Source organism: Cupressus sempervirens, chromosome 11, assembly GCF_028749045.1.
Source record: "Cupressus sempervirens isolate cs-2001-9-10 chromosome 11, ASM2874904v1, whole genome shotgun sequence".
Classification (NCBI taxonomy): domain Eukaryota; kingdom Viridiplantae; phylum Streptophyta; class Pinopsida; order Cupressales; family Cupressaceae; genus Cupressus; species Cupressus sempervirens.
Window position 1 is genome coordinate 781,378,784 of NC_143128.1, and position 72,089 is coordinate 781,450,872.

Here is a 72,089-nt window from a genome sequence, read left to right on the forward strand (position 1 = left end):
ATGAGTAAAGGGGATCAATAGGATAATGCACATCCCTAGTTTGGCATGAGACCTATTATTTTTAAGTATGTTGAATGATGTAGGTGTGCAAGTTGTTTTTTCTAAAGATATATGTAATATGATGAGAGGAGCTATGGTGCTTGCTAAGGGTACTAAGAGAGGTACTTTGTTTTAGCTTGACGCATGAATTTCTCAATGCAATAGTTCTTCTATTTAAAAGAAGAGAGAAGCTATCATTTCATCCCCACCATTTGAACAAGCAATAAAGAAGACTATGGTTATTGGTTATGATGGTAGTGCAACATGTGTACCTAAGGGTACAAACACATTGGAAGGAAAGATTCTTGCAAAAAAGACAATGTTGTGACATAAGAGATTTGGCCACATGGTGAGTAGGGTCTCAAAACCTTGAAAAATAAGAAACTCATTGAGGGGTTAAATGATTTTAATCTCAAGTTTGACTTATGTGAACATTGTTTCTATGGAAAATAAAATTGTGTTCAATTTTACTCTAGTTCTAACAAATCTTTTCATGTTTTGGATCTTATTCATTCTAATGTATTTGGTCCTGTAAAAGTTCCTTCAATCTCCAAGACTATATTTTTTGTATCTTTCATAGATGATTATAGTAGAAGGACATGGATTTATTTCTTGAGAAGTAAGACACAAGTCTTTAGTCGGTTCAAGGAATTTAATGCCCTTGTAGAGAATTAGACTAGTAAGAAGATTAAGTGTGTGAGAACTGACAATGGTGGTGAGTTTTGCTCTGCAGAGTTCAAGCAATATCAAGAGGCATAAGAAAACCCCTTATACCCCACAACAAAATGGATTTGTAGAAAGAATGAATAGGATATTGATGGAGAAGGGTAGGAGTATACTTAGTGGAGTTGGTCTTGAACAAAAGTTTTGGGCTAAAGCTGTGGCCACTGCTTGCTATCTGGTTAACAGATCTCCTATATTAGCTCTTGTTGATAAGACGCCCATGGAGGTGTGGTTTGGTAAGAAGCCTTCAATTAGAAATCTTCATATTTTTGGTTGTGAAGCTTATGCACATGTTCCAAAGGAGAAAAGATCAAAGTTGGAAAACAATGCTATCAAATGTATTTTCATCCAATATGGTGTTGGTATGAAAGGATACAAGCTTTGGGACCCTGTGACTAGTAAGGTGTTGTATAGAAAAAAAAATATTTTCAAAGAGCTAACATCTTCTCCTACTATGCTACAACCAGATGAAAAAGAGAAGAAAGAAGATATTCACTAGTACATTTGACCTCATTTTTTCACCAATATTGGTCAAAATTTTGACTAGGTTGGTCAAAATTTGGACCAAACAATTGGTCAAAGTTTTCCTCGTCAAAATTTTGACCAACATACTTTTTGGTCAAAATTTTGACCAATTTGTTGGTCAAAAACTTTCCAAAGCCTTGGTGTAATTTCTCCCAGGAATTGGTCAAAATTTTGACCAATGCTTGGTTGAAAACTGCCAAGCATTGGTCAAAATTTTGACCAATCCTTGGTAGAAATTGCACCAGAGCTTTGGTCAAAATTTTGACCAATTCTTGGTCAAAAAATTCCAATCATTCATCAAAATTTTGACCAATGCTTGGTAGAAATTGCACCAGGGCTTTCGTCAAAATTTTGACCAATGCTTGGTCGAAAACTTCCAAGCATTGGTCAAAATTTTGACCAATGCTTGGTCATTTTTTTTTTTAAGGCATTCTATAAAATAGTTCACATGCCTTGCCTATGATTTGACATTTTGCATGCATCCTGCACTCTCTCATCCTAATGATGGATTACAGAGAGTGATCTGAAATGGTGATGCTAAGAAACACACACAATCAAATCCAAAAAGAACTTGCATTACAAATGAATTGTGAAAATTTGATATTGTTAATTTTTCATGCATGTTTACCAAGACAATCACAATTTAAAAATATATATAATCTCATCAAATCTATTGTATATATGTTTAAGTTGTGATTGTCCTAGTAGACATGCATGCAAAATTAACAATATTAGATTTCCACAATCCATTTGTAATGCAAGTTGATTTTGGATTTGATTATGTGTGTTTTTAGCATCATCATTACAGATCACTCTTTGTAATCAATCATCAGGATGAGAGAGTGTAGGATACATGCAAAATGTCAAAACATAGGTAAGGCATGTAAATTCTTTTATAGAATGCCTCAAAGAAATGTGGTCTCTTTGCAAGCCATGAACTATTTTATACAATTACCTTTGCACCACGAAAATAGTTATAACATGCATTCACAAATGATAAACTCACAAGCAACTAATACAACTTTAGGACCTTAATAGTAATATATTCAAAACATATTGTTATTTATGATGGTACAAACCAGCTCCCCCATCTATAAGCCAAAATCAATTTAAAAAAATAATAATTACTCTTTCCATGAATGGATTCTAGAAGAAAAGACTACACTACAAGTAAATTTATCACTACCCAATCTAAAAAAATGTTCAGTACAATTCCAAAAGCCAAAAATATTGCAATGATTATCATTTTGAATAAAAAGTAGGTAAATGTTCAAAATATGTTAAAGTTCTCACATTTTTTACTTTCTAGTAAAAAAATACAATAGTTTTTACTGTACTCCTCTATCTAAGAAAAGGAGAGATTTAGAAAATTGAATTGATCCCTCTTTCAGGAGGGTTCCAAAATAAATGCTCATTGGTTCAATTCTATCAAAAGCATGAACAATTAAAGATTTACGTAGCTTTATAATTGCACTTTCCAAATTAAGCTAGTTGTGTACAACATGTACATCTTGAGAGTTTTGAATCAAGATGACATCTAAAAATACTTTGTAAATAATCCTATCTATTCACAACTCTATTTTGTTGTGTATGAAGTACATGCCATAAAAAAGATCTAAATGATTGTTGACCAAGGTATAGACTTATTTAAGGCAATTCTCAAAACTCTTCCCTATATGGGGAAAAGAAGTAAAATATTAACACCTAAGGCTTTCTCACTATGAAATTATATCCAATGAATAAAAAAATATTATTTTCCTACCTACCCATAATAGAGGTATTCCCAACCTTAACATAATAGAGCTGAGTTTATAAATAGATGGGAAAAACTTATTTAGTCTAAAAGAAAGAGCATAAAATTCTTCACTTCTAGGGTCTATTTTGAATTTACGTGACTTCTCCCACTAATTCCAACCCTAGTATTTCCTTGTTGAACTCTCATGTACATGCAAAATGCTATCCAGTACTATTGCTACAAATCTAGCAACTATTGCTAGTGATGAGAAAATCACATTTAGAATGTTGTTGATTTGCATGATAATCCAGTTAGAAAAAAAATTTAGTTCCAAAATGTCATAGTTCAACTCAATGTCACCAAAATAAATGTGATATCAACTTTCTCTAACTCCTTGAAAAGAGGAATACAAATCCTACCCATTGGGATCCAGTGTAGACTAGACCATGCCCAAAAGCAACTGTGAACTCATTGAAATACTGAGGTATAGATAAGCCCAAAAACAAAGAGAAACCCATGATAAAAATTGTCCTAAAACTATTAGATTGTAATATTGGAGAAAGCTAAGCCCTCGAGTAGCTGCTCATCAAAATCACAAAAACTTAGAAAAAAACATGGAGTTACCATTTTTCTGACTACAAGTATTAATTTATGCAAACTAATCATAAGCTTTCTTTTTTCTTTTTTTGACTCCTCGATAGCTTTCTGTAATTTCTATATAGTTTTCTTGCCTATGGTAATCTGAACCTTACGACAATTTATTTCTATGCTTGACTTGTCAATATCCTACTCAAATTGATGTAGACAATACAAAATTTGGCAAATCAAACAAATAAATTTAGTAAATTTAGCATAGCCAAAAAACACACAAATACTACTTACACTTTGCAATTTTGCAACTTTAGATTTTTTCTTTTATAGCTTTTCTCCTCTTGCATTCTCCATCTTGGTTTGAAGCTCAGAAGCATAAAAGAGAATAATAGTATTAATTAGAAAGTATGGCTTATAGAATTTCACATGAATGGATCAAAACCTATCTTTCCAACATTCTCCTTGAGCTTTTTAGAGCCTTTTACAAGACATGCAAGCTCTTTTTCTTCATTTTTGATGACTTGGTCAAGTTCTTTTAGCCTGTCTAGTTCACTCTTTGATGCCCATGCTATAGACTTCAAAGAATCAAGTTGCTTCTCAATGTCAACATGCTAACTGTTGTGTCCATCTATCTATAATTAGAACAATGGTCAGATAAGGTAAACCATTTCCATGGCTAAAAAAGTGGCAATGATGTCTAGAAATAATAGATTGAAAATACTATTGTTCAGTTTCTAGACCTCCAAGCATGTATTGGCTAATTCCAGTTCCAAATGTGACATGGCCTTCTATGCTCCTTAATAATGCTTAACAAAAAAACTCATCCTTTCTTGTATGTTTCTAAACTATTCAACTAAATTTTCAAGTTCCTTTTTAGCACTTGCAATAGCCTCCCCAAAAACACAGGAAGCTTTTATGGGTGTTTCCATTCTACCACCCTATGGTATTCTGCCACCACCACTCATTGTACTATACTTCTCAAAAATTGCACCATCCAATGTGACCACACATCTAGACTCTTTGTTTGGACCATATGCAATTCGAGTCGCCTAAAAAACACAATAAATAAAATTAAAAATATTAAATAGACAAGTTTATAGAAATATACAAAATATTTAAGAAAGAAGTGCTGAAAATAGCATTTATTACTGTCATTAGTAGATATATGAAATTAGAATATGCATAATTTGGAAGTGGCATCTAAATACATGCACCTTGAAATTTTTTTCTATAATAAATGTAAAACTAACCTCAATTTTATAACTAGTTGATCTTTTCTTACAAATCCAACCAATAAAATGAATGCTACCATAGAATAAGGGGCAAAGAAGGAGACAATTAAAAAATAAGTAAATAATGCAATCTACCTAGTCCAGATCTTTTGCTACAACAATGTTTCCTAGTGCAAAGTAAAATACCAATTTAATGCACTCATCCTAAACAGTTACTAAGTCAAATAAGCATGGCACACCTTTTGCTGTTCTAAATTTCTCCTTTATTCTTTGAAGATGGTTCTCCTTCTTCTTTTGAATAACAAAAAAAAACAAAATGATAAGTTATTATACTTTCTTTAGTTTTTCTCTGAGTTTGAGGGACAATAGGGATGGAACAAAAGATCTTAAGGAAAGCCATGACCATCATTAATTAAATATATACCTATTATTTTTGAAAAATTAAAAATTAAAAAAGCAACATTTTAACTTTTGGTAAACAATATGATTTAAAGAAGTTGAAATTACATTGACAATCAATTGATGCAATGATCAACAACATATATCTATAGTATAAAATTTATAGTATTCATCAAAAGATACAAAATATAATGTTACAAATGTCCACTACAAATACCTTGACATACCCACTGCTCAAACCCCTAGACCCACCTAGCTCCTACAAGGGAATTCCAACTAACCTTGCATGTGCAGCCCACCCCTCAACATCCCATGATTCTACTATATTGTAGTGCTCTTTAATCATCATACAATACACAATATACACATCTCTATTCTACTAGAAGTAAGCCTTTATATTATTCATTTATGTAGTCTGGAGGCCCATAAGCATGCAACTTTAGGTTCATGATTGTGTGAAAAGATACTGAAGGCTTTGATGATCAGTATGTAACTCAAATCATTGACCCTGAAGAAAATATCGCCACTTGGTCAAAGAATGCATAATCGCCACAAGTTCAAGACCATGAGTAGGGTAATTCACCTCATGACTCTTTAGCTTTTTGGACTCATAAGCTATAAAACATCCTTCTTGCATCAAAAATACCCCTATGCCATCCAAAGATGCATCAGTACAATCCATGAACTCCTTAGCTGAATCAGAACTGCCAGAACTGATGCACTGGTCAAACTTTCCTTAAGTTTCTGAAATACTTCCTCACATTCCTCTATCCACACAAATCTCTTACCTTTTCTCTGAAGAGATGTGATAGGATGCATTATTCTAGAAAAGTTTGACACAAATCTACGGTAATAGCTTGCTAAGCCCATGAGACTTCGAACCTCAGACACATTCGCAGGTGCTGGTCAATCTATAATAGCCCAAATTTTGGATGGATCTACAAAAATTCCATCTCCTGAAATGATATGACCTAAGTAACAAATCTCCAATTTGAAGAATTCACACTTCATAGGATTGGAATATAGTTTTTTCCTATGAAGGCATTCCAAAACTTTCTCTAAATGCTGGTCATGCTCTTCAACAGTGTTAGAATGCACCAAAATATCATCCAGAAAAACCACTACGAACTTGTCTAGGAAAGTTCTAAACACACCATTCATTAGGCTCATAAAGACAGAAGGTGCATTTGTTAACCCAAAAGGTACTACTATGAATTTGTAGTGCCCATACCTGGTGTGTAAAGTTGTTTTATGAATATCAGCTTCCTAAATTCTAAGTTGATGATACCCAAATTTTAGATCAATCTTCGAAAAGACTAGGGCACCCTTGACTTGACCAAACAAGTCATCAATTTTAGGCAAAGGATACTTGTTCTTAACATGCAAAGTCTTAAGGAACCGTCTTTCTTCTTGACAAATATTATCGGAGCACCCCAAGGTGATACACTAGGATGAATCAAACCTTTCTCCAAAAGCTCCTCCAACTAAAATTTAAATTCAACCAGCTCTTGAGCTGTTATTCTATATGGAGTCTTGGAAATTAGTTCCATTCCTAGCACTAAATTGATTCGAAAATCAATTTCTCTTCTTGGAGGTATTCCAAGAATCTCCTCAACAAAAACATCCAAAAAAATTTGCAAGACTGGATGATCAAGAGAAGAACCTTTAACCATGTAATCTTCTAAGTTGTTTACCAATATGGCAAACAAACTACAGCCTTTTTTAGCACACCTTGCCAATTTCTTGGCAAAAATTGTCTGCAAAGAGATGGGTCTCTTGATTCTAGCAATAACCCTAGCTGATCCAACATCATCCAAGCAAGTAATTTTCTTATCCTTGCAATCCATAATAGCTTGATGTTGTTCTAACCAATCCATTCCCAAAACTATGTCATACGATCCTAAAGGTATAACCCTAAGATTCGCTGAAGTAGTAAAAGGTTTCATTCGAATCTTACAGTCAGGACCAACAATATCAGTGTTCACCCTAGAACCTGGCGCTAACTCCACTTGCCATCTATTCCTTGCCATGACCAAAAGAATTCCACTATATGCAACTAAAGTAGAAGAAATTAAATGATTCTTTAGCTCTAGAGTCAAATAAGATAGATACTTTCATACCTTGAGTATTACCCTAAGCTTCAATAACCATGTTCTGATGTTTGGCCTACTTCTGATCCAAGGTAGCAAAAACATGGTGGTCCCTAGTAGAATCACCAACTATCACTTTAGACCTAGCTAGCTTAGGTCCAACCTTCGGCTTGTCCCAGTTAGGACACTAAGACTGGTAACGACCTATCTAACCATAATGATAACACTCAACAGATTTCTTGAATCCCATGTTCTAACCAGAAGGACTAGGAGATGGATTATTACTCTGGACACTTTGAGGTGGTTGAGATGGTCTAGGCCATTCTAAAACCTTGGAGTTCTTATCAAACTTCCTCTTCTTGAATTTCCCAACTAAAAATCCTGATTTTGAACTATTTTGAGGAGGCTTTTGATTCTTATTGACATTTAGGGTAGGTAAATCCATTCTGGTTTTGTATGAAGTCCCATGATAGCCAGACTTCATCTCAATCAGCTTTTATTGCTCTGAAGCTTCTTGCATAGACATAGGTCTGAAAGTTCTCACTTCCTCCCTGATCTTGGACATAAGCCCCCTGATGAAATGTTGTATCATGGCCTTATCATTTTCTACCCAGCCAAAATTTTTTTTAAGCTTATAGAACCTATGTTCATAAGCTTCCACTATAGAGCCAAACTGTATAATCTGAAAGAACTCCTCTGCACTGGCCTGATGCCAATATTTAGACATGAACCTCTCCTTGAAACACTCTACAAAGAGCTCCCAAGTAACTAAAGAGATATCAATGCCAAGCTTCTCCAACTCCTATTCCCACCACAAGGAACCCAATCCCCTCAAATGCATAACCGTCCATCTTACTTTCACGTTACTCAAGTAACGGTGTAAGATAAAGCACCACTCAATATGCAGAAGCCAAGCTTCTACTATTGTACCTTGCTCCATACCATAAAATAACAACCCTTTCACCTTGGAAAGATCCTTGAGCTAAGCTCTTTCCACTGGATCATCCTCTATAGGAAGGTTAATACCCTGTACAAGAGGTATCCTAACATTCTCTCCCCCACCAAGAATCTAGTTGTTAGTCTCAATATTATCAAGATGTTCCAGTATCTATTGAAGTACCATAGCTTGATCTGCCTAGTTATCTTGGTTGTTTCCAACCCCAAAATTTTGATCAAACTGATCATCCCCAATAATTATCTAGTGCCTAGGACCTCTACCATGAACCCTGCCCCTACCTCTACCTCTGCTAGCAAAGTTATCCTCAGGAATGCTATGTCCTCAAGCTCCTCTAGTGATGGAAGGCATGATAGCAACCTAAAAACAATTAACTATTAATAACACATTGATGACGAGAAAAACCCTATAACCCAAGAGTCCTGGTTATTCTAACCATGCTGTGATACCAAATGTAGCACTAAAAAAAAATAAATAAATAGGAAACCAAGAACAAGCATAATGAACGAAAGAATTTTTTTTTAATTTATTCAACTTTTACAAGAATACGAACAATGATTGAGTCACTCTCAATACGTAAACCTCAAAATAGAAGAAGATATCATACAAATAATTTTCCATAATGATGTTAACACATAAAGAGTTCAATACAATAATGAAGTACAATATCATTCTTAAACACCTATGTCCAACATATGGACCCTACAAGTAACAAATTCTATTTCAAGAAGTAACTTCAACAGTCATTGTTAGCTACTTGTTAATCAACTTGAAACACCTGAACACACACAAAAATTCAACACAACACAAAGAGGGCTTAGTACACACTGAGTTGAAAAGCACAATCCACCTACATACATGTTAGAATAAACATATACAAAACCATAATGCAGATATTTGAACCACATAACATAGTGCAATTCTAAAATTAATCTGCAAGAAGTAACCATCTTCTTAACAATGCAAAATTAAACTCGCACTAAGAATAACCAGTAAATGAATCATATATATACTGAGGTGTCATCACTATGGTGCTAAGATACTGAATCCGTATATAGTAAGCTCATAGACAACACATAGTGGGATTCTCTATGGTACTCGTGAAATGACATAATAGAGACTTGCCTTGTTCTCTGTACTTAACCTTACTGGTTTAAGTCATAGGTAAGGCCAATTATCTTTTGTATGTAATTAAGCCACCCAATTCATCTTAAAATTATCACTGAATTAATTAACTCAATAGGATAATTTGACATTCAGCCACCTCGATATACGTTCATTATAGCTATTCTTAAAATACACATTAAACAGATATTCTAAGAATGCACATGTAACGAATAACAAGTCAATTTTTACATGATATTACATTCTTCATCTTTTGAAAATCTCATCTTCTAATGCCAAATTTGAAAGTAAACTTAGGTTATTTTAACAACAGAAATAAATACTACAATATTACGATCTTGTAAATATAACTAAACTGTTAAATCAGTTTAATGATATTTACTAGTCGTAGTACTACACTACTTATTCCTACTGTTATAATAAACTAAACTTATCCTTCGAATTGACCAAGATAATTAAAATAATGCACATATGATATTCTTTCTTTAAATGACATATCATCAAACATATGTCATAAATCTATCTTTTCCATTGAAAACAATTTCCAATTCAATAATGGATAGAAAAACATCATTAGAATAATAGATTCCAATTCATACATATATAATTTTCATCTCAAAAGCATAATATAAATACCATTGGCATATCTAAAATGCTTCAAAAACAAATCAAATAAAATCATGTCTAACAATTCCCTACAACATTTAGTTAACTAAATTTTTTGAGCTCTGTTGATTTTTTTTTTAAAAGAAAAAGAACATAATTGATGATACCGAGTGTTCATACAAACTCATTTCCAAATTACTAATTGCAAGTTCTGACCCATGGATAACATAATCACTATTTAGATTCTCTAAAATACTAATAGACAAGATGTGACACAAAATAACCTATTACCAATTTACGCAACCTCATGTAACTATTATAAAGGAATTCAAAGCATACTACAACATTTGGACAGTGTATTGGCTATTATTCTTGGAAATTTTTAAACATTTCAATAACCATAAAAGATGCTATGCTTATAAAATGTAAATTCAACATTGTTTTGGTTTCATACTAATTGTTTGATAAAATGCCTCTGCCTTCGACTATGGTCATGAGCCCGTAGTTTAAAGAAAACTAATGACTGAGGCCGAGCCACTCATATATTTAATGCAAAATACCAAGTGAGCTTGAGATATGGGTTCTCACAAAGCTCATCTCTATGGGAGCTCAAATACATATTTTTTATTTCACAACAGCCAGCAAGCTAACTACCGCAACCATGTGTTTCTCACAGGGCTCAACTCGGTGGAAAACACATGTTTGGGGCAAAGCCCAATTCAAACAACACTATCCATAATGATATATCTTCTCTTCACATTCAAGTATGAATGCACATAAAGCCAAGCTCCGCATAAATCCATTCTTGAGTGTCGAGTACACAATATATATATAAATTGATAACCATTTGCAACATACTAATAGATATCACAATGCAATTGTAAATAGAGAGAGAGTAGGGTAAGAAATTGCCCCTATGTGAATACTGAAAATGGAAAATGCTCTGCAATTTAGCTCGATGTCAAAGCCCCAAAAGTTGAGTCAAAACTGGTAACAATCTCCACACAGCTTACACATATAACTCACAAATGACTTCACAACGGAGTGAAGTAGAAGAACCCAACAATAACAACAGACAACTTCTGATGAGTAACTCCATCATGCTTAACCACATATGCAAGTTTTCCCTTCCAAAAAAATCCTTCATTATGCTGATACCTCAGCAACAAGATCACAGATGTTAAACAAAACAGAGCAATGCGGCCAAGTTTTTGGCCCAAATTTTGCAAGAAACCCAAATCACAACAAGAAAATGCCGACCAAACCTTAAGTGCCATAATTCCTCATAAACAAGCATTCAATACACATCAAGTATCATAGAGCCGTGTATTCGGCAATGCCAAAACCACTGCCATGAATTTGGCTTTCAAAACAATGAATATGTTCCTTCTTTCATGACATTCGATACCCATTTAGGGTTGCATGTCATTTAAGAATATATTAAACCCCTCTTTCATAACATATGCATAATCTATACCTACTACGGGTTATTAAAGCTGTAAAAAAAAAATGCATATAAGTTATGTAATCAAAACCAACCTGAGGTTTTATGAAATAAAAAGTATCTAAACCCTTCACATCATATGTCTATATGCTAAACGAAAAACAAATCTAATGCAATAATTCCATCCCTTCTCAATCACGTATATGAAAATACAATGACAAGTTCCAAATACATACAACATATTAACATACAAATGTATTTTGAAATGTCAAGTTAACATACAATATATAACATAATGCAGTTTACAATGAGTTTGAAACATAATAAACATAATCGATACCCAATCAACATGCAATTATTTATATGCTAGTTTCAAATCTTAAAATCCTAAATCACCTTCACTGCTAACAACATAGTTCAAAACAGAAAATATGTTCAGCATAAGTCTCATGTTTCAAAGTACAGTAATATAACCAAGTTCTATAGAAATAAAAACATATCAACTGAAAGGAATTCATAACAACAAGGTACTAATACGTAGAAAAACTCGAAGTAGTGGTCAGGCATGACAAAACTACCAAAGAAAAGAAATTAAAACACACGCTATACATGTTTCTTATTAAATATTCAAGGTTTTTGAAAAAAAAATAGAAAAAAAAAGAGTCAATTGAGTAGCATAGGTGTCCTAAAACTACCAGCTTTTAAGAAATATTTAGCACACCGAAAAATAGTGTCTCTATAGAACCCATTAACATATTCAATAGAAAACAGAAAGATAAAACATGTTTCAATACCAATGAGATTAAACAAGTAAATATGATGCCACTATATCTATAATGTTGACTTTCCAATAGTTTTTTTTTTTTTTGCAAGTAACTTCTTGGTTCCTAAAAACTATATTCAACAATTTTAAATTTTAAAAACATAAGAAGATAGTTCACAAAAAAAAGATGAGCATCTCCATATAAGACTCACTCAAAGCTCATTTTAGCAAAGAACATACTAGTATCATAAATGTTGCAATACCAAGGCTTTTACTCTACAATAATTCTACACATGCTTATGTAGCATATGTTGTTTCCACCATAATAAAGTCAAGCCCTCTACAAGTAGTGGATATAGAAACATCATATTTCATTGCAAACCAGACCAAATATTTGTTAATCTGGTATTCCTTTAATGTAGTACAAACAATAATTACTGAACCAAATTTAGACAAAATAGAAATAAAAGATCAACAACATTTTTTTTAAATAGACCAAAAATTGTCATCCATTGCAATAGAAATAGAAACATCATTTTTTTTTTCAAACAAACATTCAATTTGTCAATCTAGAATTCATGTAGTTGTCAAACAAGAAAGGATTCAAGAGCTAACAATTACATGGAAGGAAATGGGGATCTGACAAAATTGATACCATATAAATATTGCAAATAGATCTATGGCCTGCTGCTAAAGAGGAAATGCACCATCAGGCCAAAGAAAGGAGATTCCACGTGGAACCATCAAAGGAGAACTAGGTGGATTCCCTAAAGCATCTAAGTGTATTAAGGAAATGTGCAACAAGGATGCCTCTTTAGGATAGATGGAGGAGGAGCTATGGCACTTGCATACCTTGACACAACATAAAATGCACCACTAGATTGCCAATTCAAAGCACAACAATCAATACACTTTGCAACATATGGATAGTTAACAAAGTAGTCAGCAACTACAAAAACAATTAAATATGAATATTGGAATTTGGAATTTGACAAGCTAACCTCAACGAGTGAGACAAAAGTAGCAACCATCATTGCAAATGCTTATCTTGCATCAAATATGGGCACTCCCCATTGGAATGGATAGGGATTCCTTATCTTGTAGAATAACAAGAATGAGTGAAAACTATTTTCAAAAATGTGATTTAACATGAGAAATTTGTAAGTAGTCTATACCATGGGGCATGTGTAACCAATCTAGAACTATCTGTCTTGCGATGAAGTTGGGTTTTTTGAGGGCTATCCTTGTATGCTCCACTTACTATGAGAAAATAAGCATAAATCCAAACAATTGTAACAGCAATGATGATAGCAAAGCACTCAAAAATAGGTTTCTTTCCAGGCTTGATATGTAAAGCATACTGAAATGACAAAAAAGGGATTCAATTAGTTATTGTGCCTATTATACCTCAAGCAAATACCATACTTTTTTCAGACTGCAAAACATTATTTGTAGACCCAAGTACAAGGTTAAAGCACCATGTATACTCTCAATACTAGAAGCATAAAATCAAACATATAAATCTTTAAATTTGAACTTAAAGAGCTAATCTCTTGAAGAGGTATGAATTTTTTTAGGAACCCAACCAAAATAAATGCTCATTTTACAAATTTTAAAATCATATATTTAATCTTTTGAATTAGTAGCTCCTGCTATAGATTGTGTATGAGTTTTTAAACTAGAAGCTACTAGTTCAAAATTTAAAAATGATAAACTAACATATTTAATAGTCTCATTCAAAATTCTGATGGTTTTACCTGTGAAAAAAAGACCAATGATAACTGTGGAAGTCCTATCTCTATGTATTTACCCACCTACAAATAACATTACAAAATGAACAAGAGACTTAATCTAAATTCAACATATGGAAGTGTTAACATAAATAAAATCATGCAATTCAACATGGTTGTACTGAATTAAAAAAGAAGTTAACCGTTCATACCCTACAATTACAAATGTATAAAACACTTTGTAAAACCATAACTTCCAAAGAAAGCTCTTAATAATAAGGAAATTCAAAAAAATTGATGTGCTACATATAGGTCAGACCAAGTTCATATTTTGAATGTAGAAATTTAAACAAAGATAGGATTCAAAACCTTGAAAACCATCGATGAAGTTCATCTAGTGAAAAATCCCAACTGGCATGAATAAGGAGATTTACAAGTTCAATAGCCCAATAATTAAATGGCTTAAAGTTCTCTAAATTTTCTACTAAAAAAACATTTCAATGAGATGCTCTCTGAATTCAAGCTTAATTAGTATCACTAAAGCCAAGAGAGCATCCATTTCTTGGTCCTGCAATTTCATTACATGAAAATTATTTACAAATTATCTCTACTAGCTTGAATTTAAATTGTAAACTTGAAAGGTGTGCACAAACACAAACTTATATTAATATCTAAGTGACAAAGTCATATTACGATGCACCATGTAACACTCAACTATAACCAAAGAAATAAAAACAAATAATAAATGATAAATCCATACATAGATACAAGTATAAAATCCAAACCATTTTTTTTTTATAACATATTTCCATTACACAATAACTTTTACAATTAGGTACTGTAATGTACTCTTAATTGCATTAAACATTTCTGATCAATACATCTGAGTATATAAAAATACTCTAATTTCAAAACAATATAATATGCAAGTACATGCAAATTGACAACTGATCCTAATCAGATCCAAAATTACTCAGTATCCAAGAATAGAACTAAAACAATCCTCAATGCATACATAGTAGTGTATTCTTACAAGTCCATAACCAAACTTATATCAACCTGAAATCAAAACAAACACAACCGAAGAACAAACAAACAGGGCTTAGTCACACTAAATAAGCTGATGAGTTCTCCAGAAAACATGCATGTTAAAATCAGTAACAACACACTATACATGTTTCCAAATAACCAATTACTGAAAGTACAATTTTTCTTTTCACATTCATATTTAAGCAAGTACATAATTTCTTACAATAGATATGCAGAAATAAACTCGCATAGAATATGCCAAGGTAATGATCCTGCAGTTCATGGGTTTCAACATAAGAATCTACGTTCATCCATTCATAGGATTCTATATGTCAGGTGAAACCATAATGTTCTTATCTTGTTATATGAAACCCAACCCATGAATTTTAGATATTACCACTTGATTAAATAACTATCATAAACTGTCCCATAAGGATCTAGACTAGTGTCGAAGGGCATTTGGCAAATAATTCTATCACCACAAGATACTCGCTTTATGATAGCCACCTAATCTAAAGGATCACACTTACATAATCTAATACACACATAATTCTAGTTTTACTAATCGGAAGAAAATTAAAGTTTAATTATTCAATTTCAATTAATAAACTATTTCTTTTGCTTCAATATAACAATTGAATCAGCAACCAGAAATTATCATGTAAAACCAAACTTCCAATCTTTCCAATGTAATCTCTTAGTAGATTACCAAACAAAACCATAATTGAAATTTTCCAAAAGCAATCCATATTTCAAAATATCAAATGCAGCCTTGCCCCTTTTATTTGCCATAAGTAACCAAACTTTTCAATTACACATTAACTATATCTTAACATTTAAACTGTTAACAAAGAAAGGATTTTTCCATTTTAGTCAATTTTCTCTCTATTAAAAGAACAACCTCTATACTGAGAGAATGATGCATTGTAAGAAAAGTTAGCTAAATGGCAAACAATTTTAAGAAATTTATACACATTTCAGATAGAAATGCCAATACTACCACTATCCACACATTCCATAATTTACTAAAATCTGAATACCAGATTCAAACAATTCCCATTTCAAAAAACAAGTAACCACAGTAACCTCATGATTATATATATATATATATATATATATATATATATATATATATATATATATATATATATATATATATATATATATATATATATATCCTAACAATCTATTCATAAGGAAATACATATATGTTGATACATATATTTTTATACATATATATATATATACACACGACAATTATTTATATATATATATATATATATATATATATATATATATATATATATATATATATATATATATATATATATATATATATATACTCTTTCTTACATATACCAATATATATATATATAAAGCCTTATTAGTTTAAAGTCAAAATTAAAATAGATAAATAATCTTTTCCACTATATAAATCTAATAACTTGCTGTTACCGGATAACTAAAATACTAGAAGCCCAAGCTGATACTCTAAAACCCTATTCGAAATATTAACCCCAAATTGTATAAATATCACATAGAATTTTGAAACCCTCAATAGTAGCCAATGTAATAATTGTGAGCCTATATCCTCAGACCCTAAATACATAATAACATAGATGATAGACAACAGCCGTATTACATCTCATGCAATAGTTTTATTTACTAAATTCTATCTAAATCCTATACCAAAATAAAGTTTATAACATTGAAAAACTTTTAGCAACAACTGTTTGACTAAATGACCATCTTCTATTCTTAATGTCTCTATTTAATAACAATCACAAAGCAATCAAAACTGCATATGATGCAACTGTCTTGAAAGATCGATACTCACATAATCATTTTGTGTGAAACATAAAACCCCTTCTTAATTTGTCCTGCTCAACATTTCAATTTCACTAGCATCACCTACATATTCATTATAAACGCAGTTGCAAACACAAAATATAGAGTATTCACATTCTCACACTTGATTCTAGATTTATACAGAGTTTAGTGATGAACACACCAAATTCTACATACACATAGAGTTGGGTGTCGAATTTTCCACATAGCAACTTTTGGTATTCAATATTCACCATATCTAAATGATACATAAAAATAGAAATAGGATAGAGTTAAAGAAAAGCCCCCTGCCTATGTAAGTGCGGGATGATACTCAAGGAAAAGCTGCCTGGAGAACCCTCTACCTCAAACTCGTAGCCCAAGTTTCCAAACTTTCTATGCCATTATACCGAGATACCACAAAACTTTCTCAATAGCAAAAACTGAGAAATACAACCATGGAACGACAGAAGAATGAGGAATATAAAAGCGTGAGGATTTATAGAGATGGAGTGAGTCAAAAATCTCCTTCATGGTTAACAGTTTCCAAATATTAGTGCCGAGAAACTCGTTCAACAGAGGTTTCATATTTTTCCAACTGGAGTTCATCAATGGCAGATTGATATCATGTTACAACTAACACCTAGCAAAAAGATAGACTAGACATGCAAAGTAATGCTCATAACTGTGAGCTTAACCCTTAATCCCCACTTTCTTAGCCTTCTTCGACACTTGGCAATAATGGTACCAGCTTGACGTTCGAAGAACCTACTAGCCTTAAATTTCCATAAACTTGCCACCATTTGCCAAGTCCAAAACAATGCTAAGTTTTAGTTAGGCTAGTGGTCACGCATGGTAAAGCTTAGGTTAGGTCTTAGTTCAAGTTTAGTCTTAGTCACATGCATTAGGTTAGCTTAGGTACTAACTTAGTATTAACAAAGTATTAGGTATTAATGTTAATATTAATATTAATCCTAATTAATATTAAGATTACTGCTTATCAATATGTATATATACATATATATATATATATATATCTATATATATATATATATATATATATATATATATATATATATATATATATATATATATATATATATATATATATATATATATATATACATATAAATACAAGCACACATATATACAAATAATTACATGTGTGTGTGTGTGTGTGTGTGTGTGTGATTATTTTATACTAATGCACTTATATTTATATATGTATATATACTTAAAAACTGGCAAATAAAAGATTCTAGGTACTGTGATATTTTAAACCCACCTTACTCAAAAATCTGAAAAATGAAAAAGACAAATGTTCTGAAACCAAAACCTTTCCAAATTGAATTTTTAAAACTGGATTGTCTTATCTGAAAACTATTTCCTTATTGCAAGATTCCTGAATCTGAATTGATTCAAATAATGAAATCCTGATAAAAAACACAATACTAAAAGTATTAAAACATTTATTCTAAGAATTAGATCTTAGAAACATCTAAATTCTCATACTGTTTAAAAAAAAACAACATAATGATGTCAGAAACTAAATAGTTTTCTACAAATTCAATGTTTCAAAACAAGTACTATACCATCCAGTAAATTAAACTAATCTCAGAGTCTGAGGTAATAGATGTAGAACTATCAAGGGCATGACACAACACATAGCTCTAGGATTTGGGTGTTCACAACCATAACCCATCAATGATCCTAAATTAAGGATTGTATGAATTAAGAGTCGCTGAAACAAATCAGCATCCTATTCAAAAAGTACTCATTCAAGCAGAACTATTATAAGCAAGATGTCATTAATCCATGATATTTAGACCTTTGATTAAGCAAGTGGGTTCTAGGGAAATGGGTCTCATATACATACCCCAGGGAAGCCAAGTTCATAGAGGCCAAGCCCCACAAGAGTTATTAGAGGAAATACAGAAAGCGGACTTAGAAACCTAAGAATCAACATAATAATGCCAAGCCTTAGAGATTGTAAAATGATGAAATCTAAAATAATTTTGTAGCCTATGGATTATATAAGATGCAAAAAATAAATAGACCTAGCAACAATAGACTAGAGACCACTGAATCCAACAATAATTTGTAAATTGGATGCAACAATGAGTGCAACCTGCACTCCTCACATTGAATGTATAAATCTCTACAAGGATTCCCAGGTTAGCAAAGAGTAATAAACCATATATGTTTCCAAATCAAGTTTGAAGAATACTAGATGTACTAATTTCCTTATGTACATCATGTGGGTCCATTATTTTTTAAAATTTTCTAGAACCAACAATGGAAATAGTTGGAAGAATGAAAGCATAGGATCCTCCTAAAATAGCAGGAAGCCTAGTCCAAAAGTATGATTATAAAAGGGTGTTAAGACCTATTACAAACTGTAATGTTTGGATAACTCTGGCTTTGTCATCCTACATGGATATTTAATTAATTTAATTAAGAGCTATAAACACCTTATTGAAGCTATCAAATTTACCTTCCACTAAATTAACAGAAATTAGGATTCCATTGATAGCAAAACCCTCAAAAAAAATTTAAGATATATGAAGCATAAGAAGCTCGATAATGGACTATTATTAGAGTTTTGAGACTATAGAAGTGTGTAGCATTTTCAACTTACATTTGAGCCACCCATCTAAGGAGCAAAGAATGAGGGGATGATTATAGTGGTGCCTAACATAACCAAATAGTGTTGAAAACCAAGCAAGATAGCTTCTGTTGTAGAAGCCAAGACAATAATTAGCTCCATACTATGTTCAACCTATAAGCAAATAAATAAAGCCCTTTAATTAGTCTTGAGCAACCTCGTAACTAGAAAACTTAGCCAGAAAGGTAACCTATGGTGGGGCTTTGGCATTACATGAAAATTTGAAATACAACATGAATTAGTTACCAAATTGAATCTAAACATCTAGGATAATGGCTTACTCTGGTTGACTAATAAAAAAATTACAATAAGAGAGATGCTAGAAAAAGGGGGAAAAAAATAGAGCAACAAGATGTACATAGGTCATAGACAAAGTACACTTCAAAAAAATTGGGATCCAGATATGGGATATATATAAATAATTTCCCTAAAATAGTATTAGAGCAAGATATTCATATTAGTTGTCCAAAGAATTCCAGAAGAGGATGTGGAGAAGGTTCTGTAGTATAATGGCCTAATTGATTATATATGAATCAATATTAAATGTCTTGAAAATACACATATTAATATTTATCAGCCATTAACACTCATATGACCAAGATATTCAAATTCATCATAGACAAGATGCATTTGAATAGGTTTTCAAGAAAATCATACAATTTTATTGCTGATAAATATTAATATGTTCATTTTTAGAGTAAAAAATACACATGGAACATTGAATAGTAGAAAGAGTGTGTTTGAATCATTTTATGGGATAGAGAGTTAAAAATATGTTCTAGACACTTTTAGCCCAAGCTTTACATTTTTTTTATTGACGAGAAGGTTCAAAAATAATATATACTAAAATATGCACTCAAATCATAGGTAAATAGATTGGATCATACAGAAAACATAACATGCAATATTCAACAATAGTATAAGCATATGGGTTCCAAACATAAGACATCTGGAACCGTCAGTCCATAGGTTAAACACTTAGAAATGTTTAGAGTTGCAATAGGTGGGCACAAATAATATCACAAGAAGTTGCTACAGCTTATTCTATAAAGCCTTTCTAAAATTATAAGAATGTACACATGCATATGATTTCTCCCTATCCAAGTACTCTAGAAGACTTATTGGGCTTATAGGTAAACTCATACATTTTTGGAGATTTCTATGGCTCAATTTATGATGCTAGTTCGAGATGGAATGCTTCTCATTCACAAGGAAGATGTTAAAGCTATCCACTATCTAAATGAATACAAAGATATGGTGGATCCTACTGAACTAAATCAACTAGATAAGATGATGAAAGATTTGAATATTTCTAATGACACCCAAAACTCTGCTCTTGATAAGAATGAACATGAAGATTTCATGGGCCCTGATGATAATGCACCAAAGGAATATGTCCTAGCAGGCTAGAATGATGAATTGTTTGCTATAGAATTTTTGGAGTCTCTAGAAAGTAATGATGGTTGGGGCCCTCATGAAGGATGTTAGTTACTTCTTTATCAAGTTTGATACGATCAAGTTTTGATGTGCTCTAATGATTATAATCCTACTCTTAACTCCTCGTGCTATATATACTTCCCAATTTTTTTCCATGGGATAAGTTATTGATATGTAATAAGATGTATTCCTTTATTGTATCTAGTTCTCGAAGAAACTTCTAGAATTTTGATACTTTTCTACTGAATATATCCAGCTGGACTGATTGTATCTAGTGATTAAACTATTCTAATAAAAAAAAAAGGTAGTAACTAAAACATGGAACTATAAGTCCTTCCTAAAAGGCAAGGTTTAAAACAATAATATCATGAGCAATTACTACAGCTTATGCTATAAAGTGATTCTAAAATTATAAACATGTACATATGCATATGAGTTCTCCCTGGCCAAGTATTCTTCAGATTCACTAGGAACAAAATGCAAGAAGAAAATTGGAATATTACAATGCAACAAATCAAATTTGAATATGAAAAACATTCAAGAAATTGCTATTAGGAAAAGTTCATGTATTGATTATAGACAAATCAACGAATAGTTAAGGTAACCTGGAATATACAAATAAACCACTTTTCGCAAATGTAAGTTGAAAGGCCTTTCTAGTAAGTGGAAATTGATCCTTGGCCTATATGAGAATATGTTGTATCATCTTAGGATACTTAACATTATTGCACTATTTTCCAAGATTGAATTCCTAAAAATATAGAAGACAAGGGAAGGGGCAGTCCGTATAGCACCAAAACAAAGACTTGGCACAAGGCCTTTGCAGTTTTGTGATTCCTTGGTATGTTAGTTTGAGCTTCACTTGGTTTCAAGAATACTATAATATTTCTACTTAACAAGGCCAACCACATAAAGGTGGAAGCTCATCTAGCCTCACCTCCCTCCCCCTAACATCAATCTAAATTACCCATTATCATCTAATTACATACTTCATTCATTCATTCATCCATTTATGAACTATAACATTCAACCAATACACTCACATAACATTCATTAATATCATATAAAATTCATTAATACACAATACTAATCAAGACTTCATTAACACATAAAAATATTCATTAACATAAAATAAAAATTAATATTAATACGCATCATTCATAGATAATTACTTAAAACAAAGTTCTTTCATTATCCAACAAGGTTTATCAAAGAGCATTTTTAAAACATCATTTCTTCTTTTTGTTTTTCTTAGCTCTCTTAAGAAAAATACTCATAGGAGCATCCATATGTTCCTCATTCTCCTCCTCTTCTGGCACATGTAATGTCAAATTATGATGGCTCCTTCTCTTTGGAGGAGTAGAAGGATACTACACTAAATGGAGCTCTATTGCAAGAACAAGTAAATGGGATGAACTGGAATACTCTTTTCCTTTTTTTAACTATTACAAGTCTATAATTAAGTACTAGTAAAACATAACATGCATTTTTCTTATCTGACAATGCCACATCATGTACATTAACATTTTGATCTGTCACCATGTCAACATGTTGAACACTTGAAATAGGCTCCATTCCTTCACCATAATGTTCAACATGCTCTAAAATATTCAAAAAAAGGATACATGTCAAATTGCAATTAAAGATGTTAAATTGTATTCATAATTGCATAATTAATTTCCAATAGCAAATTAATACCTCCACCACTATAATCAACATCATGGCCTTCATCATGAGTAGGTTCTGTAATAGGAAATGAAGGTTGTAGTAAAATGTTATGCACATTGTTATGTAGTCAATTTACATTCAAAACTAACACCAAAAAAGAATCTTCTCAACTATTCAATTTCATTTAATTTTCATCTAACCAATTTACCTATGAGATATCATTTGGTGCACTAGATTCTTGGGCAAGGCTTTCAGATTCTTCACATAGACATGCAACCACGATATTATAGCCTTCCTTCAAGGCAATTTTTATATCTTCATCCATGAGATCCACATTGAATTCTATGCCCTGTATTTTTTGCTTAATATCATCATTTTTCCATGTATGGTTTCATTAAACAAATTTTTTTGCAACATTATATAAAAAAATAATTATGAAATTTCATTGCTCCTTCTTACAAGTTGAGACTAGAGATTCATATAGCCACCAGAGCCAAGTTTGTGTTGGCCAACCTTTTCTAGTCTCGCTTTTGTGGCCATAGATGTGCCCTAGAATCTATGAACAATTTCAAACATCTTAGATTATATATTTACAAATATCACTAATTAGTGCATGATTCCAATGTACTTAATACTATCATGACATACTTTTTTTCTGCCCTGTGCTGCTTCATTTACTCTATTTTCACATAACCTTTTCTCCTTTGCATCTTCTATTATTTCATTCCATTCCATTGGTGGAATCATAGGAGGATGGTTGTACTTTGGGTTTTCCTTAAGACCCCTTCTATATTGATCCCTCACAGTCTTTATATGCTTTAATGCTCCTTTGAGAAGTAGGCTAGTGTCAAAAATATTTTTTTCCAAATTTCTCCTCAAAAGACATAATCAACTAATTTTTTAATTCCACAGCTTGTAAATTCCAGCTTTAAAAAATAAAATTAGATTGTCAGATCAATAACTTTAATAAAGTACAATAAATGGAAGAAAAGAAAAATTATGTAACAATGATATGAAACTAAGTACCTTTTATGTATGGTGGGTCCAAATAGTCTCAATTTCATATCAAAACAATGATCAAAGAAGCATTATTACCTACAAGAACATAAAGGGATTATTAGTCCAAAATGAGTAATGTAAAAGTAAACTAAATTTACACTTTAAATAATAACAATTTTAAAGTACCTGGAAGCTTTTGTTCTTTTAATAGAAACATAGTTTTGTTGTTTAGCAACAATGTCCCTACATATGAACTAGTACTAATCACATGGACTACTCCAAGAAATGGATAAGTTTCAATTGTACTGCTCTCTGTTGCTCTGTCAATTGAAGGTCTATCTATTAGTCCACAAAATAGGACTACAGTAAGATTTATCTGGCATAAATTTTATCACTAGTTACATCCACTGATGAATTAGGGAAAACATTTATAGACCATATTATTCTTTTACTACCATTCCTCATGACGAGTTTGAAGATTTAAATTATTTTACTTCATTGACATCCAGTGACCCTTAAAGTGGAATTGAATGACATGGTTTTGTAGCTAAAATGATATCTTAAAAGATAAAATGCATGGTTTTGTAGCTAAAACAACATGTGAAAGACATTCTAACCAACATTTTACCTACATTGACATTTTTGCCCCTAGCTTTTAATTTGTTTATAGTAATTTAATAGTTGCTCCTGCCAGTTAGCTCATTAGAATTTGGGAAACCTTTTGTAGGTTGTATCACTACATCTCCTCATCTCAAAATTTTAGATAAAAATTGGTGAACTTATTTAGCAGTAGTGGTGAATAAGTGCTAATATTGATTAAACAGTGTAATCTCAACCATTAATAAAAATAAAAGAAAAAACTTTATTTCCACAAATCATTATACCCATCCTTATACACTATGCATTACAATATTCATTGAACTTGTGAAATGTTTTGCAATAATAGCATCTTCAACCCAAACAAATGTTCAAATAAAATGTCTCAAAAAATAATGAACTATGGTTTTTGTTTTTGCTTTTGCTAGAGGCAATTCAAATTTTAGATTATTTATGTTAAACCTTACTTATCTCTAAAAATCACTTGAAAGAGGTGCTCTTTTGCAGTTCACAATTGTTACAAGTAATATTGATCGCCTAGACTATTGAGATGTTTTATTGACCACAAACATACTTACTTTTAGTAGTTTAACACATGACCACTCTTTTTTGTGAAGTAAAAGAACAGATCGAGAGCTTAGCATCTTTTTTTTTACCATCCATTCAACCAATCACATTTTTGTTGTAGAAATATCATTCTTAAATACTATGGGGTTTACATATCTCACTAAATATTACTACAGGATGTTTTTGGTACTACTAACAATTATAATTGTAAAAGCCTTGACACAAACTTTGAAAGTAGTTGGCATAGTGAATAGTGAGGATGCATAGATTTTAATGGACATAGAAACTTATTGCTTTGATAATTTCCATTTGAGCTTTCTATGATGCAGGTCCCCACACCACTTTTAAAGGACTAGGAAAATGACCACATCTGCTAGCTTCATTCCACAACTCATCAATATTGATACTAGTTGATTACTTATTATTTGAATTAGAATCCATTTTCCTTGAATTTTATTAATGATTGTTTAAATAATGCTATGGCTCATTTGATGATCCAAAAGATATATGAAATCGAACAAAGTTAGTTTCCTTTGAAATTTGACAATGTTCATAAAGGTCTTGTAATCATCATTTTAACTATTATAAGGTTCACTTATGAACTATATATGTGAGGTCATTAATAGACCATTTAAATGATGTAATTAGGGAAGATTTAGGAAATTTTTGAGTTGACAACTCTTGACAAAATCAAATCGACTAGAAAAGTTGTTAAAAATTGGTTCAACAAAGTTATTATATTGATGTTCAGTAATGACAATTTGTATGTCTTTTAGTAGAGAGGCTTGATCAATGAAGTGTGGTCGAGGTAGGATAGAAATGGTGTAATGAAGCAAATATCAATGAAAATATATAATTCCTACATTTGAAATATGTTTTGGGATTCATTATGACTATTGGTAATCGATGGATGTCTAGTGAATATAATAGAGTTAGAGTTTTTATCCTAAAGCACCATAATGGTATTTTGAACCCCATTACATTGATTACACTATGATTTAAGAACATAGCTCAAAGCTACACCTTATTGAGGGTCACAAGACAACTTGATGGATCTTGGTTGGTTCGGGGAATGCTACTTTAGAAGAACATTTTTTGAAAATATGCATTCAAATTATGTCATCAACATATTTTATGTAACCATTAAAGAGGGGTCCCTATGTGGGAAATTAATGTTTTTAGGATCAATGTAATAAGGGGGGGGGGGGGGGGGGGGATTTTGGTGTTTTTTTATTACATTATTTGGTAATACTACCATTTGGTAACTGTTAACTACCTACAAATAATTTGCACTTGTAACTACCTTTGGCCTATAAATTTTCCGCATAATGTATCAATAAAATCAACGAATGTTTATCTACTCTATCTTAGGATCACATATTTATCTATGGAGAGAACTGCAAAAATGTGTCCCAAAGGTGATAAAATGTAGTTCCAAGATGCATTAGTTCAGTCTGGTAAAATCAATGAACCTTCTGGTTAAGACTGCCTAACTATGTTATCCTAGAAACACATTTAATCCTTCCAAGAAAACACATAAACAAACATTGATGCAAAAGGATCAAAATATGAAGTTTATTAAATGTAAATGAAACATCATGACAATTAAAGCACACACCAAATGAAATTAAAGATAGAGAGACACCACCAGTCACACTTTCTTCATTGGTAAATGCATACATAAAAACATACGAAAGTACTGCCACCAATCATAGCATTGAAATTGTTGCCATATGAATTGTTTTACTTCAAACTAGAGTGTAGATCTGTCAAACATAACCTTAAATGAAAAGCTCAAAAGACAAATACTAGAATACATCTCTTCCCAAACATATGCATTTCAAAGTTTCCAAAGCTTGTAAGAAAACATATATGCCTAAATGATTACAAGAGTTTTTCTATGTCATCTTATATCTGAATAATGAAAATTTGGATGAAGCATAAATGAACTTAGGGACACATGGTGACTTCTTTCCCAATAAGAGTTACAAATATTTGAAACCCACCACACTCTTTGGCATGATTTATGATTGATGAAAATGAAAACTTCACCCAAACTTGTACAAGAGCTGTAGAGATGTATCAATATAAATATTGTAGGCATCATACACACTTTTATCAAAATTACAATCTAGATGTACTAAATGATGAATTTTATTTTTTATTGTATTCATAGTAGAAAAGAAAATCTATTGAGCAATAAAGAACACCTATGTGAAAGAAAGGAAATAAAATTGCAACAATAATAATCAACATCTATGTTGTGGAAAGAATCATAAGTTTAGTGCAACAATTAATGTTCAACATTCACAACAATAATGAATACAAGTAAAAACAAACCTATGCAGTGAATATCATAAAATTGAATGCGGCTATTGATGTTCATTTTGATTGTGAGGCCTACTTTTCAAAGTTCTGGGAGACTTTATTTTCAATGCTTTATTCATATAATTTGTTAATCACAACTAATATAGTTAGGAATTTTTTTATTAACGGTATTTTGATTATTGTTCGTGTAGGTGCACACTAGAAAACTCAAATAGGTTATAGCTCTCAAGAAGAATACTAGTAGGAGGCTTAGAAAAGATGCTAGAAAATAAAGGAAAATGTCAAAGAATGTTTTCTATGTCATACAAAATAATCCTATCATGCACTAGTTATCATAAACTCATAGTACAATAGGAGTTTTGAATATTTTTTAGCACATTGTTCTAGCTTAGGATTACCCTATATTTTTGACACAACCTCTATCATGAGTTTAGGTTAGTGCAAAGTTTGTTAATAAAAATATGGTTGTTGTTGGAGATTTTTGAGGTAGATGCTAGAAAGGCTTACAAATTTGAAACTCTTCTCAATTTGATGAAATTGAAGTATTCAAACTATTATTTTTAGAGAAATAGATTACCAACACTACAAATAGGCCAATACTAGAACAATAATTACTATATTGGTAAAATAAATGGTCAAATATGAAAAAAATTACAAGAGTAATTGACAACCACAATAAACTAGTGAGAGCATGGGACAAGGAAGTAGTTCTTATCTAAGATTTAAAGCTAAAGCCTTCTAAAATTGTAAAGAAAATAAAGAACAAGAGAAAACTATGCAAAAACAATAGGGGATGGATATAACTCCATGCTTTGGGCTTGACTTCAAGATAGAATAAGTTTCACAAAAGATGAACTAGGAGGATAAAGTAGTGAAGGGTTCAAACTACTATATTTTGTAAATTGTTGTCTAAGCTCTTTGAGGAGAAACCAATTTGGAAAAAACAAACCTTGTAGGAATATTTGGTAGATGATGGACTAAAAGTTACATATGATCATTTGAAAAGGTTTTAAGAGTTCTAGTGGGCATAGACGAGAATGTTTGCATGGTCCTTGTTGTTGATAATGCACTAGGCAATACTGGACCACCGATCGAAGCAGGCATCTGGATTTCATCATGAGCTGAAGAATACAATATTGTTAGCTTAGACATTTACAATGGATAAAGATCAAATGGGATACTAGCTATAAGTGTTCACAAAAAAAAAAGGTAAGTGTTATAATGGTGATGAAAAAAAAAGAGGAAAGTGTTACTTACACGAAGGTTGTGCGTTACAACCCTCACCATGTTCACCATGTGATGTCGTAATTGTCACATATTTCTATACAAGAACACATAAAATTATAGATCATGACCCATAGGATACTATTAAATTTTAACATCTATTGAACTTCTATTATTGCTTTAGTCAAATTACTACTTACCTTCAAAGTTTGGACCCTACAATCAAATTCTTTTCTCAATACCTCTTTCTCCTCACTTGTGTCACCCTTGATGATAATGTTAACAATTTTATTAGTGTATATTTGTTTGAGTTGTTGGGCCATGAACATAGGGTCAATACTAAGGGTGATGTCATGTAGAAATTATGCCTATATTTCAGATCACATTTGATTAGTAGGCATTCTATCTTTTTCCTATCATTTGTGACATCAAATATCAGTAAAATTTCATCAAAATAACTCCAAAGCCATAAAGAAAAGAATATAATAATACGACATTTATTTCTATATTAACATTAAAAATTATAATAATTAATGTTTACATCCATTGAAGGTGTTTGAGATGGTGCATCCATGTCACCCTATGAAAAAAATTAGTAAGTCTTAGAAATCAATAGCAAAATTAAAGTAACTGACTTAATAAAAATGATATTAATAATAAAGTAGATTGTATATGTAAATCATTTGTCTTAAGTTAGCCAAAAATTTGGTGTAACTAATGTGTATATCTAAAAAAATATTTGACATGTTCTACTTAATGTTTATATCTGCACATATGGTTTGGAATGAAAAATTTGGTCATATATGACCTCACCATAGGTTAGATTGATCCTACTTGAACATTTCATTGATCATCATGATCTTCATCCATGTCATCATCATCATCACCATCATCATACTTGTCACTTTGATCATCATCGTCACCACCACCATCTTCATTGCCATCATCATCATCTTCATCACCATCATCATCATGTGTTAGAATTCTTTAGAATAACTGAGAGGGGGGGGGTGTGAATTAGTTATTCAAGGTCCAAATGCCCTATTAATCCCTTTTTACTATTTTTAATGAATCCATACAATTTTATCAATCATATAAGAAAGTTACTGTAAATCAACATGCAAAGATAAAACATCCAAGATCAACACATGACACAATGATTTACGTGGAAACCCAATTTGGGAAAAACCACTAGTAACATGCTACTTGATTCTCACTCTTCTAAAGTGATGCCCTGTTAAAAGCCTACCCTGTTAAAGGCTTACAACACACTATTAAATGTGACCTTGTTAAAGGATTTCACCAAACTATTAGGAATGGGTCTGGTTAAAGGTCTTTAGAACATTCACTTGGAATGTCACCTGGTTAAAGGATTTATCTAATGGCTATTAAACCAACCTAAGTCCATAGGATTTAAACTTACTGTTACAATTGATAGAAAGTAACGATAATGATCTTTTGATCTGATATAACTTACAACATACTTTGCAAATTTCAGATCACACTTTCAGTTCAATCCTTATGCTTGGCTTCAATCACTCCAGCTCTGTCTGCTTGTCTTCCTCTCAAGCTTCATCTCCTTGAGTCTTCTTACTCATTCTACCAATGCAATCATCCTTGTGGTCATCTATCCATACATAATTCTTGTGCTATCTTCCCCCTTAGCACCTTCTTTAGTACTTCACTCTTTTATGCTTGACCACCTCTCTCTCTCTTTTTTCATTAACTTATGTCTCCTTAAATAGAAATTTGATTTGCCTTTTCTGCTCAATTCTCCCTCTCCAATTTTAGGGTTTCAAAATGGATTAGGTAGGATACAATTTATCTACCCCATATCTTGTTATCTTCTAGAAACTTCATCAGTTGTATCCTTAAAAATGTTCTACATGGTGTTCTGTGCCACTAGCTCATCATTCTTATCTTCCTTTTAATTTACAAATTTCTAGATAACAACCTTGTCGACTTAGATCTAGTGAATCTTTGATTTCAAAAATAATGTAGCAACTCGACATTATTGAGTTACTGGTGCTCGGCACCTCTGTGTTACTCGGCACCTATACCTGCTCGACACTTGGTTCTACTCGGCACTTGATTCTGCTCGGCACTTGGTTCTGCTCAAGTTCAGATGCCGAGCAAGTTTACTCAGCATCTAAAGTTTACTCGGCATTAACTAGGAATTTGCTCGGCTCTTACTAGCTTGCTCGACCCCTTCTCTAATGAACTTAGTTTGAGCTTTACAAAAGATTTAGCTAAAACCTTAACTCTTTGATATGTTTTAGTGTGCCCATCCTTTGTATCTTATAGTATGTCATCAAATACACTTTTTCATCAATGGCTTAGCTGATCCTTGTACTTCATTACAACATCATAACTTCAACCTTTCTCTAGGTGTTCTAGTTACATCTTATTGATTGCCTCCACCTTGACAATCAACTAATTGATAGTATTTGGATCACTAAAGCAATTGTCATTCCTACAAGTAGCATGTTTGACATCAATGAAAAAACAATGATTGAGGACATTCTTTACCAGTTCCATATATTATTCCAACAACTTTTCTTATGATTATTTCAATCATTTCCAACAATCTATGTCTTTGGCATTGATGGCAAACCAAACTGATCAATTAATCAACTTAGTTACCACCAAGATTGTATGTGTTGTCTTGTTGTATTTTTACTACTGATCTCATATATCTCCCTCTTTCATATATATCTCCCTCTTTCTTTGTATTGATAAAATTTCTGCATATTTTGCCCTCTTTGACATAAATGCCAAAGATGTAGCATCTTTATCATGCAAAATATAAGCTTTGGCTTCTTGTTGTTTTTCTCCCTCTATCACCATGCTTGTGACTGATTTGGAGTTTTTTCTCCTGTTGTCATCCTTTGAATCAACCTGTTAATATTTCAATGATTTATTCTTGTTGATGCAAGGCAGCATCCATGTTGCCTTAAACTTCTTGAGTTAGGGGTATGACCCCCAACTTGCCTCTAAGATATTCATAGGCATCCTTGGGCAATGGTTTGGTAAAGATATCTGTAGTTTATTCCTTTGTGTGAATGTATTCCAACTTTACTTGTTTGTCTTCTACCAATTCTCTGACATAATGATACTTGATTGCAATATGATTGGTTTTTGCATTCATTACTAGATTTTTGGATATATTTATAGCACTTGTATTATCACAATACAATATCATAGGTTTTGTTACGTCTTCTTTCATTCTTTCCAATAGATGTGTGAGCCACACAATGTTTGTGTAATTGACTGCAGCTGCCACATATTCTGACTCTGCAGTGGACTGGGATGTACATGTTTGTTTCTTGCTAGTCCAGGTGACCAGCTTTTTGCCTAGAAATAATGCACCTCCACTTGTGCTTTTTCTATCATCAATGTTACCTCCCCAGTCTGCATCTGTATATGCATTGAGCTCAAATTTTCCATTCTTTTTGTAGTATAGACCAAAGTCATCAGTTCCTTTAAGATATCTCATTATTCTTTTTACTACTATGAGATGATTTTCTTTGGGATTAGTAGAGAACCTAGCCACTATTCCAACTGCTAATGCTATGTCTGGTCTACTATGTACAACATATTGTAGTTTTCCAATCATGGATCTGTACATTGTTTGATTGACTTTAGCTGACTCATCATTTTTGGATAGCTTATTTCTAGTTGCCATTGGTGTGCTGATTGGTTTGGATTCCTCCAATCCAAACATTTTAAGAATTTTTTTGATATATTTTGATTGTGTAACAAATATTCAATGTTTGAGTTGATGTACTTGCAATCCAACAAAAAATTTGATTTCTCCAAACATAGACATCTCAAATTCATGTTTCATTTTGTCAGCAAAGCCTTTGCAAAGTACTTCCTTACCACCAAACACTATGTCATCCACAAATATTTTAGATACAATAATGTCTTTACCTTCTTCTGCTTTGATGTACATGTTGCTATTATCATCAGGTCTTTCAAATCTAATTTGCACTAGATACTTGTGAAGTCTCTCGTACCATGCTCTAGGAGCTTGTTTCAAACCATAGAGTGCTTTATGTAGCTTACATACCATATCCCTATTGTTTTCATCAACAAATCCTTCTAGTTGTTCAATATAGACTTCTTCTTCTAGTATACCATTTAAGAAAGCAGATTTTACACCCATCTGATAGACTTTAAAACCTTTGTAGGTAGCATATGCAAGTAAAGTTCTTACTCCTTCCATTCTAGCAACAGGAGAAAATGTTTCCCCATAGTCTATTCCTTCTTCTTGAGCATAACCCTTGCATACTAGTCTAGCTTTTTTTCTGGTAATCTCACCATTCTCATCTAGTTTGTTTCTGAATACCCATTTGGTGCCAATCACATTCTTGTCAGTTGGTCTGGGAACCAAACTCCAGGTTTTGTTTTTTCATATTTGATCAATTTTTTCTTCCATAGCCTTATACCAGTCATCATCTTGTTGTCCACCACATACTATCTGGGTTTAGATTTGCTAATCAGACATGATTCTTGTCTTAGTTTGTTCCTTGTCATTGGTCTTGCATCTTTGTCACCAATTATCTATTCAGTAGGGTGATGTCTTTTTACATATTTGGATAATCTTGGCTCTGTCCTTGTTTCCATGTTTGATCTTTTAGATTTAGGATCACTATGCACTTCGTTTTTAGGTTGTTCTTCATCATGTGTACTATTTTCAAAATCAAATTGTGCATTTTCTTCATTCTGCAACTCAGCTTCTACATGCAACTCGGCATTCACTGGTTGAGACTCGGCTACTACTAAAATTTGTTGTTGAGTTTCAATTTGATTGACATCATACTTATCATCAGTCATTCCTTCATAAGAATACACAAAATTTCTGTACTCTTCCATTTTCTTTGGTTCTTTAGCTTGAACTTCTGTGTGCTCATCAAAATTTACATTTGCACTTTCCACAATTTTGTTAGTGTTAATATTCAAATACTTATATGCCTTACTTTTAGTGGAGTAACCAAGGAATATGCCTTCATCACTTTTTGCATCAAATTTTCCATTTCTAACATCTTTAAGGATAAAGCATTTACAACCAAACACTTTGAAATGTTTTACATTAGGTGAGTAACCATACCATAATTCAAAAGGCGTTGTATTTGTACCTTTCTTGACTTGTACTCAATTCAGTGTATGAACAACTACACTTACTACTTCTCTCCAGTATTTTAGAGCAACAACCTTTTCCATCATTAATGTTCTGGCATAGTCAATCACATATCTGTTTCTTCTTTCAACAATTCTATTATGTGGGGGAGTTCTAGGAGCTAGCATTTGTCTTTTGATTCCTTTGTCATTACAAAATATCTTGAATTCATTTGATGTAAATTCACCACCTCTATCTGATCTTAGGCATTTCAAGCTTTTTCCAGTTTCCTTTTCAACTCTAGCCACATACCACTTAAACATTTGAAAAGCATAAGATTTTTGTTTTAAGAACATAACAGTCATCATCCTAGAATAGTCATCAAAAAATAGCATTATGTATTTATCTCCTCTATAGCTTTGTATTTCCATTGGACCACATAAGTTAGTGTGAACTAACTCAAGTATCTCTTTAGATGTATAGTTTTTGCTTTTGAAGCTTGACTTTGTCATCTTTCCTAGCTGACATTGTTTGCACATGATATTATCAGGCTTCTTCAATTTTGGTAAACCTCTGACTTTCTTCATTTTGCTGATGTTGACTAGATTGTCAAAGTTGACATGACATAACCTTCTATGCCATAACCATTCATCATCAAATTTTGCAAATAAATAAGAAACATTATCCATATCAAGGTAAAATAAATTACTCTTTGTTTTATCTCCTTTTCCTATCAGTTTACCATCAGTATCATAGATTTTTGTAGTTTTGTTTCCAAATTCCACTTTGCAACCTATATTGCCTAACTATGAGACACTCAGTAAATTGTAGTTTAATCCTTCAACATAGTATGCATTGTCACATGAAATTTGTTCTGTGAGCTTAATGGAACCTTTTCCTTTGATTTGACATGGAGTATCATTACCAAATCTAACACTATTTCCATCATACTGAGTAAAGTTAACAAACTTACTTTTGTCTCCAGTCATGTGATGTGAGCATCCACTATCTATGATCCATCTGTCATTCTTGTTTATACATGTTACCAGTGTTGTGGGGTCTTCTTCATCATATTGGTCCTTCATGGCTACATAAAGAACTTCATCATCATTGTCATCAGAATTTTTTTCAACAATATAACACTTCTTACCTTTTTCTTTGTAATCTCTCTTGTCATCATCTCTTCTATACTTGTATTTTTTGCCTTCCTTGGAATCCTTTTTCTATGGACACCTTGCAGCAATATGACCTACTTCATTACAATTGAAACAAATGATAGGCATCTTACCTTCAAATTTTCCTTTGCCCCTATGAAATCTTCTAGCGAGCAATGGTTCCAGTTGTTCCACATCTTCCTCATCAGTGCTACTATCACTGGATACATACTTCATTTTTTTTCCTTTCTTTGATTTCACTTGTTCAGCATCTTTCAGTGATAATTTGGCCTTAAAAGAAAATTCAACATTTTTAGGTCTGTAGTTGTCAAAGTTAGATAACTCAAATGCAATGAGTCTACCTATTATACCTTCAAAGCTTAGATTATTTCCTAGTATACATCTTAGCTCTTGTATTGCTGATACTCTAATAGCATAGATAGGGAGCAAGGTTCTTAAGAACTTACTATTAACAGTATCTTCATCTAGTTGACCACTCAAGCATCTTATTGCACTTACCACTTCCTTTATTCTTGCACCATATTGAGCAGCATTCTCATTTTCTTCCATTTTCATGTCATCAAACTTTCCTCTAAGACTTTCTCTTTTTGCTCTTTGTACATTCTAATCTCCTCCATAGATGTCTGATAGGGCTTTCCACATTTTGAATGCAGTGTCACATCCTTTGATATCATCAAATTTAGCATAGCTGAGTGCAGAGGCAATTTCCAACATTGTCTGATTGTGTTCTTGCTTGTTTTTCATGTCTTCTACAGTAGGAGCACTTGTTGGATCTACATGTTTAGTGACAATTAAATTTTGGGCATAATATCCTATAAATCCAAGATATAGCTTCATCAAACTTTGCCATGCAACAAAGTTGTCTTTCTTGAGCTTGGGAACTTCTCTTTTTTGCATTTTGATCTTTTTTGCTTGTAGTCCATTTAAACTGAATTAGCAGTTGTCTCTGATACCAATTATTAGAATTCTTTAGAATAACTAAGAGGGGGGGTGAATCAGTTATTCAAGGTCCAAATGCCCTATTAATCCCTTTTTACTATTCTTAATGAATCCATACACTTTTATCAATCATATAAGCAAGTTACAGTAAATCAACATGCAAAGATAAAACATCCAAGATCAACAAATGACACAATGATTTACGTGGAAACCCAATTTGAGAAAAACCACTAGTAACATGCTACTTGATTCTCACTCTTCTGAAGTGATGCCCTATTAAAAGCCTGCCCTATTAAAGGCTTAAAACACACTATTAAATGTGACCTTGTTAAAGGATTTCACCAAACTATTAGGAATGGGCCTGGTTAAAGGTCTTAGAACATTCACTTGCAATGTCACCCGGTTAAAGGATTTATCTAATGGCTATTAAACCAACCTAAGTCCATAGGATTTAAACTTACTATTACAATTTCTAGAAAGTAATGATAATGGTCTCTTGATCTGATATAACTTACAACATACTTTGTAGATTTTAGATCACACTTTCAATTCAATCCTTATGCTTGGCTTCAATCACTCCAGCTCTGTCTGCTTGTCTTCCTCTCAAGCTTCATCTCCTTGAGTCTTCTTACTCATTCTGCCAATGCAATCATCCTTGTGGTCATCTATCCATACAGAATTCTTGTGCTGTCTTCTCCCTTAGCACCTTCTTCAGTACTTCATTATTTTATGCTTGACCACCTCTCTCTCTCCTTTTTCATTAACTTTTGTCTCCTTAAATAGAAATTTGATTTTCCTTTGCCACTCAATTCTCGCTCTCCAATTTTAGGGTTTCAAAATGGATTAGGTAGGATACAATGTATCTACCTCATATCTTGTTCTCTTCTAGAAACTTTGTCAGTTGTATCCTTAAAAATGTTCTACATGGTGTTCTGTGCCACCAACTCATCATTCTTATCTTCTTTTTAATTTACAAATTTCTAGATAACAACCTTGTTAGCTTAGATTTGGTGAATCTTTGGTTTCCAAAATAATGCAGTAACTCGGCATTATTGAGTTACTAGTGCCCGACACCTCTGTGTTACTCGGCACCTATACCTGCTCGACACTTGGTTCTACTTGGCACTTGGTTCTACTCGGCACTTGATTCTGCTCAGCACTTGGTTCTGCTCGGCACTTGGTTCTGCCTAGCACTTGGTTAACTCTATGTCACTTAGCAACCTATACCTACTCAGCACTTGGTTCTGCTCGGCACTTGATTCTGCTCGGCACTTGGTTCTGCTTGGCACTTAGTTCTACTCAGCACTTGGTTAACTTTGTGTCACTCAGCATCTGAACTTGCTCGGCATCTGAAGTTTACTCGGCATTAACTAAAAATTTGCTCAGCTCTTACTAGCTTGCTCGGCCCCTTCTCTAATGAACTTAGTTTGAGCTTTACAAAAGACTTAGCTAAAACTTTAACTCTTTGATACGTTTTAGTGTACCCATCTTTTGTATCTTAAAATGTCATCAAATACACTTTTTCATCAATGGCTTAGTTGATCCTTGTACTTCATTATGCTGCAGTAGCAGAGCAAAAAATATGATAAGTAATGTTTTACATTTTGTGTGTGTGTTTTAAATTTAAATTTTTTAAAATAATGTCCTATGATGTGGTGGCATAAATGGAGGAGTGAAATGATAAACTCTCCAAATATAGCCACTTAGGACCATGTGTGTTTGTTTTAGTGGAGTTAGTAGTGTGCAATGATTTAAGAATCTAATCATATCTTAAAAAAGGACAGATAGTTGGCAGCAGGAATATTCATAATTTTTGAAATAGTCTCCTATTCTTGGATAGGGACGTTTCATATTCCTTATTTAGGGATTCAATTTTTAGAGAGGAAGAGAGAGGAAGAAGACAAGTTTTTATTTTTGGGTTGAATTCGGTATGTTTGCAGAAATTAGTCTCAGTGCATTTGTAATATCTCCCAAATGCACCGTTGGATTTTGATGATCTTTGGCTATGTTGTTATGGGCCTAATTACGCCCATCTTCACTAGAGCGATCAAAGAGTTTTGATCTAGTTCAAAATTTATTCATGTCTGAGTGCAGGTCTATCTAGAGACAGCAAGAAGCAATATTTTGCAGAAAAATGTACTCTGATGCGTGGTCAATATCTCAAGTTTGAACTGTTAGATTTCTCTCAAATTTTTATATATTGTTTGAAACCTAGTTGTGCCAAATCTCAATGGTTGAATTGAGTAAATATTTTTTAGTTCGAATGTTATTCATGTCTGAGTGCAGGTCTATCCAGGAGGCAGCAAGAATGTATTTTCTGGGCAATTTGTTTTAAAACTTTTGTTTAATGGATTAAGTGGATGGAAAAGTATATAGAATGGATTTAGAGAGTATATGCATTTTTAATGTGTATGAAGAAACTCAACTAATACATTGTGATGTTGGATTTTAGTGTGTGATCCTAAAGGTTGTAGATGCCCCTTGATGCAACTCAGTTGAGTGTCTGATTCCTCCTAAGTTTTCCAAGGTGTGGCTCTGCATCACATTACAAAATCATAACTTCAACCTTTCTTTAGGTTTTCTAGTTACATCTTATTGATTGCCTCCACCTTGACAATTAACTAATTGATAGTATTTGGATCACTAAAGCAATTGTCATTCCTGCAAGTAGCAAGTTTGACATTAATGACAAAACAATGATTGAGGACATTCTTTACCAGTTCCATACATTATTCCAACAGCTTTTCTTATGATTATTTCAATAATTTCCAACATCATGACCACCATTTCCATGATCATTAGCATCATCATGATCATCATCAGCATCATCATCATTATTATCACCATTATTGTCAGCATGACCAAAATCATCACCATCTTTTTCTTCTTCATCACTGGGTAACTATCATTCCTAATAATCATTTACTTCATCTTGTGCTTCTTCAATATCTTCTTCTTCCATCACATTATGCTTTATCAGCCTTCCTCTTGGGTCATGTTTAACAACAAATGACCAACCTAGTTTGTGTGGAACACCGAAGTAAAACACATGCTCGCATTGGCTTGGAAGAACATAGGGCTCATCTCTAACTGGCTCAAATGACCTTGTATTAATCATAGTAAATCCACTATCATGTTCAATAACAGTTCTATCAGGATCATTTTGATTTAGGCATACCCTAAACTATTTGACAAAAAATAGAACTAGTTTGAATGAATTAAAGTCACACTCAAGTATATAATCCAAAATGTCATAGTATCAATTTTTAGATTGTTGAAGATGTATGTTAGTTCTAGATGAAATATTGGTGATTGCGAAGACAAAACTTATCCCAAAATCACACGTTTTCTTTGTTTTGTCTAAATTTTTTATGCAAAATTTATACCCATGGTAGTACATAGATTTGTGGTGTTTGACTTGCAATTATTCAAACATGTCAAGATTCTTTGCATTGATCTGTGAGTTGATATTAAAATTATGTCTCATAATTAGTAATCTTATGTGTACCTTTTTATCTCTTAATTCATATATTAGATCAAGTACCATTGGTGTAACAGTGGGATCTCCATTACGATGAGCTTTTTTAACCAATGATGCAACACCATTCCATGTTAATGAGCGACTATTTTCTTGAGACTATTCAATCCATACCATCATCCGATCAAGATTGTTTGCAATATACAAATGTAGTGCATCTCACTCACGACCAACTATAAAGAAGATAATTGCACCAATTAGAAATAACTTATATATATATATATATATATATATATATATATATATATATATATATGATCTGGGGGATACTTTCGTCAAAATTGAAGTATCTTCAAAACTCCAATAATCAGCATCAAGTTAAAGTTCTCAAAATTCTAAATCCAATGCAATTTGAATGGAAAAAAATGGAGTCCATATGCAAAAGTTACAGTTAGTCAAAGGTTGGTCAAATCGAGTACGGAGGTCATAAAAAAAGGTCTTAAAAAAATCATCTCCAAAGTGCACAACAATGGATTTCAAATTGAAGATCTCCTCAAGAGATTTCTAGCGACGTTCATTTCATCAAATTTGGAGCCCGTATGTAAAAGATATGGCAGTTTGAAATTAACAAAGAAGTATAAATGGGGATGATGTTAGCATGACCTCGTTCTTCAGCCAAGTCGGCGGGTGGCAAAAGTTTTATGGGATTCAAAACCTTGACTACTAGTCTCCAAAGCTTAGCCAATAACCAACTAAACACAAGTCACATTCAAAGATATTAATGCACAATATTGTATTTGAGCCTGTTTAGCCGCTAATTTCGAATAACAAAGGCCGCCGGTGGTGGGGTTTGAACCGCCCACCATCAGCCATTCAAAATGGTTACTCGCTATTGTGCTATTTTAGCGCTTGAAGATAAGAATGTGCATTGTTTTATTTATTTCTTATCTCAATCCTGCCTAACCTTAGTAAAATGAGGTTATTGTTTATTTTTGACCCCAAAAATGACATGGGGTCAAATCCTCTAAATTGGCTAACAGGTTGTTCTGAGAGGGGAATTAATTGAAGGGGTTATTTTTGTAAATTTGGTGATAGCCTTATTTTGGCTAATTTTATGTATAAAATGGGGGTTTAGGAGACTCTTGGAGGCATTCAGAAAAAGGAGAGAACGTCGAAGTGCTGAGAGTAAGGGAGATTTTTGAAGTGTTTATTCCTGTACTTTGAAACAGTGTGATGTTGTTGTACTTCAAAGGAATGACTTTGTAAAAATTTGTACCTAATTTTTGGAGATAATCGGATCGGTCCCCCTATTGGAGCCGGACCCAAAGACGTAGTCCATATGGATGAACTCCAAGATCAAATTGTTTGCGTCTTCTTTCTCTCATTGTCTCTTTTATCAGCTTAATCTTGTTGTTCTCTTATTTCATTTACGCTAATTTGATTCGTTAAAAGTTTTAAATTAATTCTATGTAATAAATTAGCATTCCTCTGTAATAGTCCTAGATCCTAATTAGATCAAATTTGGTATCAGAGCTTTTGTTGGACTAGTATTGCAGATTTGAATGTTAACAAGATCCAGGATTGAGAAAGATGAAGGAAAGCTCGAGGAATACAATCCTAAGATTGGAAAACGAAGGACTAAACCATCATCACAAATGGCAGATGAAGGTGGACAAGCTTCTCAAGATAAGAGTATTCAGAAGACTCTTCAGAATTTGCAGACAATGGTAGAGGTTTTGGTACGAGAAAGAGAAGAGAAGATGCAAAGAAATGCAACTCGAAAGGACAAAGGGAAAAAGAAAGGAGCTGATCGTGATCCACCAAAGACACCTCCATCTTCTCCTTCTTCTCCCTCTTCTCCTTCTTCCCCCTCTTCTCCTTCTTCTACCCATTCTGAGTCTTCTAATATTTTCAAAGGAGGACATAAGCCTCGAATTAAGTTGGATGTAAAGTTTGACTTACCAAAATATTGTGGAGAGTTAAATGCCAAGAAACTAGATGACTAGATTCAGCAAGTAGAAGTCTACTGTAGAGTTCAAAACCTTGTAGATGATGTTGATAGAATTCAGTTAGCCACTCTTCGTTTAGGTGGTGTAGCCCTAACTTGGTGGGAGAGTAGGTCTCGAGATGAAACTTCACAACATGGTAAGTTTAGTTTGTCTTGGTAAGAATTTGTTACTGGTTTAAAAAAGCAATTCTACCCCCTAGGCCATATGCAGCAGTTAATGATGAACTGGCAACATTTTAGGCAAGGGAAAGGTCAGTCTGTCCAGGATTACACCCATGAATTTTGCAAAAAGGCTATTTCATTAAATGTCCCATTGTATACCTAGGACACCTTACTCAAGTATATAGGTGGTCTTCATTCTTACCTAAGGCATTCTATTCTCATCCTGAATCCTTGTAATTTGGATGAAGTATGTGTCCAGGCAACACATTTAGAATCAAGGGGTAATGGTACTTTCATTGATAAGTCTAATAAAAAGCCATCTAAGTTTGAGGAAAAGTCCAAAGGAAAAGGAAAGGGTAAAAAGATAGCAACAATAAAGAAAGAGGGTGAGAAACCCACATGCTCACATTGCAAGAAAGAAGGGCATGATAATTCTAAGTGCTGGAAGTTACATCCTGAAAAGAGGCCAAAGCGATATGGTGGAAACAAAGGTAAATAGAAAATTGCTGCTGTAATTCAACAAGATCTTGGATCTGACTCCGGAGATGAGACAAAGATTGTTGCTACTAGGATTCAAGGTAGAGGAAAAGGTATATCTCTTTCATCATCTCCAAGTTCTTCTAGCATAAGTGCAAGTACAAGTAAAGAATCTTCTCATAAGAATGATAAGGAAAGGAATGAATTATTTCACATCCAAGTTGTTATTAAGCATACTAAGGTGGATACACTATTTGACATGGGTTCTCAAGTTAATTTGATATCTAAAGAAGTCGTTAAAAAGCTTAATTTGACTACAATGCCTCATCCAAAACCATACCCTCTTGGATGGGTTTGTGATGATGCACAGTTACAAGTAACTAAACAATGCAAGTTAAGATTTTCTATCACTGCAAACTTTGTGGATGAGGTAGAAGCTGATGTAGTCCCTTTAGATATTTGTGGTCTTGTACTTGGGAGTCCCTATTTGTATGATTGACAGGCTATCTTCTATAGGGGGGGAAATAAGTATCATCTGTTTAAAGATAAAACTGAATACATTGTACGGGCACATAAGGTTAAGACTAACCTGGCATTAGTCAATGTTGGTCAAATGAAAAGGTTAGTCAACTCTAGTAAGAATTTTGTGTTGATGATTGTAAAAGCCAAAGAAGATGAAACATCTAAGGCATTTAAGGGATGTGATCCAAAACATAAGGCTGAAATAGTCAAAGTTGTTTTCGCTTATGATGACTTGTTTCAGGAATCGAAAGGATTGCCTCCTAAGAGAGAGATACACCATGAGATACAATTGCAGCAAGATGCACCACTTCCTAATATTGGCATGTACTACTTATCAGTGTTACAAAATGAAGAAATCAAGAAGCAAGTTCAAGAGTTGGTCGAGAAAGGAGTTATCCGTCCTAGTACTTCTCCTTGTGGTTCTCCTATTATGTTGGTTCCAAAGAAAGATGGGACTTGGAGAATGTGTATTGACTACAGGGCTCTGAACAAGATAAAGGTAAAGAACAGGTACCCTCTTCCTAGAATTGATGATTTACTTGATCAGTTGAAACATGCAATTTATTTCACTAACCTAGACTTACATAGTGGATATCATCAAATAAGAATTGTAGAAAGTGATATTTGGAAAACTGCTTTTAAGACAAAACAGGGACTTTTTGAGTGGTTGGTCATGCCATTTGGGCTTTGTAATGCACCAGCTACATTCATGAGAGTCATGAATGATGTCTTTCGTCCCTTTATTGATGATTTTTTCATAGTCTATTTAGATGATATTCTTGCATTTAGTAAGTCTTGGGATGATCATGTAATTCATGTAAAGAAAGTATTTGAAATACTGAGAAAAGAAAAACTATATGTAAAGATGTCAAAATGAAAATTTGCAAAGACATCCTTAGTGTACTTAGGCTATGTCGTAGGGAATGGTCAACTGAAAGTAGACCCTATGAAGGTCAAATGTATTGTACAATGGCCTAAGCCAAGTATAGTTACAAAAATTAGGAGTTTCTTAGGTGCAGTTCAGTACTGGAGGAAGTTCATTGCAAATTTCTCTTTCATTGCATCACCGTTGCATGCATTAACTAGTACCAAGTCAACTTTTTAGTGTGGAGGTCCGCAACAAAAGGCTTTCAACACTTTGAAGGAAAAGTTGAGCACTGCACCAGTTCTAGCTCTACCTGATTTACATCAACCATTTGAGATTGAGACAGATGCAAGCGGGTTTTCCATGGGAGCTGTACTCATGCAAGGAGGTAAACCAATCTGCTACCACTCTGAAACTTTTTTAGGAGCAGTAAGTAACTATCCTGCATATGATAAAGAACTTTATGCTTTAGTTCAGAGTGTTAAAAAATGGAAACATTACTTAGTGGGAAAAGAAATTGTAATCCACACTGATCACCAGCCACAACAATATTTGGACTCACAATCTAAGTTGTAACAAAGTAGGCACTTTAGGTGGATGGGTTTTCTACAACAGTTTCATTTGGTGATTAAGTATAAGAAGGGTTCCCATAATAAAGTAACAGATATGCTCTCTAGGCCTCCTGTTAAGAATGCTTTGATAATCCTTCGGAATAGTTCTATGGTTCATGAAAGTTTTTAGGAACAATATGCTAATGATGAGAACTTTAAGGATATCTATGCAGCTTTAATCCAGGGTAAACATGTAGAAGAGAAAGATTACTATGTGCAAGATAATTTTTTGTACCACTTGGGAAAACTATGCATTCCTAAAGATGAGTAGGGACATGTCATCCGTGAAGCACACACCTCTTTAATTGCAGGACATTTTGGGGTAAGTAAGACATTAGCTCAATTGCAGAAATATTGTTACTGGCCTTGTATGTAGGAAACTGTCACCAAGTATATAAAAGGATGTGTAATGGGAGAAACTAGTAAACCAAGTAATAGGAAATTAGGTTTGTACACACCATTACTTGTACCATCCCATCCATGGGAAAGTGTATCTATGGACTTTGTGGGAGGTTTACCTATTTCTAGGAAGGATCATGATTATTTGTATGTAGTAGTTGATCGGTTCAGCAAAATGTGTATTTTAATGCCTTGTAAAAAGAAAGTTACTACTGAACTGACTGCTCATTTGTACTTTCAAAATGTATGGGTTCATTTTGGGTTACCCACTTCTATTGTATCGGATTGAGATTCTTGATTCTTAGGGGAATTTTGGTCATCTTTATGGGGACTCACGGACACCAAGCTGAAGAAGAGTACAACCTTCCATCCGCAGACCGACGGACAGACAGAGGTAGTGAACAGGACAATTGTGCATCTACTTAGAGGCTACTGCAGCAAACATCCTAAGTTGTGGGATGAAAGTCTTCATTATGTGCAACATGCTTACAACCATGCGGCACACTCTTCTACAAAGAGGTCTCCTTTTGAGACTTGCTTCAGTTACTTGCCTACGACACCAATGGATTTTGCTTTTGGGAAGGAGGATGTTGTAGATGGATGCCATGATGCAGAAAAGGCTTTAAAGTTCATCCAAAAGGTCCAAGCAATCCATCAGGTAGTAGAAGCACAATTAGAGCAGAGCCAAGAAAAATACAAGGCTCGCCATGATAAGCATCACAGTGTTCACCAATTCCAAGTTGGTGACAGAGTTTGGTTACATATTAGCAAGGAAAGAATGCAAGGTGAAGGAAGGAAGCTCAAACCTATCAGGTATGGTCCTTTTGAGATCTTGGAAAAGATTGGTACCAATGCTTTCCGCCTTAATCTTCCTCCATACATGCAAATTTACTCAGTTGTCAATGTTGAGAATCTGAAGTTGTATGAGCCTCCTATGATCTTGGATGAAGACGTCAGTGTTCAGGTTCCATCAATTGATGACCTTTCACTAGAGTACATGTCAGAATTGCCACAAGATGTCATCCTTGACAAGAATGTCAGAACTTCATGAAGAGGACCAGTTGAATACCTCAGAGTGGGATTGAAGGGGATGCATCCAAGCAAGGCAAGATGGATGGAGATTGGTAAAGTGAGGGAACTATACCCTCACCTTCTTTCCAAGTAATCCAAACTTTTGGTGGTCCGAAAGATTCTCAGTGGGGAGGCTTGATCTGGGGGATACTTTCGTCAAAATTGAAGTATCTTCAAAAATCCAATAATCAGCATCAAGTTAAAGTTCTCAAAATTCTAAATTCAATGCAATTTGAATGGATAGAAATGGAGTCCATATGCAAAAGTTACAGTTAGTCAAAGGTTGGTCAAATCAAGTACGGAGGTCATAAAAAAGGTAAAAAAAAAATCATCTCCAAAGTGCACAACAATGGATTTCAAATTGAAGATCTCGTCAAGAGATTTCTAGCGGCGTTCGTTTCATCAAATTTGGAGCCCGTATGTAAAAGATATGGTAGTTTGAAATTAACAAAGAAGTATAAATGGGGATGATGTCAGCATGACCTCGTTCTTCAGCCAAGTCGGCGGGTGGCAAAAGTTTTATGGGATTCAAAACCTTGACCACTAGTCTCCAAAGCTTAGCCAATAACCAACTGAATGCAACTCACATTCAAAGATATTAATGCACGATATTGTATTTGAGTCTGTTTAGCCGCTAATTTCAGATAACAAAGGCCGCCGGTGGTGGGGTTTGAACCGCCCACCACTGGCCATTCAAAATGGTTACCCATCGCTGCGCTATTTTAGCACTTGAAGATAAGAATGCACATTGTTTTATTTATTTCTTATCTCAATCCCACCTAACCTTAGTAAAATGAGGTTATTGTTTATTTTTGACCCCAAAAATGACATGGGGCCAAATCCTCTAAATTGGCTAACAAGTTATTCCGAGAGGGGAATTAATTGAAGGGGTTATTTTTGTAAATTTGGTTATAGCCTTATTTTGGCTAATTTCATGTATAAAAAGGGGGTTTAGGAGACTCTTGGAGGCATTCAGAAAAAGGAGAGAACGTCGAAGTGCTGAGAGTAAGGGAGATTTTTGAATTGTTTATTCCTATACTTTGAAATAGCATGATGTTTTTGTACTTCAAAGGAATGACTTTGTAAACATTTGTACCTGATTTCTGGAGATAATCGGATCGGTCCCCCTATTGGAGCTAGACCTGGAGACATAGTCCATACGGATGAACTCCGAGATCAAATTGTTTGCGTCTTCTTTCTCTCATTGTCTCTTTTATCAACTTAATCTTGTTGTTCTCTTATTTCATTTACATTAATTTAATTTTTTTAAATTTTTAAATTAATTCTATGTAATAAATTAGCATTCCTCTGTAATAGTCCTAGATCCTAATCAGATCAATATATATATATATATATATATGATGGATAAGAATTATTAAAATACAAAACTAATAATTTATAATTACTTCACACTCTCCTCAATCTATCTTTCCCCGTTAGGTACTTCCCTTCAAATTTGTCATTAGAGCTAGGATCCCAAATGTGATCTACATGGATATTTGCTACAAACTTTGGAAGATATTCACTAATATATAACATGGTCTAGTATATCATATATCCCTCTACCATAGAACCCTCAGGACATGCTCTTTGTCGAACTATGCCCTTCCTAAATTTCAAGTGCCTCTCAACCATCTAGATTGACCTAGTTTGTATAGGTCCACACAATTTAGTCTCCTCAACTTATGTATGAGGTAGTGTTCTTGAGAATTGAAAAAGGTTGGAGGTAAACACTTTTGCATTTCACACATAAGCTGTAGAATTTTTCTCTTCTAATATTTTATATTTTTTTTATCAATTTCTTTAGATTATAACCACCTAAAAGAGATTCAACATGCAAAAACACATAAACAAGATTTAAAATAAAATTATACAATAGATTTTAGATAAAAAGCTACAAATCTAAGAAAAAATACTTCTAACCTCATGTATTTTCCAAGATCATATATAACTTGTTTAATACTATTCTCAAACTAGTGTGGAAGGGATAGAGGTAAGATGTACTGTAATCATTAAAAATGATCATTTCAATATATTATTAAATAATGAAATAGGTAGTATATTCAATTTTATAAATATATTGTAAAAAAAAAAACATGACTTACCTTGACAAAGGTATGCCAATTGTGTGTTTTCAACTTTGGCCCAAAATCACCTTTCTTTGATAGAAGAGTGCTCATATTTGCAACAAATCTTGTTGAAATTTTTTCTTTTTTTATAACTTCTTTTAATGCATCACTTTGTTGCTCCATTAAAAACCAAGGAAGGGCACTTGTATTTATGTTGTCTCCATTACTATTTGATTCAATGAAATCTCTTAGTGCATGATTGAGTTCATGAATGTCAATACAAATTTGGCAATTTGTTCTCTATCATGCTTTCAGCCTAAGATTTTTCATAGTGTCTCTGTTACATTCTTTCCAATATGCATAACATCAAAAAAATGAATGATTGAAAGATCCTTGTAGTATGGTAACCTACTAAATTGAGTAGGATAACTTTTCATTCCTCTAGGAAGTTGGTCATCGATGCCTTGATGACCTTTATGAGCATCAATTACAACATTAGTAAATATAAGACAATATCAAAATACAAATTTTAAACTTCAGATGACAAATTAGACATTACCTCAATAGTTTAGTTGATCATATTCCAACTTCCATAGATTAGGTGTCATTCTTTGTGGCCTTGATGATGTCTCCTCTTTCCCATTGAAATGATGTTTTTCAAATGACAAGATTTCATCTTTGGACCACAAACTAGACATGCAAATTTTTCCTTTGTCTAAAAACCTAAAAGATCATGTACAATTATCATGTGCAACTTAAGCATACGATAGTAATGTGTAGGCACTATAATAGACCAAAAAATGTTATTTTAACAATATAACATACCGCAAAAATGAGTTAGCCTAGGGGCATCATGTATTGTCCATACCAGCATTACATGGAATTGAAATTATAAGTGTCTTATTAGTCTAGAGATTCCATACATAGTGACACTATTCTATAACTTCAAAAACTTGTCAATTAGGGGCTCAATATACATGTTCATATCTTTAACTTGGTACTTACCTAGTAATTAAATGAATATAAACATTATATAATTATTATGACCATTTTCATACACTATTTATAAATTAATTTAGATAACTATAAAATGAAAAAGTACTTGGCACAATCATTGACAACATTATGTGCTCCCCCTTTATGGATATCCAATGAGGAATGTTATTGTTAATAACAAAAATAGTCCACATTAAGTAAACAGATCTCATATCTCCATATGGATTGACACTATCTACTACCAATGAAAGCTTTTGATTATGAGGTTCTTCTTTAAAGAGTGACCATATTTCTTCTATCTCTTTAAATGCAAAACCATCGATAGGCATTCACATAATGTCATCTTGACTTCTATTGCCTGCATGGTAATCCATAAATTGTGCCAAGCTAGCGCACCTAGATAATCATTGAAGATGTGGAATAATGAAAATGTACCAAAGAACCTTGTGAGGCACCATTTTTTTTATTTGATGTGATTGATATCTACTATTTTCATAATTAGGGCATTCTGTTGCAAATTTGTGTTGTTTGTGATATAGAAAGTGATCATTGGGACATGCATGTATTGTCTGATACTACATTCTGATCTAATTTATAATGGTAGATAATTCTTAGTACGAACGAGGGAATATGTTTAATGGTGGTAACAAAAACTCACTAATCAACTTGCAACAACAAATATGCATTGTTAATATAATGAATAGTAATTGTATGCTAACATTGAAGATGAAAAAAATGGCATACCTTAGCATAAATGACATTGCTACATTGGATATATCATTCATAACCTTTAAGTTCACCAACAACACTATAGCCAAGAGTAGAGTTGTTTGGGAGCCTTTGTATAAGGGCTCATGTGCCTTCTCAAGTAAAGGTATATCAAGACCATCTTCATCATCATTATCAAATTTGATAGTACCATCATTGTGAGGCTCTTCATCACATGCCCCAACACCATCTTCTTCAATCATGTCCTCTAGCACATTATCATCCTCTTCCATGGGAGTGTTATCCTTATCTTGGATATTCACACCTTCATGTTCCTCCAGTAGTAAATCCAAATTCAATAATGGACAAAAATTGTGGCCCCCTTTAATGTGACCATGTTGCCTACAATGACTATAGGCTATTCTGAATAGAATTCTTTGATTCTTTAAGCCCTTACACTTTTTGCAAAGACAATAACATTTATCAAGTTTTCTCTAAAACTGAGCCCACAATTCAACCATTGCCTCATTATTTTGTTCTAGGTTCATATTGTCAGTCGTGGTCTTTCTTCATAGGAGAATATATTTGCAAATAAATTGGACATGTTGTAGTTAATGTTTATATCTGCACATATGGAAATTTTTTAGTAATGTTTTCAAATGTAATTAAAATGATCCTATAATTTCTAGAAGGCCTAGATGTTTGCAAAATGTGGAGTTATAGATAATGTATCTTAATTATTTGCAAAATGCCTCAAAGAGATGTCACAAGGTGAAAGTTACTTAGGTACTATCAATAGCATGCCTTGACTAATCCTAATAGCAATGACTAATGTGATTAATGCATCGACTAATGAAGATAACTAAAAGATTGAAACTAGGAATATGAATTACTTTAAGAACATTTTGTGGACAAGCTTTTGGAACAAGACAATTCAATATGCTTGGCATTTACACACAACAATCTATTGTGATATAGTGTCATATTTTGGATCATATAGTGTAATCTAAAACATTACCATTGTACAATCAAACCTATAAAAAAATAATTAATTGATATGAATTGTGGAAATCTAATATCGCTAAATGAGAAATCTATTTAAAAATAGAATGCCAATGTGAAAGCAATCCCAGAGAATATATATTTGTCAATGCTAAAAATCAGCTATAAGCATGAGGTTTCCAATTGAAACTAAACTATAAGCATGATACTCCAAACAAAATGTGTGATTGTGTGATGAAACAATATGTGCAATTATAATTGAAGTGTCATCTAGTGGTTCTATCTTGCAATTGAAAACATGATTCACCAAAATATTTTGTGCATGAGAGCCTCAAACATAAATTCTATCATGGAAATGGTTCTGCTTTTCAACCATAAACATAAAAAGAGTGTCACCTATTAGCCCTATCTCACAACTAGACACATGATAATCCAAAATCTTTTGAGAGTTCAAATGCATACATTCTATCTTATGGGAATCTTAGCTGGTATGACAAGGGCCATGATCTAACTAATCCAAGTGAGCCCTTTAGTAGTTTCCTTTTCAAATAGCCATGAGCCTAAATGGCATGCATCTTCATAGAAATATTGCAATTCATATAATGAAGAATGGCCATGGTGTGCATTAACTCTTACTATATGTATTGTAATACTTGCTTTAAGGCCCATTAGCTTAGGAACCACACTTCTCTTGATGGATTTTCTAAGCAAGATAAAAAAAATTACACAAGATTCGTTGAAGAAATGTACCATCAAATAACAAGACATGTGAACTTTGAGAAACAAAAATTTGTATCAAATAGCTAGCAGAAATCTAAAATTTGTATCAATACCATGCTATTTTGAGAAACAAAGGTAGAAGATTCTATGTATATGCAATTTTCTACCACAGTAAATGTAGAGAGGAGGTGACAAAGGAATTCACAAACCTAGAATTTGTGGTCCCTAATATTGTTGCAGTAAACATTCTCATATTCCCAGAATTCCAAAACTGATAGGAAAATGTCAAAATCTACTCTGATGTCCTTATTCTCAATGGCCATGCTGTAGAAGCTCTAAAATATTTCTTTGCATATAGAGTAAAAGATAAGTTCTTCCAAACCACAAATGTTGGTTTCATATATGATTTGAACAAAGACTATATAAGAAATGTGTTAAGAAAGAGACTACAAAACTAAACAAGCAAAAGCCAGTGGGTAAATACAGGTTTGGCAAATAGAAAACATTGAACTTATAATTGGATCAACATGACTATGTACAAAAGTCCAAACCCTCACCTATCCTATAGTTTAACAAATCTCCAAAAAATGAAGAGACATGTAAATTGATCCATAGAGCTAACAAGTCTACCTAAAAGGATATTTTTATTGGAAAAGCTATTCATTATCCAAAAAATCATATCCAAATCTTAATTATGGATAGAAAGGAATGTTTGCAAGTAGTTGCCTATTCTGATCCCTAGATTCTTGGCTCAAAACACAAAATCATAGACATTTGGAACATGGATAGGAAAAATAATATAGGCCACAACTAGAAAAGAGTTTAGAGATGGTAAAGTTGATACTAAAGTCAACCAAACAACAAATAATGTGAAATCATAATGGAAGAGTGAACATGGAAGTAGTGATTAACCATGTATTCATGGGTATAAGAAATAAGTAGAATATGTTAACAAATAACAACAAGCTAAAAGTAAAGGCTGACAAGCCCTATCACACAACATGTAGAGATAATGATGGAATATGCATGAATTGGTGCATGATTTGTGGTAGTTTAAATTGTTTAATAAAACAAATATTAGATTCCTCCTCTAAAGATATTGGTAGAAAAAAATTAACTCTCTTTATCAAACTCCTTATGCATAAAATTTAGACAATAATTTTTGTTGTAGAAATTCTTACTCAATGATCTCAAAAAGTAATAATTTTCTTTGAACTTAAGATTCTATTTGATGCTAGTACTTTTAGACTAGAAAAGAAATATTTTGATTTCTTGGAAATCCTACCAAATGAGGTTACAAATAGAGTGGGTTTGATCATGGAGGAAACTTCGTAGTTAAGTTTTCTCAAGTTGGAGTAGTACTAAGATGGGGTGACCTCCTGGAAAGTTTGTGCTTCACCTCTGTGAGCATCACCTAGATCTAATGAGTGCTAAGTGTTCTACATGAGAAACAGGGTTTGTATAAGCCACTACCCATGAAATATGAATCAATGACTTTGACTTAAAAACTACACAGTTGAATTCTGGTAGCAATATCACAAGGAAAATAAAAATTAAAACATAAAGATTTTCTGCTCGTAGATCTACCAAATTGGATAGTTAAAGTAAGATATAGTGCTCAGTATCTTCTAACTATGTACATGTAGTATCTTCTGATTATGCAAATGTAGTATCTACTTGTTACAAAGTTTCCAAACACCAAATTTTGCAACAGATCTTCACTTAGAAATATTAATAGAAAATAATGTTTATAACTAGACTAGAAAGTTCAATTGAATTACAAGAACATGTTAAATAAAGTAAAATTCAATAATCTATGATATCCAACTAGTACACAGTCTATAGAGTTTGATTTTGTAATTAGCTCTTTATGCATTTTTTCAACATGAATTGTGTTGGTAGCATATAACAAAAAAATACATATTAATTTCTGATCAATGATTTTGTGTGAGTTTTATATAAAAAGATGATAGTAAACTGTATATAATGAATTGCAAAAAAAAAGTTTAGGAGAAACCTAGAGTGAAGTCTAGAATCCTGAATTTCCAATAGGAAGGAATTGGAAAACAAATAGCACAAACTATTTAAACATAAGTATATTTTATTAGATAGGGAGATATACCTTGCCTATACGTGGCCTCTCTTTAACCTTTGCTAGCTATTTCAAAGATGTGCTATTACATGGACCAATACAAATGAGTCTTAAGGTAGTCACACTACTAAGTTATAATAGATGAAATACAAAATTTGTAGATTTTAGGATTCATGACAATCTTAATAAAAGAATAGAAATTACAATAGAACAAAGGTTTACTTTTATTTCAGTTGACAAGATTTATTATATCTGCAATTGTATAATGTTTATATTAGATAAATTGTAAATTTGAATTTAAAACTTTTATTTTCATCATTCTCACTAGATTAAGGATTAAAAACAAGGACAATTTTATATATAGTATAAAGGATAGGTCAAAGCATTTGGAAAACTTTTGTGCATATATCAAATTTTATTTGAGAATGAAGAGAATATTTTTTTATTCATATTGTATATAAGATTAATTAGTATTTAATTATATTTCTTTCTTTCTTACACTCTCAATTGAAAGAGTTGGTGTGATAAAATTATTGACAAGTTGGAGAAAAAGAATTAAAATATGGTACTATTTCCAAGTTTACTTTTTAAATAGTGGCTTAAGTCAAATGAAATACTTGATTACTGATTGGTGAAAATAAATCTCTCAAGATGATACAAAACTTTTGGTGTATCAAATAGTAGATACCTATTGATAAATGCAAGCATAATATATTTTATTAAAACAAATTATTTGACACCTATCTCTATCAAATGGACTCTTATCCTTTATATCCTCAATGCTAGAAACTCAAGTAAGGTGTTGATTGCATTCATTGACTTCACTGATTGCAAGCAATGTGGGCTTGTTTCCTAAAGTCCTAGGACATGTCTAATGCTATAAAATGTTTCCAGAAACCATGGGAGTAGGCATGAGACAATTGATGTCAGGCTTACTACTTATGTATGTGAGATAGATTGTAAAGGAAAGCCTATTAGCTAATCATGTTTACAAAATTGTGACTATATGATAATAGAGAATGCAAATGGCTTTCACTATTAAAGGAATATAAGCCTGCACTACATACTTGTATAAAACCAAGAAAGCATTGGTAGAATCCCACCACATGATATTATAAAGAGGCAGTACATTGGATGATAAGTATTGGCATAGATGTGTTAGCTATGAAAATTGTAGCATGCTTAAACATGTGTACAAGAAGAACATGTCCTTAGGGTTTGTGGGTCATTCATCAAAATTTGATTTTCGGGGTGTGGCAACATAGAACAAATTGGCTTAACAGTAAAATTCAATATTAAGATGATGAAAGCATGAAGATTTTGTCTACGATCCAAAATTTGGTACACCAGTACAACATATAAATTTAAGCTTTTTTTATTCAAAGTGTGGAAACAAATAAATGATAGATTGTGGCCCTTTCATTAGTTTTTGTAATGAATTTTTAAAAAAATCAATGATTAATCTTCATATTTTATTTTTACATCCATCTACAAATCTAAAAAATATTTTGATGTCTAAAACTAATCTTCCTATCTCAAAAACTCAAAGAAACACTATTAAAATTTGTGGTAGACTTGAAAAGATCTGATTTGATCTAGTAGCCAAAGTTTTTCTATCTTAATTCAAAAACCTACAAAGGCTTCTAAATGTTTGCCTCTTCTGGTCAAACTTGTCCGAGACTCTATTAATCTTGGACTCAGCTTGCTTTAGTAGCTCAAAAAATTATTAAAATTAAAAGTCCCAAACATAAAAAACTTACAACACTCATCTTCATCATTAGTGGTTATTTATTTAGTAGCAGCTTCTTTAAATTCTTTGCAGATTGTTTGACCTATGAATGATGTCAAATATATTGTATCACAAGTAGTTCTCCAATTGAGTATCTCCTAGGTGCAACATAGCAACTGGTCCATTGAAATTAAAAAAATTTCAAATTGCTACAGATTTTTGAGAAGAATTGCATTCTTTATTCATATTACTAATATCATTTTGAACTAGAAAATTATAAAAAATCCAACTTATCTTGAAATATAGTTTTTAGGTTGTCATGCCAAAGCCTGAAGTGACCAAGTCAGTGTCAATCCCTAATTTATGAATAATATAAAATTCATTGTATCACAAGCAGTTCTTGAATTATCTCATAAGTGCAACACAATGACTAGTCCATTGAAAAATAAAAATTTGCAACTTGCTCTAGATTGTTGAGAAGAATTGCATTTTTTATTCATATTACTGATATAATTTTGAATTGAAAATTATGAAAAAACAATTTATCTTGAAATATAGTTTTTAACTTGTCATGCCAAAGCCTAAAGTGACCAAGTCAATGTCAATCCCAAAACTAGGCTCCTAATCATTTATTAACTGACTTCAAACTAATCATGTTTTTTGATGTTTTCCCATTGCTGAAGAACTTCCTCTTAAATTGGAAAAGCCTCCTACTCTTTATTTTATTGATTTTGTGTATCACTTATAGAACTCATATGACATCATAAAAGTAATTGACCCATGCCACAAGCTACTTCATGTCATCAAATTGTTTCCTAAAACAATAATTTTTAGCATGCTCAAGCTTATTAAAAAATAGCTACATTTCATATTCAAAATCTTCTTCTTAGGTAAATATTATCTTGAGAAGAGGTAGGAAGTTCTATTAATTCTTATCTTAAGTTTATTCTTCATCTTTCCTTTACCCTTGAATTGTGAATCAATGCAAGAGACTTTGAACATACATCAAGTTGACATGTTCTCTTATTATCTAGTCAATCTATCACATTTTTCAAATGAAGGTATTACAAATGATGCTCTTGAACTATCCATGATAGAGTAAAAGGAAGTAGAGGAGCGTGAAAAAAAAATTACTCAAAAAAAAAAGAAATATGTATTCCTTGTTAGTTTTCTATTTCTAATAACTAGCTCAATGAGATCTCAATATTCTAAACATAGCCAAATAATATTTAATGGTAAGGAAAACATGAGTAAAAAGGAATGCAATTTATTCTTACAATAACACAACTCTTACCCTTTTAACTAATAAAAGGAGATTTGTGTACTCCTTTCACACCCTTCATGGATTAATAAACTCCTCAATATTAAAGAATGATCTATCTAAAACATGCACTTCAATCAAGCCTATAGCCTCATCAAGTTTATTTCCATTTGAAAATATTTGATATTATTTGGTGTAAATTAAAGAGAAATATGGAAGCATAGAATATTAGAAGAGGAGGGAGAGGATGATGGCCCAAGAGGCTCAAATATGAGTTAAGCACTAAGTTACTAAATGATCCTTTGATGAAAATGAATTGAAATAAGTCGTATTTGAGGAGATACAACAAACTAATATAAGATAGAAGCCTAATTATGCTAAAAAAAACTTATAACATAATAAAAAAGACAAAAATCAGACATGAAATTGTAATGAGTGGAAATAGAAACCACATTTCATCACTAACATAGGATTTAAATTTGAAGTTATTTTGGAGGGTATAGGAAATCTAGATGTCATATGCTTGGGTATAGGATGGCTTCTCACTATATACCTTATACTTTCTCCCAAAAAAATTAGAGATTATTCATTTGATCCTATTCTTTCTAGATTTGTAATAGTAGGTTTGCCACCTATTCTTTCAATTCAACATTGGGACATGCTACATTTTTGGGCAGAATGCTGGGGAGAAAGAGAAGGAAGTTTGGTGGAATTAGAAAGAGGCCATTAGGGAGATGGGTTTCTAAGATTAAAGACACCATTCAAAAGATCAAACACTGGCTTGGCACCTTTGACATAGTAGAGGATGCTTCCTGAGACTATGATGAAGCTACCTGTATTCTAAGAGGGAAAAATACAAGAAAAAATTTCTAGCCATCTCCTTCCACTAAAGTCCATGGGACCTTAGTGTTGCCTTCAAGGACTACAAGGATTCTATAGCTTAGACTTGAGGAAGCCAAAGCAAGAAACAATAATGATGGTATGATATTTGAAATCAATTCTTCAATGGATCATAGTATTTGTAATCAATTTATTCACTCAAAACTTAATCTTGAAGTTAAAATGCCAAGCTTGGAGGAGGAAAATTTATCTGAAACTAAAACATCCCAAATCCACAGCTTAACCCCAGGGATTTCAAGGATGGATGGAATTTTACATTCTACAGTGCCCAACAAGCCTCATGCTATTGTTAATGGTTCAAATGAAGAGAAATATCTTGAAGATCAACATGGGTTTTTAAATCCTAGTCTGTCCATTGAGCCAAACATTAGAATGGGCCAAAGATACGCCAATAAGGGAGCTACCCAATTGGTCTAGATAATCCCTAAAAAGGCCTTGCCTCAATTTATCTATAAAACCATTTTAAACCCTAGAGTGGTTCACATAAACCCTAATAAGGATTTTCTTTAGTTGGTCTAGAAAACCCTTATAATCCCTAGAGCAGTCCAGAGAAACCCTAATAAGGACTTCTCTCAATTATTAGAAGATAAAGATGGGTCTTTGAATCCTATCTCACCCACTATAAATAGAAGAATGGGCTAGAGAAACCCTAGTAATGGGGTGTTCAAAATTATTGAGACAAACTCTAATAAGGAGCTACCTCAACTGCTATAGAAAAGCTACTGTAGTGTGAAAGGAGGTGGGGAAGAGGGTAATTTGAGTTCTTCAATTTTGATGGAAACAAATCATATCACACTAGTGGAATGTATGAATAGGGAAGACACATATATCAATTCTAGTCTACATGGTGTGATCAGATAATGACTTTGATTTTATTGATGTCTCTGATTTGGCAAGTGGGTATTCTCCCTTCTCCATTACTGACGAAATGGTAGAGCTTGTCAATATTAATAGTTGCATGCCTAATGTTTTCATGGTGGATGAAGCTTCTGACTATAATGGGTCTTTTCAAAGTTTAGAAGAACATGATTCTTCAATGTTTAGGGAGGCCATTAACAGAAGAATGTATGAAAGAAAGATCTATGCTTCTCTTTATGCCATGATTAGTGTTTCTGAATACTTCCATTATACTAGTGAAAGAAGTTGAGTGAAGCATCAAACACCTAATTTGACAAAGAAAGAAGATACTTTGGATCCTATTGAAATTGGCTCCTATACTAATCTAACTTATTTATATTGATCTTCAATGTGCTGATTCAAAATTCGTTAAGCATAAACAATTTTCTACTATCTTTTACCCTACATTTTCTCCATTTGTTTGTAATGGTTTTGGGTTTTAGATCTTCTAGATTTAGTAGAGAGCTTTGGGTTTTACATAGAACCATTATCATTACACATGAAAAAGACATAATTTTTTTGAAAGCCATAAGTATTCTAAACACATTCAATTTCACGTAAACAAACATGCAGGAAACCCCAAACTTGAACCAATGGTAGAAAAATGTGATAAGTACAAAAGAAGCCATAAGTCAGGGAAACCATAAACCCTAGAGATAGAGAGAGGTAGTTAGATTGTAAACCATAATATTAAAATACCTAGAGAATGAATATAGGATAATGAGGATGCCCTTAATCTTCTGCGCTGCTCACTTTATAGTCTCCTTAGCCAACTGTTAATGCCATTTGTGCTAACAAGAACCTAGATGCCGTCTACAAAACAACTGGTGGTTTTGATCATCCAATAGGAATAGAGAGCCCAAGATGTCAGTATGTAGAAAATATTTGAAATAATCCCAATTGCATTGCTTTAGTTTGAAGAAAATTAAATTTAGGTTGAGAAATCTACTTAGCCCTTGTGTCAATATGACAAAACCTTGAGAACTTTTGTCTAGCCATCCTTTGAGAGGCCTTGTGAGGATAAATATTTTTAACTATCATTCATATGTAAGTGATAACATATGTGCTCCTTATAGCTACAAGATCAAGGCCTCTTCAGAATACAATATCTATAGCCCTCCTAAAAAAAGATGCTTTAAAATAGGAGTGGAATTAAACCATAGTGAAGCAGGAGAATCCCATGTATGAATTCATGCCTGCAATTGCATATTGCATTATTTGTCCTACTAAAAAACCTACTAGTCATCATTAGAAAGTAACCATAAAAATGTATGATCAAGCATGTGCAAAATGAAATTAGGGTTATATAGAAACATCTACTAGTTTAAGCTTTGAAGCCATGGGAGTTGGTGCAAAACCCACAATTCTCGATTCCCACACTTGTGCTTGTGTATTCAACCAGCATGCAGCTCCCGCACATAGTAAAATTGGCCACATGGTTATACAATTATAAGGGCTATACAATAGGGTATTCAAGTGTGAATATTATCTTAGATCCAAATTAAGGCCTCTAGATCCACATATACCAGAGTAACACTTTGTGGGTATGCAAAAAATCACTTCAATTTATGCTAGTATGCAAGCCAAGACAATAACTACAAAAGAATAAAACTAGGAAATATATCAATCTCCAGTGTTAGAATCAACAATCGATCAATCAAAAGTGTTTGAGACTTACTTAGTATAAGATTTTCCATTGTTGAGGGATCCATATTTCTGATTATCAGAACCAACTAAGGAAGCATAGATGTCTTCACTTCCTCTATAGAAGAGATATGCATTTCCATTTTCCCTAAAAGTGGTGTGTTTTTATTCGTGCACTAAACCTTGGACTAAAAATGAAATAGGATGGAATTGATCTTTTTCATTTTAACATGATGAAGCCTATTTTGGTCAAAAGTTTGACCAACACGGTCATGGATTTTTTAAAAAACATATTTTTCCTTGCATATTCTAGCCAATGTAAAACATTTTTTAATAAATGGTCCAAATTTTTGGTCTAAAAATGGGGTCAAATGTACTAGTGATTGTTTAGTTGCCTCCTACTCCTGAGAAGACTGAACATAAAGACCATGTTAGGTCTAATGATGAGGAGAGCTCTAGTTAGCTTTGATAGTTTAGAAGAAGAGGAAGAACAGCCTCAACCTCAGCCCTTGAGGAGATCCATGAGAGTAAGAAAGCATCTAGAAAGGTTTGGTTATTCTATGTTAGATTCCAATTGTGCTTTTTCTTTTATTACTAACACTAATGAGCCTAGATCTGTGAAAGAGGCTTTGGATATGGAAGATGAAAGTTCCTAGATTGAGGCCATGGATGATGAGATGGCTTCATTGGATTAAAAAAAAATTGGGACCTTGTACCTTTTCCTAAAGGATGGAAACACGTTGGTAGAAAATGGGTGTTCAAGAAGAAATTCTGTGCAGATGGCAATGTTGAAAGGTACAAAGCTAGAATGGTTGTGAAGGGGCACTCACATGTAGAGGGAATAGATTATGGTGAAATATTCTCTCCTATTGCAAAGTTAACATCCATTAGATTTTTGTTATCTCTTGCTACATCATATGATTTAGAGATAGAACATATGGATGTAAAGACAACTTTTCTTCATGGTGATTTGGAGGAAGAGATTTATATGTCATAGCCTAAGCACTACATTGTTAAAGGTAAAGAATCTTTGGTTTGCAGATTAAAGAAGTCTATGTATGGTTTGAAACAATCTCCTAGGATGTTGTACCTTAAGTTTGATGCCTTTGTGTTGTCAATTGGATTTTTAAGATTGAAATTAGATCATAGTGTTTATTTTAGAGTTGAAAATGATCACCTTCTTATTGTTGCATTATATGTTAATGATATGTTGCTATTTGGGAATGGTAAGGGTATGATTTCTAATTTTAAATCTTAGTTGTAAACACTATTTGAGATGAAATATCTTGGGGTAGAAAGGTACATCTTTGGTATGGAAATTAGTAGAGATAGGTCTAACATAAAACTTTGGTTGAGTCGGAGTAATTATGTGAAGTTTGTGTTGGAAAGGTTCAACATGTCAGATTGTAGACCATTGTGTGTTCTGATTTCTATGGGAAAAAAATTATTTGTAGATGATTGTCCAAAATATCCTAGTGAGGTGGAGGACATGAGTAGAGTACCTTATGCTAGTGTAGTTGGTAGTCTTATGTATGTTATGGTCTATACTAGACTAGACATTACCCAAGCAGTGGGAGTTCTAAGTTTCTTTATGGCTAATCCTAGATGGATACACTGGGATGTAGTTAAACAACTATTTAGATATTTGAGGTGTACATCATATTACTCCATTCTTTTATCATGGTAACTCTTCTGGATCTTTGCATTTAGTTTGTATTCATGGGTTTGTGGATTCAAATTGGACAGGTGATATTGATAGCATGAGATCTATTGATGGTTATGTGTTCATTATGTTTGGTGGTGCCATCAGTTGGGTAAGTAAGTGACAACCTTTGGTTGGTTTGTCCACTACAGAAGGTAAGTACATGACTACTACTTATGCTTGTAAGGAAGCCATTTGTCTTAGGATATTGTGTTCTGATATTGGTGTTGATGTAGGACAAATTACTATTTTTTGTGATAGTTAGAGTGCTATTTGCCTTGAAAAGAATCCAACTTTCCATGCTAGAACAAAGCACATTGATCTGTAGTTTCACTTTATGAGAGATATGGTGGAAGATGGAAAGGTAAATTTAGAGAAGGTGGATACTATGAAGAATGTTGTAGATGCATTACCAAAACTAGTGGGCACAAACATATTCAGATGGTGTTCTGAGTCTATGGACCTTTCGACCTATAGTGGTTAGTTCTTATTATGTTCCTATTGCTCTTATAAGGTGTTCAACAAGTGGGAGAATGTTAGGAATAAGGTGTCTCAACCTTGGATAATTAATATTCTTATTATTGTTTTTTAAATGTATTTTTTACAAATAATGTAATTAAGTGTTAGTGTACATGATGGAGGAGCATCCAGTGGTGTAAGGGCAATCTTGTATCACCCAAAAATATGCTTAGAGATAGTTTTTATTTAATGTTCTTTTATTTCTAAATACCCATTTAGGTCAAATAAAGGTTCCAACTCTCATAGTTCCACTATTAGTTTTCTAGGTTAGAGTTTTTAAGCACCTTAAGAACCTTGGGATACATGTAAATGCAAAAAATGAGTTATTTAATAGTTGAGCCAAAATTACGATGAGTTAGAGGGTGTAATTTGGAGGGATTATTATATGTGTAGTTAAAAATGCTCTAGAAAAAGAATCAAGTCAAAAGGCTTTATGGTTAGAAAGTTATTACAGTTTTAATTTTCTTGGAGACCTCCTAAGAATGCTTTAAAGTCAGATTTGGGACACTAAATGGCCTTGTACAAGGTCAAAAAATGGAGGACGAGAAAAGCTGGTCCATAGGGCTATAGAGCACTTTGGGAGCTTTTTGAAAATGTAAATGGTTTGTCAATTAGAGTCATGGTTAAAAAATTATGCCTCCTAAAAGTTGGACTACCGTTTCTAGATTCTTCTAATTTTACACCAACTTCTAATGCAACTATGGAACCTTCCATTTCGGTGGTGGATGCCAACTAGCATATTCTAGAATGTATTCGCAACCCTAAATTATTTGGGGCTTATTTAAGAACACTTCTGGCATTGTAAAGGTAGTTCTCAATGGAGTGAGAGAGAAGGTACTATGTGGAGGATTTCTTTCTCTAGAATCATACTATTGTAAACCCATAGGGCATTTTTACCTTTTTGTGTGTGTTCATTTTGGTCTTTGGTTGTGTCTCCATCAATACATGTCTAGTTGGCATGTTGATGTGTCACTACACTTGCATGTGTCAACATCTTGAATTATGTGTAAGGAAATCATGAATGAAATGGTTATGGTGGATTCCTATGACACGTAAGAGATATCTTTGGAATATTTAATTGTGTGTAAGGAGATCAAGACTAAAATAGTTATGACAGATTCCTATTATGTGTAAGAGCTATCTTTGGAAAATTCAATTATGTGTAAGGAAATCATAACTGAAATGGTTATGACAGATTTGTATGATGCGTAAGAGCTATCTTTGCAAGATGCCCTAAAAATGGAAAGCACATTATATAAGAACTTTGAGGGCTATAGATAATAGACATGAATAGTGTATTCTTTGTAGCTACTGGATAAGTCTTTTGTGTCCTGAAATAGCTTGCACTATAAGTGTGTTGTAACATTAGAGTTGAAGATAATATATTGTGCAAGTTTTGGAGGGGTGGTATTGTTTTATCAAAAGGTTTTTCCCCACCAGCAAAGCTATGTGTTTGTGTTTTCTTTCTCTATCTATTTTTTGTGTTCACGGTTGATTACAATATTGTTATTTACATAATATCAAATCTGAAATTATAAGGATTTAAATAGAATTTACACAATACTTTCCTTAAGAGATTAGTGTAGGAAGTTGTTTTTGCACCTAAGTTTCCTTAAACCTTGCATTCTAACTCTCCAAAAAAAACTATCTTTTCTTTCTAACTCCTTCTTACTCTTCCTTGTACCTAAAACTTGATCCTTGACCTCCTTAAATACTTGTGTATCCATAGGTTGGCCTATCATAGAAATTAAATCCTACATTAAATGCACATGCATCCGCAAGTTGGCTAGCAATAATTATTAAATGCAAATACCAAAATTAAATATGCCCAGAGTTAGCCCAAACTAGAACTAGACACAGACAACTTGGTCAAAGAAGGACCAAGGAAAATATTCTCACTCCACAATAGGAACTTGACAACAATACAAACTCAAAAATGCTAAGCACTACAACTGGACAACAATAGAGAAACATGAAAAACATACAAGATATCAATACAACCCAGGATACTCCTACATCACTTGGTAAAGATAAAGAAAAGGGTAGTGGTGATCAGGATGAGAAAGAAGAAGAAGGAGTCAAGATTGAATCCCTAGTTGTTGCCACTCCACCTAGAAAAAAGGCTAAAGGAACCACAAAGAAGCCAGAAGTGACACCCCTCTCTCCTCTACCACCTACCAAACCGAGGACTAGAGCAACAACTAGTGTTGAGAAATCTTCAAGGAAAGAAAAAGAAATGGAGATCACAAAGTCAAGTAGCTCAAAACCAAAGAGATGAAGATTGGTTAAAGGAATGCCCACAAGAAGAACCGAATCTATTGATGAGGAATGTGCAGACCTAAAAAGATCTTCAAGATTATCTAGTTTTATATTTGTGAAATATGACCCATTTTATAATGATGATAGAATAAAAATTGAGGAGGCAGTGATAGATATGATAGAAAATCATAAGTTATCTCCAAATGAAGAAGAGAAAAAGATACCTATAGATTTGTATACTAGACTTGAAAGAAGGTGGCAACAAGAAGAAGTAGAAGAGAAAAACATAAGAATTGGCACATTAGCCAAAGTTATGCCTCATTTGTCATAAGATTAGAAAGAAACATTTTCTAAGAAATATAGGAACAAATTTTTCCTAAATATAGAATTTTCATGAAATTACAAAATAAGAAAAAAATTGTAATTCAACAAAATGAGTTGCTTTAGAAAAATATTTTTGGTCTCATAACAAAAGAGGTAATAGAAAAAAGCATATTGAGATACTTACTATTAAAGATGATGAAAATGATGAACTAAGTTCAAGTGTGCTGAGTCCACAAGGTAGCATGTGTCACCAATTTATGCTAACACCCCTAATACTCTAGAGAAGTCCTCTGATATAGAAAAGGAGAGGCAAGAGGAAGAAGACATTGATAAGTACAGTAGCGTAGACATTTCTATCAAAGGTCAAGAAGGACCAAATATGTTAAAACCTCACATTGATGTAAATAAGGAATAAAATAAGATTGTACCAAGTGCACCTATTGCTATATCTAGAAATGATGTACAAGCATGACTGAGTGGTGATACCCTCTCACCATCTCCCAAAGAAGTGCGAAGAAATAGCCCTTCTACGCATTACAATAAGAGAGAAATAAATGACCTCTATCTAGATTTTGAAGTTAGTCCAGATGAAGTTATTGAGATGACACAATTGGATTTGGAAAATCTCACTCTTGAGAAAACAAGTTTTTTGCAAAAAATTTTGGCAAAGAAGAAGAAACAAGAAGAGCTAAGGAGAGAAAATCAACAAATGAAGGTATTACATGATGTTAAAGATATTTTTGTTGAGGCATTTGATATTCAAAATTTTGATGGGAAAGCCCTAGTAATTTCCTAGCTTGTAAATATTGTTGAGAAAATAAATGATGGAGATATTGAATCCAATGAAAAAATGATGGATTAGTCAACAGAAAAATTTGAGAATAAAGTTGTAGACAAAGTTTTTACAACTATTGCCAAGCAAAAAGTTCAATTATAGGAACATATACAAAACACAATTGAACTAATTCAAAAAGTATAACATTTGTACAATATTTTGTGTGATGTTCCAAGATTCACTAGTGATCTTTAGGAAAACATCTAGTAGATTCAGGTTGATATCAAGACAACACACAACACTATTTTGTAACCATCAGAATCTAGTTCCCAACAATATAATGAGTTATTGAATGCTCAAGGAAATTTGGTCAAGCTTCAGACAACTAACAACACCATGAGATAACAATGGATCTCCATTCAGTCAAAGTTGATACCTCATTTTTAGTTTATCTAGAGAGAGCTCAAATCATTATAATATCTTATTAAAGAAGATCATGTTGTTTTGGTGGCTGATATTTTGGTTGACTTGGAAGCTAGGTTATAGTTGCAAAATCACATTTTGGAATCAACAAGAACCGCTTGGGATCATGCACTTTCTATGATCAACCAAGTACACAAATATTTTATTGAAAAATATGGTTTGATTCCACCTATTGAACCCTAGCAACACACATAAGTGACAAAAACAAGGGGGGATGTAATTGTGAATACATATTTTGAATGGAGAAAAGAAGGGAAGAAGAACAAGGGGAATGAAATGATGATAAGAAGGTAATAAAAGTTTAAAAGGAAAACATGGTATGACACTATACATCAGACTACTTAGAGTCATGTATTTATTTAATTCATTATTTTTTTATTCGACATAAGACAAAAGTTCTATTATGAACTAAGTCATAGGCTTAGGAGGAGTACTCATATTTAGCATTGTAATGATGTAATCATGAAAAAGTCTTTTTTCCACTAATGTCAAAGGGAGAGATTTTTGATATATCTAACTATTTTTTCTATTAGTGTCAAACACTTAATCATATACTAGGAAGAGTCATATAGCCATCACTATGACTAAGCTACTCTATATAGGTTGAATCATGTAAAGACATGTATATAAATATGTATATACCAAGATCTATAGGAGAAGAGAAAGAATATGGTCCCTAATTATTTATAATGTAAGCCGAGTCTAATGTTAACCAAGAGGTTTGAGCATGTTGAAGTTAAGTTACACTGAAGGTGCCAAGTATAGTAAAGACCGAATGTTAGTAGAATATACAGTGAGTTTAAAGTGTCAAAATTAGTAAGTGCCGAGAAATGTAGAATTTATGTTCAAGTCAAGAATGATAGAAAATTTGAGGTAAACTATTTTAGGCCAACATGGATAGGATATTTAATACTTGTAGATCTTTTTACAAATATTTTTATGTGTTTTATGATGTGGATCATAAATCCCTATGTTCTATGATGAATGAATCAGACAGAGAGGTGAAACAAAGAAGCATCTAGAAAACTCTTTTTGAAATATTTAAACAAGGAAAAACTTGAGATATTATTGTATGATGATGGTGGTGGAAAATATTATATGAAGGAGTGAAAAGGCTATTCATGTGATTCAAGTGTGAATGTGTGAACATTGTAGAAGAGGAAAATAGTTTTGTTATTACAAAAGAGCAAGAAGCCTAGTTAAGTAGTCAAGGGAAAGAAAGCTATATTAGATTAGAGATTAGAAATCAAATTAGAAAGAGGAGATCCAACATCATCTTATTAGAGAAGACCGAGGATCAGGTACTCAATTAGTTCTAATAGATTGAGACAAGGTAAATCTCTTAACAAAGTGGTCTTAATAAATCTTTGTAAATCTCTTAACAAAGTCCTTACTTTTTTGTGATTATGAAATCATCTAAGTCTCAAAATATTTTAACAAGGAAAACCCTCATAGGGTAGATCATTATCTATGGTCAAACATTGTAACCCTAACAACTTAACTTTATTACTGTAGTAGTGAAGATTTGTGAGTGTCATCCCCACCTCAATTTTACCTTCATTTTGAAGTGTGTCTGGGTAATTAAAATATTTGTGTCATGTGACTACTTTTCATGCATGTTGATGAGATGAAAAATATGGTGAATACATGATAGAATGGTAGAAAAGGTTAAAGTGTTATAGATCCTAATTCACCACCCCCTTCCCTTTGAGTATCTTGGTTTCCAATTTAGAATTCTAGTATAGACCACAATCATTGCTCTCAAAGTAATTTCCTATTGCCTCCAACCAATCTATAAATCCTTTTGGGTTCATATTCTTAGTGATTATGGGAAGATATGTCTTGGTGTCTCTCTTTCCTACTCTTTCAAGGGCCTCAAGGAGTGACATATGATTTTAAATTACTCTTTTTGTATCTTATTTCGGGGTTCCATCTTCATTCCCTCCTTCTTCATTAGAGACTTCTCCACACATTCTTCCTCCTTTTCCTTTAAATTTCTCTACTTCTTCCTCCAACTTCTTTCTTTTTTCTATATACTCCCTCACTATCTTAGCAAGTTTTATATTAGTGATCCTTAAAGGAACATCTTCATTATCTGTATCCTAATACTTTCCTTCCATTACAAAAATCCTAAGGTCTTCTTGTGCTTTGATACCACCTAATGCCAAGTGCATAATCAAAAGAGTTCTTATGGATGTATCCTTTTATAAGTCTCCAAACAACCACCTTTCCACTCCAACTTTTATTTCAATCACTTCTTTATGAAGCCAACTAACCTTCCAAGTATTCAACACACCCTGGAAAACATTTATGATTGTTGATCTCTAAGCCTTGTTTCCTATTATTGTCCAACACTTAATCATTTTCTAGTTAGCATTGTTCAACCATCACTATGATTGACCCATCCTAAGAAGGTTTAGCTGCATGGACCTATTTCTATTTCACTATATCCTGAAAAATTCAAAGTTTTTCAAGCACCCCATTAGAGACCAAGCTAATATACATGCCAATTGAAACATATAGAGATTGGTCAATATGAAATTAACTTATGTCAAGTGATTTAGTACTTTTCAAGCTTATAGAAGTCAAGGTACATTATGAATTTTAGTTATGGCCAAGTGTCAAAACATTCAATTAACAATTAAACAAGTTTTGACAGATATATTTTTTAAGGCACAAACACTTATGTAAACAATTATGGCCAATTTTTAGGCGATATTTATGGATTATAAAGAAAACTAAGGAGAAATTTATGCATTTTTCTAAAAGGCACTAATCCCAAGAAAGGAAGATTAACCAATTAAATAATCAAAAGGGTTGAATGAAAGAATAATGAATTATGGATCATTGATCTTGATCTAGAACTTTCCACGACTATCTATTTAAGAAGGGATGAAAACCCTAAATCAAATAGCGAAAAGGAGTGAAAAGGCATGAGAAAGAGTGTGAAGGAATGAAAAGGAAGATTGTGAATGTGTGAAAAGGCTAAGGACAAAGAAATGAAGGCTAAGTTTGATGAGGAGATTAGACAAAGAAACCTAATAGTAAAGGGAAGAACAAAGAAAATTAGATAAGGGGATCAAATTTAGACATTAAAGAGACAAGATCCATAATCTACTTTGTGCTAAAAAACTAAAGGATTAAGTATTGAGAATTCTAACTAGTGTATCAGGGAAAATCTCTGAATAGAATAGTTTTTGACATGCTTAGCTAAATTTCCTAATAGAGTGCTTACTTCATTGTAAGTTTAAATCCTTTAATCAAGGTAGAATTAATAGTCTTGTAATGTTTTTAACCAAGAAGAGTCCTCATAGGATAGATCATCAAAAGTGATCAAATTATAGCTCTAATAGGGAAAAAATATATTGCAACAATAAATATTTGTGGGTGTCATTCCCACCCTAGTTTTACCTTCACCTTGGAAGGTTTCTACATTACAAAAATCTTTGCGCTATGAGTTTAAATTTTCATGTTGATGCATGTTAAACTCATGATTTAGTTTAGCTTAGAGCTTGGTGTTAAAAATACTAAACCAACTCTTCTATTCTTGAATTTTGGAATCTCATAGTCTACACCCCTAACTTTAGTTTCACCAAAGGTCATTGAATTCAACTAGTGAAATGACAAGTTAGTGCCACATCTTTCCTAAACCCTTCTTGGTGAGGCTTTCATAATAATTTTTATAAAAAGTAGTCGATCTCCCTTCAACTATTAAAAAATTTCTTCAAGCCAACTACATTTGAAAGAGAACTCACCTCTCTTTCTCTCTATGCCAAATGATTTGATTCACCAATCTGTACAAATAGAAAAACAAGAGAAAATGCCAGGAAAATCAAAGTTTTTTCATTCAATCTCGATAAAATTTAGTATAACTTCAACTTCTCTAACCATAGATTTTTCCAACATGTCTAGATAGATTATTCTCAACATCCATAAGTAGGATTCAAGTGGTTGAGACCATTGGTTTGAATCTTGCAACTAGCCAAGCAACTTTTCAAATGGTTGCATTATAATTTTGCTTGACAACTTTTGCATTTCATAAGAAACTTTTGCAAACTATATTCCAACCTTGTCAGATTTTTTTTACGTGACTTAGTTTATGTTCAAAACATCCCAAAACTCATAAATGACCTTATTTTTCCCACTGATTTACGTGTCTTTTACCAATGACTAGTGTCTTTTAAATCTTACAATCGAGGAGGTGTCTTACCTCTAGTCAAAGTGTGTTTTCCATGACTTCAAATTTATGGGGTTACTTTCAAAATTTTTGGAATATAAGACATGACCCTAACATATATCCCTTCATTTTTGTCCTACCAAAATCTGCATGCTAATCCACCTACTTAGTAATCCTAGGTTCTACCATCTAGATCAACCTCCCCATCATACACATGCAAAAATTTGGATTACTAAATCCATTAAGTTGAAAATATTACTCTTGCTTATGCATCCTTAAATTTTAAACATGAACTATTATATGTATGACATATTAAAGATTTAGTTTGTCAATTCTTTCAAGTTATCAAGTTATTCTATTATCATTGTACATGTTTCCTCATGCAACAATATCACTTTAATACTAAGTTTGAGTCACATGGATCACTCTAGTCTCTTATCTTATTGTGATACTTTTTACACTAAATCCTAGGGATATAAGTAATACAATGGTATCCAATTCCTTAAGTAGTTAAGCTCACAAACACAACCTCAATATTAATCTTACTATACAACAATACTTTTAATCATATGAATGACTATATAGTTCTAAATAGAAGTTTGATCTGTAAGGCATTTCCTTAAAAAGGTTATGTTATGCTCTTCATGAAAACCTTGGTTTGGAGACCCTAGTTCTCCTAGTAGAGATTTAAAGATCCAATTCTTGACATGGCCTTAAGGATGTTATTATATTAAGAAGTATGGTTCAATGTTTTCTTGTAAAATTATAATTGGATTAATTTGCAAAAATAGAGCATTATTGGTATAAATTTGTTTGATACTTTGAGTTTTTCAATTCAATCGAAATCATAACATGTGTTAAACTTTCAACATACCTCATTAATCTTTAACTAATGATAAAAAATGTGCTATTTCATTCTATTTTTAATTAGATTAAAATTATAGAGTTGGATACTATTTCCTTGTTAATATGAGATTGTTTTGAAGTGAAGAACCTATAATGGAACAATCATTATTTTGTCCATGATGTCAAATGTACAACTTACTAGTGAGACAACTATTTTTGGTTTGAAAGATATCATTTGGTTTATTGATGATGAGGATTTGAAGAGAGGAGATAACAACACCTAGAGAAAGGTTGAGTTATTTGGTATGTAAAAGAAGCACTAAGACCAAGTAAGACATTGATAATATAGTTTATTGTTTATCTACTTAAAGTCTGAAATGAAAGATTAATCAAGTTGAGACTAGACGAAGATCAAGTAAGAATAGTGTCTACTAAGCCTTACCAAGCAATCAATGCAAACCGAGCAAAAACTAGTAGAAGCAAAGTGAAAATTAAGAGTTGTTGAGAAAAAATGAAAAACTATACAAGCCAAGTGATTTTTAGTATCTGTTGAGTAAATTTTAGTTGGTGTTGAGCATCAGTAAAGTTTAGTGTTTTCCAAGTGAAGTAGTGTTGGTTGAGTGATAGAAAACAATGTTAAATCAAAGATTTGAAAAATCTAATCCAACTATTTTATTTTCTTGAATTATGTGAAACATGTGAAAGATAATTAGGATGAGTTGCTAGCACAAAGTTCAAGATAAACCATTTTGTGACAAACACAAGGAAGATTGTAGAAGAAGTTTATAGAGGAACCAAATGGAAAAGTGGGTAGATAAATTGAATCCTACCTAATCCCACCTAACCATAAAATGGATGATTGTGGTTAAGTAGAAAAATATCTAAATTATCTATTTATAGAGATAGTTGGTTAGAAGAAAAGGTTATAAAGTGTGAGAACCTAAGGAAGACAATGAGTCTAGGATATTGCTTTAGTCAGTGGTCAAATAGAAGTGATTGTCATTAAAATGAAAAACAAGAAGGCTTAAGAGTATGAATGCTTGAAGGATGAACAAGCTATAAAAATTGAATAGTATGAATGCCAGGTAGAATGGAGGACTAAATCAAAGATCTGTAATCTACAAGTGAGTTATGATTTTTTATCAGATCAAGCCTTACTATTACTTTCTAATCATTGTATTAGTCTATCGTAAATTTTTTGGATTAAGGTTGACCTAATAGTCATTTATAAATCCTTTAATTCATTGACATTCTATTGGAATGGTATAAAGTCTTCTAACAAGGCTCACTCCTAATAGGGTGATTGAAATCCTTTAACCAAGTCACATTTAATAGTGTGTATTGTAACCTTTAATAGGGTTGGCCTTTCACAAGGCATCACTTCAGAAGAGTGAGAATTGGTAACATGTTATTGGTGGTTTTTCCCAAATTAGGTTTCCATGTAAAATCCTTGTGTCAAATTATGTGAATATTCTTATGTTGTTTCATGCTTACATTTCTACAAAGTTGTCTTGACCTAGGATAGTAACCTACAATGTTTAAGTATTGTATGATCTAGTAAATGCATGCATATTAAGGTTTTATGGATATGGGTCTACTAAGCATTGAATTTTTTTATTTATGCATCTAGACCTTGGATAATTGATTCACCCCCACCCCCCTCTCAATTATTCTAAAGAATTCCAATAATTGGTATTAGAGTCATAGTGCTTGAGAGGACTATTTTGAAGGTACTAGAAGAGAAAGATCAAGATGTCCAAAAGAGAGGTACCCAAGCCTAACAAGGAGAACTTTCTTGTATGAAAAAGTCTAATGAACTTAAATCTAGGAGGACTTGGAGATCATGCTCAATCTAACAC

The 72,089-nt window shown here is 32.7% G+C and overlaps 1 pseudogene; it reads right to left on the reverse strand.

Moving 5' to 3' along the window:
• Positions 1–8,113: 8,113 nt before the first annotated feature.
• LOC149531916 (nucleobase-ascorbate transporter 5-like) lies at positions 8,114–45,837 on the reverse strand (annotated as a pseudogene).
• Between the last annotated feature and the right edge of the window lie 26,252 nt (positions 45,838–72,089).